The following is a 72,089-nucleotide window of genomic DNA, read 5'->3' on the forward strand; positions in this document are numbered from 1 at the left end:
TATAAGAAAACCTGGCCGTATCGGACCATGTGCAGCCTTAACTATGATGGATATTCAAAAAGTATAGGATGAACACATGCATAGTTGAAGAACCAAGGAACTCAAGCATGTCGGATTTTGGAGCTGTAATGCTTTTAACAAGTACAATCTATATGTAAAATGGTTTTGTCATTAAAATTGACAAAGGGGGAGATTGTTAGAGCATTTCTCGGTTGAACCCACTAGCGTTGGTATGTCAAGTTAGTTGTCAATTTTAATTGCCAAAATGCATTCTTGATTTCGTATACTAAAGATAGTTTCGGACTAGACTAAGTCTAAGAAGTAGAATTGAAGCTATTCTTGATGGATAAAGTTTGAAGACTATAAGAAGACATCAACAAGGACTTCATAAACAAAGGTATGTGGTAATTTATTTCATTTGGATTCTTGTTCAATTCTACCTTTCTAATCTATCGAAACAAATGCTCACTCTATGGAACAATTCCTATGACGGTAAATGTACATTTATATACAATCGAGGTTGTTTGAGCCACGACTTTTGTGACAATAACCTTTATCCCTGGAAAGGTTTTCATGTTATATTGAATGAGCTTACGAATTCAACGAGCCAAGAATCACTCAATTCCGAGTTATAACGATGAAGTTATGAGTGATTTATTAAGGTAACAATTTTAAGTGTTGCTGTAATTATTACAGTTCGTTAGTAGGAAACAATCCATGAACTGTTTGTAACGGTTTACGAACTTGAGCCCAATTACGTGACTAGAAGCCATTTTTGGTTCATGTTTTTGGTATTTCCTTATCTAGGCAAGACAATTGTTACTCCAAACATATTTGATAACCATATTCAAGTGTTTGTGATTCCTTCCTAAATTAAAATGTGATTTATTCATAAAAATACAATATTTGCTAATTAATTGTTTATTTAATTATTTTGGCAAAATTTGTAACTTAGGAAAATCTGCCAAAATTAGGAGATTCTTGAAAAAGGAAAATAGCTTTGCGTAACTTTCAAGTTACCTTTCACTATAATAAACGGTTCGTGAGTGCTACACGTTTTCATCCCCTTTTGAAAATTTGTGTAAGCTTCATAAGGTTGTTTTCCATGTCTTCTGTTCTTCGTGAACAAGAGTGAGATAAAAGTCTTTGTATTGGGGATCACAAAGCCGGGTTGAATTTAATCTTCGTGATTGATTATACAACTTGTAATCTAGGTTTTTCACCTCTTGTATGTTCTAAGGTTTTCTCTTCTGGTATAAAACCATTCAAGAGTTGTTAATCATAAACCCCAGGTTTTGAAAGATTTCAGTTTCCGATCGTATACCAACACTTGTTAGTCGAAATCGGAAGCTAGAAAGAAAACTTCGATTAAGGTATCTTGTAGAAATCCATAAGAAGTTTTAAACAAGCTAGATATCTCTAGATTTATTATGGTTGTTCTTGTTGTATAATTATTAGGGTTTTCTTAACTTGGAAATTGATCTTTGGAATCGCCCAAGTTCATTTACGAAAATCAGGTTCACGGACTCCTTGTGTGTACGTATACTGATTATAAGTTAAAACCCCAATCTACAAGTTTGTTTCGGTATCTCTACTTTTATCTGGTAGTTGTTCGAAAAAAACACAAGATTTCCAAAACCTTGATTTACATCTAAAGGGAAATCAAATCGGTGTTTTGTGAAAACAAAAGATCGAAAAATATCAACCGTGTTGTTGTATATTTTGAAGAGAACTTTGTTCTGCCAAAATATTTTTGGGAATGACTTCTATAGAGAATTTGTGTTCTGCTATAAGTTATATGAGAAGATTTCTTAAAGAGAATCGGTGTTCTGCTAGGAGTTCTACAAGTGCTTGAATACAGCTGAAGCAGGTATTACATCTAATCCGAATAGGTAGTAGGAAATTGGTGTAACAACTTATAATCAGTGTTTGTTTATTTTGGATTAAGTCCGAGAGTTTTTCTGCATTTGTGGTTTCCTCGTTAACAAAATTCTGGTGTCTGTGTTTTTTTCTTTTTCGCATTATATTTTGTTATATAATTGAAATATCACAGGTTGTGCGTTGAATCATTCAATTGGGAAATCCAACCTTTGGTTGTTGATTGAAATTGATTGATCCTTGAACATTTTGGTACAGTTCAAGTTAATTCTCTTATATTCAATCGGGCTCGCAAATTCCTATTTGTTGATTGCAGATTGAATTGAGAAAGAGAGATACAAAACTCTTTGATATACTTTTCTCTAGATTGAGTCTCACTGTCTAGTTGATTCTCTTAAAGGTATATTGGAGTTTGTCTGTTCAGATTGTCAAACGAATTGTTGGATGTGGTTGTTAGACCCCCGCTTTTTCAAAAGATATGAATAATTTCATGTGCTATGATTATGTTATCTACTATTGATTTAGAGGATATAAATGCAGCTTGAAATGAAGAGATTATGTTGTTCAAATAGGGTTTAACTGTATTAGCTAGGATTTAGGTATTATTTTATAACTAGTGTTACACAATCCAATAAACCTGACTTGGCTAGGATTTTTAGGGTGTTTAGTTTTAGAAATTAGAAATAAGAAAGTTCTAATAATATCTGGATGTAAAACTCTATTTTGAGAAGAACTGTTGAATGGTCTGAGTGACTTGATTTCCGACAATATTGCATGGAAACCATCCGGTCCTGCTGATTTATTTGGTTTCATCTTTTTTAATACCCCAAGAATTTCTTCTTTGGAGGAAGTGCGTGGGCGATTTTAATTCTCATCATCAAACACATATGATTGAATATCATTAAAAAGCATATCCTGTTGAGACTTATCTACAACATCAGCAGTGCACAAATTCTGGAAATAATAAGTTAAAGTTGTGTGGATTTATTTTCCTGTCAAAAATACTGCATCCTTACTATTTTTCAGGCTTTCAATGGTCTTCCATTTTCTTCTTCTAAGAGTGATTGTATGTAAATATTTTTATTTTTTCTCCTAATGTTATTGTCTTGTCCCCAGATTATTGTTTAGCTATAGCTTCCTGTGTGCCATAAAGCTTTTCAAGATGCATCATTTTGACCTGTAATTCTTCATTTATATATATGTTTATTTTAGAAGAGAGACGAAAAATATTCTTTTTCCAATCCATAAGCCGAATGCCTAAAGCTTGGAGGTTAAGGACCAGATATTTAGTAGGATTGTCTAATAAATTATTCCACAAATCCTTAATAATTTCAACACATGATAATTATTTTTTCAATGTATCATAAAATTTAAACGTCCATTCTAGTTTTTCATAATCACTATCTAGGGATAAATATATTGGACCATGATTAAAACCCACAGCTACTAGATGAGATAGATTGGCCTTAGGAAACTGCAGATTCAAATCTGCATTAGAAACTGCTCTATCTAGTCTTTCCTGGATGTTGGACGAGCCGTTTCTGATCGTTGTCGTATGCGTTAAAAATAAATTACTTTCTCACTACTCAAAATATATTATATAGCAAGGGAACGAAAGGATCGTCCCTACAGAGAGGTCTTAGGTTGTCAAGATGTTTCGGTTTCCTATACAAAACAATGGGGGGATTTTCTAATTTTTATAAACTAAGTTATTCTAAAAACAAATAAAGCAAAGAAAACACTCAAATCAAGATGTAAAGATATTGGTTAAGGATTTCGTTTTCATTCACTAACATGTTCTTGTCTTAATAACTAGAATTGATGTTTAATCTCTCATTATCAAAAGCCCTAGAATACCTTATCGAAAGTATATCTCGCTAATTTCCTGATTTCATCAACAAACACATTAAAAGATGCGAATATGAATTCTACCAAAAGAATAACCTAACGCCTTGCGCTAATCAAGTTCAATTCCCGTGGAGCATTAAGATTCATGAAATAAGGCTAATCAATGCAATCGAAATACATTGCGCAAACAATTTAACAAAGGTCATGGTTCACATATGATTACAAGGATGCATCACTACAAGCTATAACCATATTTATGCTACTTGTGTTCAAGGATTATCGCTGGATGATTAACCCTAAACTAGCAATAGATGCGATTACAAGTTCTACCAATTTGCAACTTGACAAAACGAACAATCAATCATGTTGTAGTACGTCAATCGTACAATTATATTTTCAGAGAATCATGATCGATAAATATGAGACAAAACTAATATGTTGAATCAAAGAATCATGTTATGTGAAATCCAACTAATCCATAACCAAAAGAAAATTAAGTACTCATGCTCATGGAATTCATAACAACAAGGAAGAGAAAACCTATCATGTTTCTAAACCCTGGAACAAAAGTAGAAGAAAAAATTAGATCCTAAGAGATAGAACAGGAGACCCCTTATATAGCTTTTCACTTCTCGGAATAGAATTCTGATTTCCAAAGTCCATCCGCCAGCAAGTTTCCTTGTAATTCAGTCCAAGCCCACAGTTCAATCTAACCCACAGGCCCATAAATATTGCTAAGCCTGTCAGTCTTGTGAAACTGACAAGCTACTCCACTCCAGCTTAGTACCACCGTTTCACAGCAATCCGTGCTTCTCTTTCCCTGTATTGCACATTACATGTCCTAGCTATCAGCAACAAACTCACAAACCAACTCCTTCATTCCCTTTACTTCATTGCAGCACCAGCTAACTCAGTTGTATCATTTCCTTGCCTTCAATCCATTGCCACTAACACCACCAAACCACCTGCATTTCAGCTCTCGACTGCAACATTCAGTTCAACCACTCATATCGCATTCCTTGTAGCTCCATTTTCACCACTGCCATAATCAGCGGCACGTTCACCCATCAAGCACAAACCCTTCTTATCTCCATATTCTGCAATTTGAGTAGCAGCACTCCCTGCAATACTCACAGCCATCTCCATTATCATCCACCGGGCCTGCAATTCAAGCTCCAGTCCATCACCTCAATAGCAATAAACAGTCCACTATCCCTGCAGCTTCAACTGCGTTCCTTGCTGCAACAACATCCACTTCCATTAACAGCTCAGTAGTTGAGCCATTTCTTCTCAGCTGCACACCAACTCCATGTCTTCACACCAAGAACCCATGCAACTGCTCATACATTCATCTTCACTGTCTTGTCTAGCTATTTCACTAACAACTCACCCATTGCAGCTTCAATCACCACTGCACCACCATTTGTTTCAGCTCTTCTTAACATTCAACTACCTGCACCTAAGCATCAGACAAACCCCATTAATCACAGGTACAGCATCTCCTTTCCTTGCTTAGCCAAATGCAGTCACAACAAAACAGACCCATCCTTCTTTTAAGCCTTGCAATCTTCAACTGAACCTTGAATCTAACTTCCCAGCTCTTCATTTTAGCAGCAGCCCCTTGCAGCAACAATATCATTCTCTGCAGCTCATTCTCACTGCGTATCAATCAGTATTTCTCCCTTGCACCAGAGCCACACCAACTGCAACAACATTTCTTCCATCTGTAGCTGCACCTCAAACACCACCATATACAATTTCATGTTCTTTCCTTGTACCATCTCAGACTCAAGTCCATTACAGACCCATGATAATCACCATTTCCTCAAACCCTCATCTCCATCAGTACCAACACCAGTGGCTCATTCATTCAAAGAAAACCCTAATTCCAGAAACCATCTGCTCAAATCGATCTCAGACAGCATACATCATCTGAAACAGTTTAAGCCATCTCCCTTCTTCTTTTTTATTCTTCATATACAACAGCAGAAACCCATCTCAAATCAAACCCTAGTTTGCCAATTTCATTAATTCATCACTGCCATCATCTACAGCTCCAAGCATCTCCTCAGATTCAATTAACAGCATATCATTCATCAGATTTCTTCTTCCTGTTGCAAACCCTAACTCCAATTTCTTCAGTATGAAGCAATCATCATCACCAGATTGCTCAATTTCCTCACCATCATCTTCTCTTCTTCTTTCTTAAAACAGCCGCCATGGCTTTTCTCATTTCTAACTCTCAGACCGACACAATAATGAGAAGAGAAAGTCTAGATTGGAGGGTTGTAATGAATGAGATTACTATAGGCGCCGAGCAATTAGATACGGGCCACCAACTATCATTTGGCCTGTCAGTTTCAGAGAAATGACTGAATGTTTTCTTGTTTAACTGTCAGTTTTGGGAAACTGACAGTTCTTTCATCACCTCTTTCATGCGCATCCTAGCCAACTCCAAGTATAGCTCGCATGCCAATTGATCTTTTGTGTCCTTTAAGCTCCAAATGGACGTTTTCTCCTTCTTTTGCTCATAATGACTCCATTGCACCTAATAAACTCAAAAACAAACATAAGATACATAATTTACAAGAAAAATAGAAAAGAAAGTATAAACAATAGATAAATATCAAGATGTTTACAACACCTATCAGTTTCTATAATTGTTCCAAGTAAATTCATAACTACAGAACCTAAGTCAAAAAACCATGCTCTTTCAGACTAATCAAAAATCATGTACATATCCCCTATAAGGGCCCAAGACATTCTAGAGTTTTTTACTTGATAAGATATATTTTATAGTTAGTCTCAGGCTATGTTCCTATTATACGGATATGGACTTCCATAAAACCAGGTTAGGATATATTATTGAAAAAGCGGGAGTCTAACAACACCACCCAATATTCTCTTAGCAATCTGTATGGACAAACTCAAATATACTTTTAAGAGAATCAACAGGACTCAATCAATTAAAAGTACATCAACGAGTTTGTATCTCTCTCTTGATTTGATTTCCTCAAAAACTGCGAGTACTAATCAAATACAAGGAATTACTTGGATGGTATCAAAGACCAATATCCAAGGATCAATCAATGACAATCAACAACCAAAGGTTGGATTACTCTAATTGATGATCTAACGCACAACCTGTATTATTTCAATTATAAAGATAAAATAATATAATGCGGAAATTAAAATAACACAGACACCAGAAATTTTGTTAACGAGGAAACTGCAAATGCAGAAAAACCCCGGGACCTAGTCCAGATTGAACACACACTGTATATTAAGCCGCGACAGACACTAGCATACTCCAAGCTAACTTCGGACTGGATTGTATTTGAACTCCAATCAGTCTCCCAATGATCCAAGGTACAATTGTACTCCCTACGCCTCTGATCCCAGCAGGATACTGCGCACCTGATTCCCTTAGCTGATCTCACCCACAACTAAGAGTTTCTACGACCCTTGGATGGATGTCTGACCTCAATATTTCTTGTCTTCCCTTGGCTGTTTTCAAATTTAGAGAAATTTCTCACATCCCTTCTTGAAAGCTCAAGATAAGAAGCTTTCTGATTACTGAGTCTAGGACCTCTAGAGATCGGTTCTAGAGGATTTTCCGAAATGGGTCTCCATATTCTAAACTTAGATTTACCAGAGTCGTTTTTATAAGCACAAGACATGCTTTCATTAGCAGCACAAGAATTTGTACCACTAGAATGCACAAAGGTTCTGTAATGATTTCTAGGGGAAGAGATCATTCTTATAAGTTTTCTGGTTTCCTATGGAAATAAGGTTCACTGCTGTAGTCGACTGACTATTTATTCCATTGACATCGAAGTGAAGCAAATTGTGAAGATTAACAATTTGTTTCCTCCTAGCAAAACAATGGATAACATAGTGGTTCCCTTTTCCACAGAAGGTACAAGTTCGTGGAGGAGAAAAAAAGAACGGCATCCGTTTTAACTTCACAACCCTGTTAGAAGATGGTAAGTTATGTAAGATTTTCTTGACACAATCTTCTCTTGGAGGATATTTCTTCATGTACTATACGTCAGGAACAAAAGAATTTTTCCTTAAGACAGAGTTATCCTTTTCCAAGGACTTGCACTGTTCATGGGATAGTGAAAGGGATGCTTCTAGTTTCTCTTTTTTAACACGAAGTCTGTCAAGATCAGATGAATGCGTCTTGATCAAACATTTTTCTCTAATTGACCCTTCTTTGAAAATATTCTCAAGATCACAGATCTTTTCACGTTGTAGATTATTTTCTTGAAGAAGTTTCTCAATATCCCTAGAGAAGGACTCAATATCCAAGGATCAATCAATGACAATCAACAACCAAAGGTTGGATTACTCTAATTGATGATCTAACGCACAACCTGTATTATTTCAATTATAAAGATAAAACAATATAATGCGGAAACTGAACACAGACACTAGAAATTTTGTTAACGAGGAAACCAAAAATGCAGAAAAGCCTCGAGACCTAGTCCAGATTGAACATACACTGTATTAAGCCGCTACAGACACTAGCCTACTCCAAGCTAACTTCGGACTGGAATGTATTTGAACTCCAATCAGTCTCCCAATGATCCAAGGTACAATTGTAGTCCCTACGCCTCTGATCCCAGCAGGATACTGCGCACCTGATTCCCTTAGCTGATCTCACCCAAAACTAAGAGTTTCTACGACCCTTGGATGGATGTCTGACCTCAATATTTCTTGTCTTCCCTTGGCTGTTTTCAAATTTAGAGAAATTTCTCACAGCCCTTCTTGAAAGCTCAAGATAAGAAGCTTTCTGATTACTGAGTCTAGGACCTCTAGAGATCGGTTCTAGAGGATTTTCGGAAATGGGTCTCCATATTCTAAACTTAGATTTACCAGAGTTGTTTTTATAAGCACAAGACATGCTTTCATTAGCAGCACATGAATTTGTACCACTAGAATGCACAAAGGTTCTGTAATGATTTCTAGGGGAAGAGATCATTCTTATAAGTTGTCTGGTTTCCTATGGAAATAAGGTTCACTGCTGTAGTCGACTGACTATTTGTTCCATTGACAGCGAAGTGAAGCAAATTGTGAAGATTAGCAATTTGTTTCCTCCTATCAAAACAATGGATAGCATAGTGGTTCCCTTTTCCACAGAAGGTACATGTTCGTGGAGGAGAAAAAAAGAACGGCATCCGTTTTAACTTCACAGCCCTGTTAGAAGATGGTAAGTTATGTAAGCTTTTCTTGACAATCTTCTCTTGGAGGATATTTCTTCATGTACTATACGTCAGGAACAAAAGAATTTTTCCTTAAGATAGAGTTATCCTTTTCCAAGGACTTGCACTGTTCATGGGATAGTGAAAGGGATGCTTCTAGTTTCTCTTTTTTAACACGAAGTCTGTCAAGATCAGATGAATGCGTCTTGATCAAACATTTTTCTCTAATTGACCCTTCTTTGAAAATATTCTCAAGATCACAGATCTTTTCACGTTGTAGATTATTTTCTTGAAGAAGTTTCTCAATATCCTTAGAGAAGGACTCAATATCCTTAGAGAAGGACTCAATAATGTTATAGATTACACGTTCTCAATCAATAGACTTTTCAAATTCATCGATGAGTTGATCATGATTATGAAGATCAACAAACTCAGTAAAAAAAATTGCGATTCTGGTGAGCTCCATTTCAGCTTTTTCCATTGTATCCAATGTCTCATTGGAGGAAGAGTGATCAACACAAGATGAGACAATCTTCCTACCACAGGATTCGGAAGAATCAACTAAGGAACAATCCATTGAGGTATTCCCGAGACAGCTGACATAGTTGAAATCTTTAGGAGGCATCTTGGTATGCGTAAGAGAATCTGTCCTCAGACTCAGATTGCTACAAACACAGACTTGTAAGGTCTTGAATGTGTTTGCCTTCTCTGATACCAATTAAAAAGGCGGGGGTCTAACAACACCACCCAATATTTCGTTTAGCAATCTGTATGGACAAACTCGAATATAGTTTTAAGAGAATCAACAAGACTCAATCAATTAAAAGTGCATCAACGAGTTTATATCTCTCTCTTGATTTGATTTCCTCAAACTGAAACAACGAGTACTAATCAAATACAAGGAATAACTTGGATGGTACCAAAGACCAATATCCAAGGATCAATCAATGACAATCAACAACCAAATGTTGGATTACTCTAATTGATGATCTAACCCACAACCTGTATTATTTCAATTATAAAGATAAAACAATATAATGCGGAAATTGAAATAACACAGATACCAGAAATTTTGTTAACGAGGAAACCGCAAATGCAGAAAAACCCTGGGACCTAGTCCATATTGAACACACACTGTATTAAGCCACTACAAACACTAGCCTACTCCAAGCTAACTTCGGACTGGACTATAGTTGAACCCAAATCAGTCTCCCACTGATCCAAGGTACAGTTGTACTCCCTACGCCTCTGATCCCAGAAGGATACTGCGCACTTGATTCCCTTAGATGATCTCACCCACAACTAAGAGTTTCTACGACCCAATACTAAATGTATCCTTTATATAGTCTTTCAAATCAGGGTTTTGCCTTGGTAACAAGGCAATCAATATCCACCGTTAGATGAAAACCTGATTTAGATTCAAGCTAATATTTCTCAACAGTTAGATCGAAAACTTAGCTTGTTATACACACTTGACAATGCACGTTTCTAGGTTTGTTAACCGTACCCAAACGTCTGCACTTGTTGGTTCAACATAGTTAACCAATTGGTTAGCCATATGAGAATTTCATATCATCCATGTTCTTCTTCACTATAACTAGTTCAAGTGACTTCAAATGAACTAGTTAGAGAGTTGTTCAATTGCAAGGAAATCTCATGTACTACACAAGACACAATTGAAGCAAAGATGATTTGATTCACTTGAATCGGTTCATGAAATTTTATAGCCACGGTTTGCAAACTGCTTTCCTTAGTCTTTTTAAGTTTAAGTTCAGAAATCATCTTTAGATATATAACCTTCTTAAGTTCGCACACTAGGTTCGCGGACTTAAGCAACCTGGAAGAGTTTACAAACTCCAGGAGAAAATCTCGGCAAAATACCTTCCGCCGGTTCGCGGACTGGTACTCACGCAACTAGTTTGTCAACTCCAACAAAATTTCTTGGGATGAGAAGTTCGGCAGTTCGCGGACTGAGTTCGCGGACTTGGAAACAAGCCATTCTTCCGGTTTCTTTTGATCAACAAAGTTCGCAAACTTTGGTTCAAGGAATAGGACTTATGCACATATGTGTTTCCACAACAATACTTATGTCCATTATTGCTTATGTAATCTAAACTCTAATTCCAATTATTGAAACATTCTTAGAGGACGTTATATAGTTGTTACACCATTTCTCGTCAAAGCAATTTTCAAGATGATTGAAACATACTAGGTAAAGATAAACTTGATCGAAGCGAAAAGCTTACCAACACATATTTCGAGATATAGATAAGCGAGGTATACTCGGCTAGAAATACCAAATGTATATAATCCAAGTCTATATATATAGCATACGACTTCTTGTCTCAAAGAGTAGGAGATAGAGTAGATAGACTTTTGAGTGACAGATAAGTTCAAGTCTTCACATAAATTTTTGTCGAGAAGTTCCACCGGTTCCTTGAGTAGTTCTTCTTCTTGTATGATGAATCGCCATGAAGTCCTTGATCTCAACTACACTTAGTATCATAGTCCTAGACTTAGCTATAATAGACTATAAATCAAGACTTATAGTTTTGATCACTAACATTGACAAACATGCTTGAGATAGCAACGCATGCGAGTTCGACCGAGCAATGCTCTAATAATTTTTTTGGTTCAACATTGGTTTTCACTATTATGTTTTTCATGTTAATATTCCATTGGACTATTTCAAAGTGAAAATCATTTATCCAAGCAATTATAATTCCACCAGCTAATCCTATTGAATCAACGATGCAAATATTAAGGTACAAGGAAAATAAAAATTTAACTAGGGGTCTTTGGGATTTAGTAAAAACAACAAACGTCCACGTACAATTTTAAGATGTTAGTGCACCGCAAAATTCTGCTAATCGGTTGTTTGGAATCATAGCATATCAGAAGTAGCTTTTCTACTTCTAGAAGTCGAAAAGTCAGAAGTTAGTTTGGTTGTCAGATTTCAAAACTAAAATTAACTTTTTTTCTTTTCCAGCATACAATTATAGCGCGTTTGATACAAATCTGCTTCTGACTTCGACTTCTAGAGAAGCTCAGCTTGTTGCGAAATTGAACTATTGTCCTTCCTTTTGATGGGCCTTCACAAATATCCCTAACAAACTTTACAAATATCCCTAGTGGAATAATTGAAAATTTTCATTAAAAACATAATTTTAATGATTCCGCATTTATCCTCCTCATTGTCCCTCTTCTTCATCACTTCTTACGACAGAAAAAAATAATCAAATCAATGAAATTTCTCCCACCATCATCTACGTCGCTTCCACCACCACCAGAATCAGCACCACCAAAATCTACACCACCACTTCGTCAGTTCATGTGTTTGATTTTATGTTCTATCATGTTTTTCTTGCCCTTATTCTTCAACCAGATCCATCAACGACATCAGTTCATCAAAAAAAAAAACGATGGAGAAAAGTCGATGAAAATCATCAACAACAACTGAAAAACGAAGATTAATCAACAAAAAATGAATCGAAAGATAAGTATGATATCTCCTTTAATCGATGGAGATCTGATTTTATGTTGCGATTATAGATCGAGATCTGGTTTAGGTTACGATTTATGGTGGTGGTGTAGCAACGACGACGGATGAGGTATGTATTTGAATCTAAGTTTCTTTCGGTACTGGTGGTATTATAAGTGATTGTGACGTAGATGAGAATAGTTTAGAACTAAGAAATTGATGATGTATATGGAGGTGGTTTTGGTTGGAATGATGAAATTGGTGTTGGATTTGGTTCTGATTGTTTTTGGTGGTGGTGGCAGTGGTGGAAGCGATGACGGTGGTGTTTATGAAGCTACAGGTAATGATCAATTGTTGTTGTTTATATGTTTTTATTGGATCAATTGTTGTTGTTGATCCATTTTATGGGATCAACTCCTGTTGTTGACCCAATTTTTTATTGGATCAACTATGGTTGTTGATCCATCTATGGGATCAACTCCTGTTGTTGACCCAATTTTTTATGGGATCAACTATTGTTGTTGATCCTTTGAACTCCTATTGTTGACAATATTTCCTTGGATAAGTATAATCATACTTGTAGTTTAAATCATGCTTTGTAGTTTAAATTATGTAAATTTCTTCCAATGTTGAACTTGTGGTGCAATGGTCAGATGATGCGTGTTCAACTCACGCCAAGTTCACTCCATTTACATGGATCAACTTCTACTGTTGATCCTTTTTTTTGATCAACTATCGTTGTTGATCCCCTAAACTGGATCAACTTCTACAGTTGGTTCTATTTTTATTTGGATCAACTACTGTTATTGATACAAAAATATCTGAACCAGTGGTGGCGGCGGTGGCAGTGGTGGCGGTGGCAGCGAACTAGCTAGTGTTAGTGGCGGCAACGAACTAGTGGTGGTGGAGGACTGATGGTGGTGTAATGGTGGTGGTGAAATATTAGTGGTGGCGGTTGGTAGGTGGTGGTTGTTAAACGGTGGTGGTAGAATGGTAGTTGAATGTTGGTGGTGGTGGTGCTAGTGGTGGTGGTGAAGTGGTAGAGGAAGAAATTTGTTCCATTTTAAAATAAAGAAAAATATTATATGGATGAGGGTATTAAGGTAATCTACTATTAAATGGATAAGGTTATTAAAAAGTAAGGACATATAAATAATATACCCTTCTTGTAAACCCGTTTCTATTAACGATGATTAATTTTAGTTTAAAAAAAAAAAGAAAAAAAAAAATTCGTCTGAAAGTGCTAAATGAAAAACGTGGATTGTAGCCCTACCAATAGAGCTGCACATGGGCCGGTACAGTCCGGGTTTCTTGTGAACCCGGTACATGTACCTGGTGTTGACCGGTTCTCATATCTCATTACATGTACACGTACTCGTACCTGTACCGGTGATACCGGTCCGGTTCTAGCCGGTACCGGGTTTTTACATGCAAATCAAGATCAATTTACACTGAACACATCAAGATCGTATACATACAACTGCTAAGATTAAACAGATAGAAACATTCTGATCTATTTCAAGGATTGGAGGCATTCATCACTGCCAAGATCCAAATTACAAAATGTAACATCATTAAAACAAATCATTTCTTCCAAATCTTCTAATCTTCAACTGAATCTTCTCATTCTCAAATTGAACCACTAATTCTTCATCAATTCAAACCCAATCTTCATCCCTCTGTTATCTTCAATGTCATCAATTTTCCATTAGCTGCAACTTCCTTCAAAACCCCAACTTTCAATTTCAGAAACCCATTTGAAACAACCATCGAAGTCGTGGTATACCATTCCAACTCAATCTCAAACATTACATAAATTAAACATTCAATTAAATACAATGTAACATAAATTTAAAATAAAACATGAACCCTAAATTTATTAAAAACAGAACTGCATGTTATTTCCAAAATCGATTGAACATGAGTTGTTGTACCGAAAATCAATTACGTGATGGTGGTCATACTTCACAGATCTATGCTATTCGTCAATCCTTTAAGATTCGTTGATGGAACAACAAAAGAAAGAGGTCAAAAATATTCATGTTAGGTATGATTGTACTCCTCTAGTTTCTGATCCTAGATGATGTGAACCTAAGAAGTCTGTTTTAATCTTCAATTAGGGCGTACGTAATATCTGTTTATGGATTGTAATGGCTCTGTTATGCTCGGTCAGCGAAGAAGAAGAAGAAGAAGGAGGAAATAATGAGTATTTGTTTTCTCTTCGGCCGTGAAAAAGAAGGAGAGAATAAGTGAAAGTGTGTGTTAACCTAACATGGCCAAATGGGTATTAGAGATATGTTATACCTAGGAGGGAGAGGGACGGTCAGGATGTAAGATTCCTAAAAAAATCTAAGGCTATAACTAACCGGGACTTATGGGCCGGACAGACCTGGACTCACCCCAGAACCAGTACCTGTACCGGCCTACACCAGTTCTCAATTTTAGAAACCGGTACCTGTCCCGGATACTCCGGTTCCGGATCGGTACACCGGTTCCGGACCGGGTCTTGTGCAGCTCTACCTACCAAAATGAAATCCTGAATCTTTCCCTAGTCTCACGAACTGACTTCGTATCTTACGTTGTCCCCGTAGCTGACTTCACAACCTACGTCATCCTAAAGAACCTTCGGTAACAATGTCATGCGCATGTTCGTAGCATCTCCAACCTGAATGGTAGGTAAGAAGACTAAAGAAAAGAAAAGATATATAGAAAGCGAAAGTGAAAAGAAGATTAATTATTTCCAATCGCTTTCCTCCACATTCCTTCGATTCCTGTACGTCAGGCTTAACAACCCAAATAAGGAAAGAAGTTCTCTCCCTCATTATAAATTCACTCTAAACTCCATTCCTTAAACCTCCATTACAAAAACAAAAATGGTTCTTCATTCCCTAATCAATTTTCTCAATCTCTTTAATAGCTTTGCAAGAAAATATATACTTTTCAGTTTCATCTCTTCATCATCGATGGCATCAGAAACCGGGAAAAAGAGAGTTGTTGTTGTTGGTGGTGGACTTGCTGGTGCACTGGCTGCAAAATCTCTTCAATCTGCTGCTGATGTTGTTCTCGTAGATCCGTAAGCATCTCCAATATATTATGTACTCCATTTTCTTTAGTTGTTTCGACATACCATTTTTACAGTAATAATCATAATTTTTTGTTTGGGTACTTTTGATTGGAAATAGTAAGGAGTATTTTGAAATTACATGGGCGGGCATGAGAGCAAAAATTGAGCCATCAGTTGCGGACAGAATGGTGATAAAGCACAAGGATTACTTCACAGATGGGCGTCTTGCAATGTCTTCGGCTGTTGGTGTCACAGACACAGAAGTATTAACTGCTGATGGAGAGTCGATACCATATGACTACCTTGTCATTGCTACTGGTCATAATGATTCGTTCCCCAAGACCAAAAGCGAGAGGGTTGAACAATATCAAGCAGGTACTTTGCATTTTCTTAACAACAGAATAAGTTTATGTACATTCTCATGAATTTACATATAGAGTCCGCAAATTGAACTGTTAATCCTTTTTTGTATATGACAGAGTACAACAAGATAGAGTCAGCAGATTCAATTTTAATCATTGGGGGAGGGCCAAGTGGAGTTGAACTTGCCGGGGAGCTTGCTGTTGATTTTCCCGGCAAGAAAGTGACTTTGGTTCATAGTAGGGAGAGGTTGTTAGATTTCGTCGGACCAAAGGCTTCTAAGAAGGCTTTAGATTGGTTAACCTCAAGGAAGGTTGAAGTAATTTTGGGTCAGTCGGTTGATTTGAAGTCTCATTCAGATGGAGATAAAATGTTCAAAACATCAAATGGAGAAACAATTATAGCAGACATCCACTTCTTTTGTGTGGGAAGGCCGTTAGGTTCATCGTGGATGAAAGATTCGGTACTTAAAGAGGCTATAGATGCTCAAGGAAGGGTGATGGTAGATGAACACCTAAGGGTGAAGGGTCGCGAGAATGTCTTTGCTATTGGAGATATTACTGACATTCCGGTAAGTACTTTAAGTAAACTTTTGGAAGTCAATTATTACCATGAAAATCGAAGTTCCATTAACTCAGCCATCATCTTCTTCAAATTGAACAGGAAATGAAACAAGGGTACCTGGCACAGAATCATGCTGTATTGGTAGCTAAGAACGTGAAGTTGTTGATGGAGGGAGGAAAAGAAAGTAAGTTGAGAAGGTACGAAGCTGGTTCAGACATGGCAATTATTTCCTTGGGTAGAAGAGAGGCTTTGGCTCAGTTCCCTTTTGCCACTCTTATTGGATGGTTTCCTGGATTAATCAAATCCAAGGATCTGTTCATTGGGAAGACAAGGAAGACTATGGGGGTTTAATCCACATAAGATATTTTCGGTAGATTAGGAGATTAGTTCATGTTTGTCTGTAGCCTTTGCATTTTATTAGGTATCTTGAGTATAGTTTGATCATTTCTATTTTAAATTTCCAGTCGGGCTTGAAATGGGAGTTTTTTTTTTTTTTTTTTTTAAAGCATTGAAATGGGAGTTGTTTGTGGTATTGTGGTTGCATAAGTGAGGTTATATATATATATTATATATATATATATTTAATCAGTGTTTTTGTTGAATTGATGGCATTCACAAGTGTTTTTGTGATAAACTTAAAAAACACCTAAGCGATTAGTTCACTAAATCTAATAGGTTACCAATTTGTTTGGGAGGTACTCCAAAATTAGACAAAACATCCTTCACCATTTGATTGGTACACCATCAAACAAATTGATTCCCCTATTAACAACATTCCAAACATACATAAATTTAATAATCGTCATGTTCTACTCTAAATTGAGATATACAGCACAATTTTAAATTTTAGTGTACTAGAAAAATTGGCTAACTTAATTCACTTTTTTTTTTCTTACAATCAGCTGGGCTAAAGGCCAAAGAAAAAACAAAACAAAAAAAAAAGGCTAGAAAGCCCAAAGAGCGAAACAAAAATCAAAGAAACAGTTACAGAGTCTAAACAAACATGGGTGTTCTAAATCTTATGAAAAACAATAAGCTTAAGACCAAGCTCAACTCCTTTCATGAGCAGGCACTAATAGGATTGCTACCTCCAATGGCACAATCAATAACATCACCGTGTTTGTGACTAAGAATAGCTCCACTCCGTCCAGACCAATCTTTCTTTCACCCATCAGTGCTAATCATAAAATATGACACCTTCTGGTCTAAGACACCAGCAGGGAATGGCGACTTTTATAGAAAACCAACAATCACCATTCCAATTTTGCATAAACCTTCGATGAGTAGGGCTGTCTAGAGCTAGGATGAGCACTCATCTTCAATTGAATATCCTGCAAAACTGGAGACTAACTTGCAAAGTAGAACACTTTGTAGAAGCAAATTATGTTATTTCTTTCCCTCCACAATTTATATATAATGCCAATAAAAACAAGCTTCTTGATAGAGCCTATAAGGTTTGAACCACTAAAATGCTCAACACACCAGTTGACCTCTTCCTCCCAACTATCACATATAATTTTATCATACCCCATCTTAAGAAGTAAACCATACCAGATGGTAGAAGCAAATTGGCAGTCATGAAAAATATGAGCTTTAGTCTCAATGCCTCCATGATAAAGAACACAATTTGGATTTTCCAACAGTCTCAATTGTTTCAATTTTGCTCTTGTCTTAAGTCTGCCATATGAAAGAATGCCTAGGAACGTGATTCTTGAACCAGATTAAAAAATACCACTTCATAGGATCTTTATGGGAAGATGTAACCTTATAAGTGTCTTTAATATAAAAATCACCATGAGAATTAGCTAAACAAATGTAGTATCAGACTTAGAAGTATTGAAATCCACACCTGCAATTTGAGAGATCACATTTTGAGCCAAAACTGTAGAAGGTGAGGGAAGCTTCCAAGAGTCATTAGCAATACAACGTGCTACCAAAGCATTTTTATCAGGAAAAATATCATTTATAGTATCAGTATCCACCCAATCAGTGACTCCTATTAGGATGCCAAATATCATCCAGAAATTTAAACCTTAGAACCATCCCAAAAATAAAACTAATCTGATTCTCAATAATATCCCTACGCTCAAGAATTCTTCACCAGCACCAAGAAGAGTCTTGAAGGATCTTCAACTGCCAAAAGTCCCTATTCTTTGTCAATTTTTTTTAGACCCAATGAGTCCATACACTCTGTGTTCTATAGATAATATTTGAAATGTGCTTAAGGCTAACCCCTATGGGCTAGATTGAACTGTTAGATTGGCCAAAAAGTGTTGGAAATCATAAAAAAAGTGTGGGAAAAAAGTTAACACTGGCATTTGGTAATTTTTCTCTCCTAGCAGTTGCTCGCAGTTCAACTATCAACGAGATTGAAAAGCTGAATGGTTCAGCGCTCAAAAAGTGTTTTTCACGCTGAACGGTTCAGCACTGGGAGATAAATTTTATGATCTAACGGCTGAGATTTAAAACTCTAAACCAAACAGCGCTCAGCGCCGAAGCAAACGACGTTTTATAGTGATCCCAGATGACGTGGATGACCAATCTAGCTGCTAGATATCTATCCCATATGACTTAGGAGGTTTTCATGCTGACATGGATGGCCAATCTAGCAGCTAGATATCTAGCCCATAGGACTTAGCCTAAGATTCGCAGCTATTTTGTGGTAGATAAGTCTTTGATTCCAAAGACACCTTCAATGTAAGGTACACAGATAATAATACAACTAATTGGATTATATGTTTCTTTCCAAGATCAGAACCTGCCCAAATAAACCTTTTTAAAATCCTATTAAGTTCTTTGATAGCTCTTTTAGCGATGATGAAAAAGGAGTGCCAGATTATGCCATCTCCTAGCAAAAATAAGATTTTTTACTTTCCAAGAATTAACTCAAGTATTGACTTTAGACATTAAGGGAATACAATCAGCATATGAGAGTCTAGTAGATAAGAGAGGCATGCCCAAATATCTAACAGGGAGAGAACCTACTGAACAATCCAGACAATCCACTATCTGACCAAGAGTAGTAGAGTCAACGAAAGAATAACAAATAGAAGATTTCTGCTTGTTGATCTCCAAAACATAACAACTACTAAACTTATCAAGACAAATCTTAAGTACAATAGCATAAGTATGAGTACCTTTTAAAAAATAAGAACATCATCAGCAAAGCACAAGTGATTAAGCTTAGTTAAAGAGCATTTAGGATGGAAACCAAAAGTATCGTCCTTCACTTGTTGTTGAATAATAAGATTCAAAACTTTCATCACAATACCAGAAAAATAAGAGGACAGAGGACGTCTCGGTCCAAGATCCTACCAGTAGCAAAAAACCCATACGGAGATCTATCAATCAAAATAAAGTATTTTATAGTGGAAATACAGAGAAAGATCTAATCGATAAATTTCTCAGGAAACCCCATCTTCCTAAGAGCATTTACCACTGTATTCCAACTATATGTATTAATATGCCTTCCTAAGATCAAACTTGATAGAGCATCCAGGAGAGTCAGAATATCTATGATAGTTTCTGACAAGCTCATGAGAAACAAAAACATTATCTTGAATTGCTCTGCCGGAGACAAATGCATAATGATTTGCACTAACAAAATCTCTCATAAGTCTCTTCATTTTAAGAGAAATGATTTTGGCGATATACATATAAATAACATTGCAGCAAGCAACGGGTCTAAAATCAGTCACCACAGAACGGTTTTCACATTTGGCAACAAGAGTAATGAATGTGTTACTTACCTTCTTCAAAAATTTAGATTAGAAAGAGAAATTCTTGATAGCCGCAAAAAATTCATTACCCGGAATTTCCCAATAAGCTTTGGGGAAATGACTGGAGAACCCATCAGGCCCCGGAGCTTTACCAGATACAATGGTGGAAAGAGCCAAGACAACTTCATCTCTAGAAATATCCTTGATAAGCTCATTTGAAGTATTTTGGTCAACAATATAGTTAAAAGATAGAGTATCAAAACTACTATCATCACACTTCTGGGTCTTACGTTAATGAAAAAGAAGAGAATAAAAATCAATGCACTGCTTAGCTATTGGGATATCTTCCTCCAACCATTCACCAAAAAAACAAGTATGAGTTAAGATGTTATTTCTAGACCTTCTTTCCTTGATAGAGAAATGAAAGAAAGAAATATTTGAGTCACCAAGATCAAATCATTGGACTCTAGACATTTGTTTCAGCATAGGTTCTTCATATTCAATAAGAGTAGAATACTTAGTACTACCCCCGCTCAATCTTAGTCATAGCAGGACAAAGAGGAGATTTTTGAACATTTTCTTGGGAACACTACCTTTCCTTTTTTTCTTTTGGGGTCCGAACAGAGAGGTGTTAAAACTTAGCCTTCTTCCATTTCATTAAAATATCCTTGACTGTCTTTAGTTTATTAACAAGAAAAAACGTTGCTTTACCAGCCACCTTATGACTCGAAGCCTCTCTAACAATTTCCATAAAAATATGGATCTTCAGTAACAAAATTATAAAACCTAAAAGAAGGAGGCTCATGTTTCATGTTCTCAAAAATAGTAGCAACACCTGGAGAATGATCAGAAACTCTTTGAGTCAAGAATTCTGCTTTTGAGTTGTCAAACTGATGTAATCATTCCATATTGACTATAACTCTATCAATTTTTGAGCTAATTTCACCAGTACCCTATTGTTGATTCCACCAAGTAAAAAAGCAACCAGAATAATAAAGATCCGGTAGATGAGCTTCATGTGCACAATCTTGAAAATCATAAAATTGACTAGAACTAACAGCAGCACCACCAAAAAGAATAGAATTAAAGTCTCCTAAAACCATCCAACGCCTATTATGAAAACTAGTAAAAGCTTTAATATCATTCCAAAGAGAAGCCCTTCGTGAAACCTCATTCAAAACCATAAACAAAAGAAGGAACAAACTTGATATTTCTAGAAGTAGAAACATCTAGAAATACTATTTGCCAAGAAGTATGCAAAACAGATATAATAACTTCTTTAGAATCTCAACCAACCCAGATCCTACCAGAAGGATTATGAATATAGTCATCCACATAGCTCCAGGAGCTATTTATTATTTTGCTAACATTATCTTTATTACAACTCAACAAATGATTCTCAAGCATGCCTAATTAATCTACTAACCTCAGCTTTCTTATGAGGATCATTTAAGCCCCTCACATTCCATGTAACAGCTTTAAACATATTTAATGATAGGAATACGAGTTTCTTAGGTCTACCAACTCTTTTTAGTGTTAGTATCCCTAACCCGAAGTCCTTGAGAGATGGAAATTGAAGAACTGGAGTTATTAACAAAATGAGATTTAGCTGAGCTACCTGAAGTGTTGTCAAGATTAGAAACTTTACTAGCATCAGAAGTCCTAAAGCCATCATCAACTGTAATACCATTATCCTTTCGAGTAATATCAACCAAAATTCTTGAAGAAGCTTCATTCTCTAAACCAGCAAACATATTGCTTGTCTGAATTGGATCACTCGCATCCACTAAAGAGTCGGAGCCACTAGAATTTTTACTAATTACATCTTCCTCAAATTCTCTCTGGTTTTTTATGTAACCTTAGGGTTCTTAACCACCCAAACTTCATTTACTTTTTTTTTATGAGATTCTAAAATAGCTGCAGCAGCATTAGCCTTTTTCATTTTAAGCTTTGAGTAACAAGAGTGATTATGACCAAATACATGATAGTGTGTACATCTTGGAGGCTTGCAAGAGTATTCAACTTCCATATTAAACCTTTTCTTTCCATCAATCACAACAGGAATTGTAGTTGGGAAATCAAACATAACATTTATTTCCCCACAAACCATAGCATAACTCATCCTATTTCTGTTCAGAGTTTGATGATCCATCATAATGGGTCCATAACAATTGCAGCACTAGCATATGAACTATTCTTTCAAGCAGCGTCCACATTGATCTTTATGAAAGGATGTTGTGGAGGGTGCCATGTTTCCATTACCTGATTAACAACTATGGAGGGGGCACCAACTTCAGAATTGAGGTTGTCATCCGTAGTGAAGTTGTAGTAGGTGCTGAACCAGTAACTTGTAATAATGAGAGTGTCTTGGATAGTAGTGGACCTGTTCTCAAAAACTTTAGTGCTCCTTATTTTCCATATAGACTAAAGTATAGCCATCCCTAAAGAGATAGAATACTTATATCACCACTTTGTAACCAACTCTGAATTAGCCAGGGAGGGAGAGATACGGATTTTCCAGTAATCTGAGACCCATTTATGATGCAAACCATATAGCTTGAGAAAAGGGACAGTGGACTAAGAGATGATCTACTGTTTCAGCTGTAGAGTTGCACAAGGAATATTCTGGAGGAATTGTATCAAAGAATCTGTTGATTTTTGTGGCTACTGCGATCCCATTATGAATGGTCCTCCAGACGAAAGTTTTTATTTTTGGGGTTGTTTTCTTTATCGACCAGAACTTTTTCCGGGGGAAAATGTTTACATCAGAGCTCGATGAATCTCCTTGGTTGGATTGTAGAAGTTTCTGAAAAGACTAGTCTACACTGTACACTAAAAGAAAATATTCCTAAGCTTAATTAGCACAATAATACCATTCTATGGTTCCTTTATGGAATTAAAATGGCTGGGAAGAAAACTTATCTAATCACGTTCCACCGAAATATTTGAATTGCACGTGATGAGCCTTAGATATTTGAAAAAAAGTAGGAATTACTGTTTAATCCAATCTTAGAGAAACCGTTTACTCGATAGTCCACCCACGAAAACCGTTTAGTTGGTAGTCCAAAAACAAGTACGAGTTTCTTACTCTCTTATCCATCCCACGTGCGAGTTTCTTTACGTGTGTTTTACATATCCCAGGAATACCCTTGTTCAAAACACATATAGCAGCAGAAGATTAAAATCGACAATTCGTTGTTTTCCTTTCTTCAGCTCAAATCCGAAACCATGTCTCTCTGATTTCTGCTGGTGTTCGGCATTTTTAAGGTTTCGCTATTCAAACTCCAGGTAATTCTTATAGTTGGCTTATCTTTTCCTTTTGTTTTGTTGTTATGATTTTTTTTTTTTCGTTTTTTTTTTCAACTGAAATCATGATATTTTATTATAATCAGCTCGATCTCATGATTCGTCGGTGTTTTTTCACAGTTTTCTTTCTCGATCTAGTAATTTTATTGTTCAATCAGATTTTATGATGTACATTTTTCAATCGCATGATCTTTATAATCCCGTGATATGTTCAATTTTTTTTACTGTTTATGTTGATTAATTTTTTGTTCATTAGATCATTGTATTATCTTTTTTGATTATAGGTTTGGTTTGTTTTTAATTTTAATTGATCGGGAAATCATGATATCTACTCTTTTTTTTGGATTTTTTGCATGATCCTTTGGTACATATCAATATGTACCGTGCAGTATAAATTTTTTGAATCAGTACATATTTCTGTTTAATGTAGATGTAATAAAATCAGTACATATTTTGTGGTACATATATTTCTGTTTAGTGTAGATGTAACAAAATCAGTACATATAAGTTTTGTTTAGTGTACATATTTTTGAACCAGTATATATTATGTTGTACTGGTGTTGCTATTATCTGAATCAGTACATATTATGTTTGCACACTGTATGATTTTATGATTTTGTGTTTGTGGTATTATTTTCGGACCGTTTTTGTACAGGTTGAAACATGTCTGATGTTGGTACTGATCCAAATAGCCTCTATTACTCTTATATAAACCATAATCAACACCATATTGCGTATTTGGTCACATTGTCTTCGACTTTGGAGGATTTGAAGTTCACCATTTGTAATGCCTGGTGCTGGTTAACTCCCTCAACTATTGTTAATTATGTTTAAAATGGAGTGACATCCCATGTTGTTGCTGATTATTCACTTCAAGGGCTTGCTGCATTACATTATAATAAGAAATAAGCTTTCTTTAATTTGTATGTGGATGTTATATCTTCCGGTGCATCTACTTCTTCAAGACGTGTTGATGTTGACAACTTTTAGAGTTGGTTGTGAGTGCAAAAAATAGTTATTTGTAAGATGGTAAAGGGAAACCAGGTGCTTTTTTTTCATGATGATTGGGAGTATTTTTTGAAGATAGAGATCAGCTCTTCCATGGTGGTGTTGAAGCTGTTCGTCTAGCATGCGAAAAATATTGTTTGAGGACAGGATATAAGGTGATAAAAAAGAACAATGATTCTTCAAGATTCACGGCCAAATGCAGCAAGGATGGGTGCTCTTGGATGCTTCAAAATGTCGCCATTAACAAGTCTTTGGATATTTTCAAGATAAAGAAATATGTTGGGAGGCACAATTGTGGTGGTAGTTACATCTTGAGGAGTCCTACTGTTTCAAGAAATCTTGTAAATGATTTAGTTTATGAGTGTGTCAAGCATAACCCTCTCATTAAGCCTCAAGAGATTATTGACTATATTAAAGTTAGTGGGGGGATAAACATCAAGTATCACCATGCGTACCATGGATTAGAACTGTCACATCAATTGATTTTTGGAAATGATGTAAAGCCATACACTAATCTTGTGTGGTGGGTGAATGATGTTAAGGAAACTACCCCTAGTTCACATATTGATTTTGACTTCAATTATGCAACAAGCAGATTCAATAGACTTTGCGTTTGCTTTGGAGCTTGTAAAGAGGGTTATAGACTTTGTCATCCGATGATATTTCTCGATGCTACATTTCTTAATGGGCCCTTCAAAGGAACTCTCATGGCCGCGACATGTCTTAATGGCAATCAAGGTAATTGTTTCGTTAATATGTACTCTTTTTAATGTACCAGTACATATTGATATGTACTGTCTATTAAGAGATGTGTACTATATATTCTTAGTATTTTAGAATCAGTATCTTAATTTTTAATTCATTTTGCAGACTTTTACCCACTTGCATATGCCTTAGTGCCCGCAGAAAATAATGAAAGTTGGCTTTGGTTTTTACAAAATCTTAAGGAAGTTGTATACCATCGCCCCATCACCTTTATGACTGACCGAGATGAAGGGTTGGTGAGATATATTCCTGAAGTTTTCACTAATTGTTATCATAGCTTTTGCTTCTTCCATTTGAAGAACAACTTACCTATCAACAAGTCTGATGAAAAGTACAAAGAAGTGATCGATTGTTTCCGTAAAGCTACGTATGCGCTATCTCCAGCAAGATACGAAGACGGTCTTCAAGAAATGGTATATTTGGGAAGGCCTTGGGTTGCTGAACACTGCCGCAACATTCCTAGGGAGAAGTGGTCCAGTGCATTCTTTCTAGGATGTAGGTTTGGTCAGACTTCTTCAAGTGTTTTCGAATCATTTAATAATTGGATTTCCGGCGACAAGAAGTTACCTACCTGTGCTCTCGTTGACACGATCAGGTTAGTAACGGTTTCTTGTAACAGTACAAGCTTCTATGTACTCTTTTGAGGTTTTTAAATGTTGATATGTACTTGTAAAAACATATATGTAGAGTTTAAGCATGCTCTACTCATCCACTATTTACATCTTGAGGAGTCCTACCGTTTCTAGTGCATGTGTTTTTTGTTCGGATGTGCTTTTGTTGTTTTTTTTGTCGTGTAGGCTACGTATAATGAAGATGATGTCAGAAAGCCGTGAAGAAAGTTCTCTGATGAATCCAGAACTCTTAACCCCTGTGTATCAATCCTTGCTTGAACTACACATTCAGATGGGTCGTCCTTGGAGAGTTACTCAGTCAGATTCTCACCTCTTTGAAGTGCATTCTCCAAGGTTAGCGTTGACCCCTCACTCGATCTTTTTCTGGAATTAGTTTTTTTTTGTGTGAATAGATAAATATACTTTTGGTTTGTTGTTTTTGTGCAGATATCATAAGGTAGATTTACAGGGAAAGAGTTGTACTTGCCAAAGATGGAGCGTCTATGGATTCCCATGCTCGTATGTTACCGCAGCAATAGCTGCAACTGGCGGAAGGTTTCTTCATTATATCGACGACGACTTCAAAGTTAGCTGTTTTCGTGAGCTATATTCATTAGCTATTAGACATGTTCCTAATTATGACATGTACGTGTCTACACAGTACATATCTGTTTGTACCCTTAATATTCTACACCAAAAATGGGCTAACTTAGGCCTACAAAGCTCCTCCTATTAGCTAAGTATGATTCATTGGACCTAATATGCTCATCAAGTTAGCCAAGCATGGATAACTAGGCCTCACAAACACCTTACATAGAGGCCCATGTGCATAGGTCCAAGTCAAGCAACTAAGGAGCCCCATTACCAGTGCCACGTCATCGTGCCACGCCATCGATTTTTGACCAACCGACAACTGCCACGTCAACAAGGTGGACGAACCATGATGTGCCACGTCAGCGATGTGGGAGAACCAGGATGTGCCACGTCAACAAGGCGTCATGTCAGCACTGCCACGTCAGCAAGGTTGGCGAACCATGAAGTGCCACGTCAGTAGGTTAGACGAACCGGGGTGTGCCATGTCAGCATCGATTGACCAACCAGATACTGACACGTCATCAACAAAGCATGGTCAGCAGCTGACTAAGCGATGACGTCAGCGGAGGCAGATTCCGTAGCATATTCTGTTATCGTTAGTGACGTCATAAGCATATTTGCGGAATATTCCGTTACCGTTTCAACACCGTTGGCATATTCCTCACGCTGTTAGCATTTTCCGTCATGACGTCAGCATGACGCCATCATAAGCAGAGGACCGACGTCTTCATCTTCTCCGGCAAACGACAACATCAGCAGGTCGTCGGAATCTTCATATTCTCCGGTGAAGTTGACTGAATAGCAGCAGCAGTTACCGGCGACCTTGCCCGGCAATGTCCTGCGGTGGCAGTGTTCGACAGAGGCGGCAGCGGCGGTTCCCAGCGTTGGCAGTACCGGCCAGTTCTTCCTGATTTAGTGTAGCGCGTGCAACTTAATATGGTAGTTTTGTATTCAGTGTAGCACGATACAACTTAATATGACAGTTTCGCATTCGGTGTAGCAAGACGCAGTTTAATTCCGTAGCCCTTGGATAATTCCGCCCAATGTTGATTAGCCTTGCGGATTTCTCAGCCCCACTGTGGGCTTATGTAAACTTCTTCTTGGGCTTGTGTAAACTTTCCTCTTGGGTTCGGGATTTTGTACTCATTTATTTGGGCAACCCCTTGCATCATTTTGGTTAAATCCATAAGGAAGATTCTGGAAGCATGCAGGACCAGTCAATGCAAGTTATGACAGGGAGGCATGTAGGGCCAGTTACCACAGAGAGGCATGCAGGGGCCAGTCAATGCAATTCATGACTGGAGGCATGCAAGGGACAGTTATTTCAGATCCATGCAGTCATCCAAAATATCAATGCAGGGAGGCATGCAAGGGAATTGAGACGAATTATATTCATTTCGAAATTGGGATTGAGGGCCTAATTCGAACCATATAAATACAAGGCTCAATAACCAAAAAAGGTATGCAATCTTACACACAAAATTATCTGTGAAAAATCCTAATCTGACTATAGCATCTGAGGGTTTTTTGCAGGTACCCCCCCTCCCATTACTCAATTCAATTGGAGAATAAACAACGGGCCGATCTTCAGCAAAATCATCATCAACATCGTGTTTGGGGTAGAAGTAATTTTACCATACAAACATTGGCGTCGACCAAAGTTTTCGAGAAAATATATTCGTGTTTTACCAAATCGAGTTATGGAAGTAATCAGACAAACTGCACGAAGGGTGGATTCTGTTAGCGATTCCCAAAAGCGCAGGAGACGCGAAGCTGAAAGGCATGAAATCAAGGTTCAGTCAGCCCCAGCAATACCCATTGGAAACAGGCTGGGTCAAAATCATTCTCATGAAAGATCCCTAGATCGTGATCAAGATCGAGATCATGCTCATAACAGATCCCTGGATCGTGGACGAGATCGAGATCGTTTCCGCGACAGAACTCCAGATCTGCATCGAAGAAGGAAAAAACAACCAGTGATCGACAACTAAGGAATGGACGTTGATGGGGAAAACCCACAAGTTCGAGGAAACAATGAACGCGTATTTGGCAGTCCGTCAAGGAGGAAAAACGATCGGCAGGACCAGCGAAACGGACGAACTGCTACTCCTAGTACAGAGGAAAAATTGTTGCACAATCGGCTGAACGAGTTGGAGAAGGAGAATGCTCTCCTGAGATTGGAACATGAGAACCAGTTTGGTCTTAGGTATGGTAATCTGAAGAACCATAGGGGTCGGTCTGTATGGCAGCGCCTTAAAAGACGAGTTAGCCCGCAAGCTGCAGACCGAAACAGAGAAGTGATCGATCTTGATCGGCCAGAGAAAAATCTGTTGGTCATTGGATATCTACCTAAAATAAGGAATGTACGACCCCGACGAGCAGAGACACATCCAGCTGCGTCTCAGGTTCGATGAAGATGAGATTCAAGATCGGCACGATATGAGAGAATTTTTGCCCGATTACTATGCTCGTTCGGAACAAGTCAGAGCTAGAAGAGAGCCCACTGTACCCCAAATGAAAAGAATGAGAACTAAAGCTCATATTACAGAGGAACGGGTTATGAGAAGGAAGACAGTTCCTCAGATGACGATGTGGATACAATAACAGAAGCTCGCCTTTGAAAAATGATCGAGAAAGTAATGTCTAAAAAGTTTTCCAGAGAGGAAAAGATGGACAGGTTGCATCGAGCCGCTGGGGCTCCATTCAAACTGAATATCGGAGAATTCTAGACGCCAATGAATTTTGAAGTTCCCAAGCTTCCAGAATTCGATGAGAAAACAGATGATCCAGATCAGCATGTTTTACACTATGAAACTGCCATGTCCTTATGGCAGTACAACGATGAGTTGATGTGTAAGATGTTTCCACAGTCACTGACTGGAGGAGCAATAACGTGGTTCAATCAGCTTCCGGCACATTCGATCGGGACTTACCATAAGCTGATCGACAAATTTTACTCTAACTACAAATACAACAAACGTGATCGGAAGGGATGCCATTCATTGTTTCTTTTGGGAATTCGGAAGGAGGAAAGCATCAGACAGTTCACTCGACGCTTCAAGCAAGAGTTAGCCGATGTGGATGGAGCCAACGATCAAGTTGTCATTGCATCCTACAAACAGGCATACCAACATGATCAAAGAGGTTTGTACGGTTCCTTGGTCAAGAGACCACCAAAGAATTTGGAAGAACTATATGATCGAGCAGTAGAATACGCTCGAGTGGAGGATGATTCTCAAGCTCGAGAAGAAGTTAACAGGTCATCCAATCATCCAAATGATGGAAAGAAATACAAGTCAAAGAATCGTTCGAGCGGACAACATAACGACCGAGGTGAAGTTCGAGAGAAAAACCAGGGGAACGAATGGAAACTGGATATCAGAAGTATCATAATATGAAGCTGACACCATTAAACATACTGCTGACAGAGTTTATGAAAATATAAGCAAGTATTTGAGTCCCCCTAGGCCTTTTCCAGCGGAGACGAGTGATAAACGTGATAAGAGAAAATACTGCAACTTTCACAAAGACCATGGTCACAAGACTGAGAATTGACGCTCTTTACAGATCGAGGTCCAGCGAATGATAGATGCTGGAAAGCTACAAGAGTACGTGAAAAAGGATTCCGGGAAAGGTCCTGGAAAGTTTGGCACATCACATGTGATTAACGCACACGTGATTAACATCAGTCACGCTAGGATCCATTCAATGACCAGGCGGGCATCGGAAGATAAAACCAGGAGAAAGCTCAGGAAGTTAAAAGAATGGTACTTGACAAATCATATTGATTTTTTAGTGGAAATGGAGCAGAAATTCGGGAGCTTAATTACACAAAGATCGAGTTCTATGAAGCAGACATGATAGGTGTATATGCTCCCCACAATGATGATATCGTTTTAACTTCTTGGATTGGCATGTTTCGTGTACACCGGATTCTAGTGGATACAGAAAGCTCAGTAAGCGTGCTGTTTTCAGGAGCTTATTCCTCTATGAATCTCCCACACGACTTAATCGAGGAGGATGAAAATCAAATTATCGGTTTCAGTGGCGAAGTTACAAAAGCGATTTGGAAGGTGAAGATACCTATAACAGTGGCTGACAAGTCCGTTTTTGGAAATTTCTTGTTGCTTGATTGTCGAGCTCCCTACACTGCGATTGTAGGACGAGATTGGTTGCATGAGATCGGTGCAGTCACATCCTCATATCATCAATGTTTGAAGTTTATTGCCCCTGAAGGATTCGTGAAAGTTAGGAGCGACCAGATGGCCGCCCACAGATGTCATGAGAGTGCTATGGACGAGTACAAGAAGTCAGAAGTTAGTGGGAACCAAATCACGCGAGTCGAGCAGAAATAACAATTACAGAATCCTCTCCCTCCAGAATCATATATGGGAGAGGATGCAACTGAACCCACAATAGTTGAGAAACTGATCGAGGTCAAGATTGGAGAGAAGCACAAAACAACGTTCGTATGGGCAGATCTTCCTGCACAAGAACGTGATGGTTTGATTACATTGCTGAGGGAAAACGCCGACGTTTTCGCATGGAGTTTTGCTGATATGCCTAGGATAGATCCGAATGTAGCCTTCCATGGGCTAAATATCGATGACAAGTTCCATCCAGTTCATCATAAAATCAGAAATATGGCGCAAATAAAAAAAGATGGTGTTACCGCAGAAGTCAGAAAGCTTTTGGAAGCAGGCTTTATTCGACTAGTGCAGTATCCACGCTGGCTGTCAAATGTCGTACCCGTTCCAAAGAAGAATGGTAAAATTCATGTTTGTATCGATTTTACTAAAGCATGTCAAAGTGATCCGTACCCGCTACCACGGATAAGAGATTTGGTGAATGCAACCTCAGGGTATGGGAGAGTGTCATTCAGGGTATAACCAAATACCTTTATTCGAGGAAGATCAAGATCATACTGCGTTTGTGACTGACAGAGGAGTTTATTGCTATACCGTAATGCCGTTCGGGTTAAAGAACGCAGGGGCGACCTACCAGCATTTGGTAGACCATATTTTCAAGGATCTGATTGGGAAGTCGATGGAAGTGTATATCGATGATATGGTAGTGAAATCTGAGCAAAAAGAGTCGCATTTACTTGATCTGCATAAGACGTTCGATATCTTGAGGCAATATTGTATGAAGCTCAATCCAGCAAAATGTTCATTCGGGCTGTCATCGGGAAAATTCCTTGGATACTTGATGACGCACAAAGGAATCGAGGCGAATCTGGAACAAATCAGAGCCATCAGAGAGATGTCATCCCCAAGAACGAAGAAGGAGGTCCAGAAGCTAGCAGGACGATTAGTAGCTTTAAATCGTTTCATTTCAAGCTCATCGAATCGATTCAAACCATTCTTTCATGTTTTGAAGAAAGCGGTGAATTTTTGTTGGACGGATGAGTGCGAGAAAGCTTTCAATGAGATCAAACAGTATTTGTCAACCCCCCCTCCCCCAGTTTTGGTGAGTCCAAAAACTGGACAACCCATAGGAGTTTATCTGGCTGCAACGGAGAACACTATAAGTGCATTGTTGTTTGTTATGGATCCACATGAAAAGCCTGTTTACTTCGTCAGTAAATCTTTGACAGGGGGCGGAAACACGATACAAGAAAATTGAGAAGATAACACTTGCACTGTTGCATGCATCTCGTCGCCTCAAGCCTTATTTCCAAGGGAGGCAGATCGTAGTCTACTCGGAATACCCGCTGAAGAGAATCCTGGAACGTGCTGATGATTCCAGCCGACTAGCCATATGATCAAATTTTCTGGGGGCGTATGAAATAAGTACGAAACCAGAACTGCAGAGAAGGGACACGCACTGGATGCACTGCTAGCAGATTTTCCTGTGGACGACATAAAAACGGTTGTTGGAGAAGAAGAGGAGTTGTTCAAACCCATAGAGTCAGCCACTGATCAGACTGGGGGTGAGTCCTCAATGGAGGTCGATACACCTGAACCGTTATGGACCGTATTTACTGATGGTTTATCAAATGTTGGTGGAGCTGGAGTTGGATGTGTCATCCTTACTCCCGAAGGTTCGAGGATCGAGAAAGCAACCAGATTGGGTTTTCAAGCATCAAACAATGAAGCTGAATATGAAGCTGCAATTATTGGTTTAAAGGCTGTCAAACAGTTAGATGCGACGAACGTGAATCTGGTAACTGATTCCATGCTAGTAGTTAACCAGTTTCTGGGGACTTACTGAGCCAAGGAAGAGAGGATGGCCCTATATTTGGCTCATATGAGAGAGTTGGGAAATGAATTTGACCAGTTCTCTATTGGGCAGCGACCACGGCTGGAAAACAGGCACGCAGATGCTTTAGCATATCTTTCCTCCGCAGCCGAAACTGATACCACCCGTTTCGTTGTAGTGGATTTTCAAGAGTTACCTAGCATCTCCGACAGCCACCTTGTTCTGGCTCTCGAACACGCTAGTGGGAGCGAGAGAACAATTACATCAGCACAGGGAGATACCGAGAACTTTGACAGTAATATGGATGTTGATAGTCCGGTGATAGATGATTCAAGCAGTCTTGCTGAAAACACTTCAGACTGGCGTCAACCTTATGTTCGGTATTTGACAACCAGTGAACTCCCATAGGATGAGCATCTCGATTCAAAAGTGAAGAAGAATTCTTGGAGATATTCAATGATCGAGGGACAGCTGTACCGCAAACCTGTAGCTTTGTAGCCATTTTTGCGATGCATATCAGTTGAAGAAGGACAACAGATATTGCCAGAGGCTCATGAAGGAATATGTGGCAATCATTATGGGGGGGCGCAGTCTCGCGCACAGGATACTCACCCAGGGGTATTTCTGGCCATACATGCAGAAAGATGCTAAAGAATACGCACAGAAATGCGCGCCATGCCAAGATCACGCTTTTTTTCCTAAAAGGCCCGCCAACGAATTGCATCCAGTTTTTAATCCCTGGCCATTCTCTATGTGGGGACTAGACATCGTCGGACCACTTTCCAAAGGTCCTGGAGGCGTTAAATTCGTACTAGCCGTTACTGATTATTTCACCAAATGGGTCGAAGCAGTGGCACTGATACACGTTACCAGACATGATGTGAAAAGGTTCATATGGGATAATATCGTCTGCATATTTGGAATCCCAGATGCGATAATATCAGACAATGGGAAGCAGTTCGATTCTGGGGTGATCAAATACTTCTGCAAGAACATGAATATTCGACACAATTTCTCATCTCCTTACTATGCTCAGAGCAACGGGTATGCGGAAGTGACCAATCGCGTTATTATGGAAAATCTCAAGAAAAGGCTGGAGAAGGCGAAGGGAAAATGGACAGAAGAATTCCCTGGAGTCTTATGGTCCTATCGAACGACCCCAAAAAGATCCACTGGATTTTCACCATTCACACTGGCTTATGGGACAGAGGCAGTCATACCCACCGAGGTACATCTCAAGACTACCAAAACTCGTGCTGTCAAATCTGGGAAAAACGACAGCATACTGGCTTTGGATAAAGAGTTTCTAGAAGAACAAAAAGAAACAGCCTTACAGCAGTTGGTCTGATACCAGCAGGCCATCAAGCTGAGATATGATCGCAAAGTCAGAGACGGTCATTCAAACCAGGGGAATATGTCTTGAATAAAACTCGAGCATCCACAATGGAACCAAACTGTGGGAAGCTCGGAGAAAACTGGGAAGGTCCATACATAGTGGACAGGCCAGCATCTCGTGGCTCCTACTACCTAAGGAACCTCGATGGTACTCAAGATTCAAAACCATGGAAGCCATGGAATTCGTTCCACCTGAAGAAGTTTTATCATTAAGGTTAAATTCAAATCCTGATGTGCTTCACTCTTTTTCCTTTATGTTGGTTTTATCCCACTGGGTTTTTGGCCGTGTTTAATTATAAGCTACTGCGAATGTTCGAATCCGCAGTCAGTCCTAAATGGAAAAACAGTACAGTTCGAGTCTACTATCATGAGCATCTCTAATACCTCGCAGATAGGGTGAATGCACAGTTCGAGCATTTTTACCCTATTCAAATTGTATCCCCATCATATGGGATATCAACAAATGTGGCGAACATTTTCACCTGTCCAGGCATGTGAAAATGTACACATCTCGACTCTGCACGCATCTTGAATAGTAGGACTGGCCCCTTGCGTGAATTCAAGATAGCAGAAAAACTCAAACTTTTCATTCCATGCGTGAGCAAAGTGCAGCAGGGAAGTACACTCTTGCGCGAGCATTGAGCAGCATGACACATAACATACTGGGGCGAGTTATATGTCACCTCAACCATTTGGGGGCGAGATATATGACACTCCAGCACAATCAATACATTCTTGGGGGAGAGTTGTGCAACACTCTAGAAAAACGCAAATTTTGTAGAATTAGGGAATCCGAACTTCTTAACCCATAACAGGTTATGGATTAAGAGGGGGCGATGTTTGTACCCTTAATATTCTACACCAAAAAAGGGCTAACTTAGGCTTACAAAGCTCCTCCTATTAGCTAAGTATGATTCATTGGGATTAATATGCTCATCAAGTTAGCCAAGCATGGCTAACTAGGCCTCACAAACACCTTATATAGAGGTCCATGTGCATAGGTCCAAGTCAAGCAACTAATGAGCCCCATCACCAGAGCCACGTCAGCGTGCCACGCCATCGATTTTTGACTAACCAGCAACTGCCACGTCAGCAAGGTGGACGAACCATGATGTGCCATATCAGCAAGGTGGGCGAACCAGGATATGCCACGTCAGCAAGGCCCCATGTCAGCACAGCCACGTCAGTAAGGTGGGCGAACCATGAAGTGCCACTTCAGCAGGTTAGACGAACCGGGGTGTGCCACGTCAGCATCGATTGACCAACCAGAGACTGACACGTCATCAGCAAAGCACGGTCAGCAGCGTAGCAAATTCCGTTATCGTTATTGACGTCGTAAGCATATTTGCGGAATATTCCATTACCGTTTCAACACCGTTAGCATATTCCTCACGCTGTTAGCATCTTCCGTCATGACGTCATCACCAGCAGATGATGTGATTTCAAGTTTTTTTTTGTAGTAGATTCGTTGAGACTTGTGAAAGCAATAGATTTTAGACTTAATTTTAAAGCAAAGAAAATAAAGCAAATAAATGTTGATATGTTGTTAAAATTATGGAGAGGCTGGAGCTAGGATTTCACCATTCACCAATACTTATGTGGTTCTAAATTAATTTATATCATGCAATTTAAATAATTGATTCGATTCTAAAGTATTGCCAAAATCAGATTCCCAAAATATCAAATCTTAGTCGCAAGTATAACGCATCAAGAGTCTAAAACTAAACATCCATCATCAAGAGAAAACATATTTGATTAATAAGAATCATTTAATTTATTTTTTATCAATGCAATTAATCATATAAAAATATTGCATAAATTTATAAAATAAATATTACCATATAATTCTTGAGAGAATGGCTTCCTCCGTCGCCCCAAGGATTGGGTTTAGCTCATCAATAGGAAAACACGCTCAAAATTCATTTTTTATTGCTCAAAGGTGGTGTACAAATGATGAAATGGGAGAAACAACGATAACCGGGTTTGCAACAGTTATAGGTGTTACAAACTGAAAAGAAAGATAGAACAGTACTGTCGCTGATTCTCAACCCACGCCTGTGTGTCGTTCCCACTGTTGAAAAACGACTGTCTTGGATGGTCTATTTTTCGCGTTCTTCAGATGAGCAGCAGCAGAAAAGTATTTCTGGTGGTTCTGATTATCGCCTCTGTCTTCTCCAAAACTCTACCAAACTCTCATTAACCCTTTTCTGCTACCCCAGGGTGTTATTTATACTCAACAGGCGAAGAAAAATCTCCGTAATAACTCACAGTAATCTCTCTTTATTCGGCAGTGAAGGGTAATATTCTCAGAATATTTTCTTTCCAAAAATCCTTCTCCTACACGTCTGTTGCCTCTGAATTTTCCTTATTTGACTTCTCCACGCTTCTTCAGAGACCAAGTGATATCCAAACACGAGCAGCACACGTAAAACTTGCTCTAATCACGTGAATATATCTTACGGTGTACGTATTTCTCTGTCTTCTTCTTGCGAGTTATCTTGTCAGTTTCAACTGAAGAAATCAACAATACCCTGCCTGTTAACCTTAATAGAGTCCCCCTATCAATCTGAGCCATTGAGTCTCTCTACAATGCCTTCCAATTTCGAACGAAATTTCTTCAGGTGAAAACCATGTTTTCCCGCCTTTTTCAGAATTGAAAAGATGAAGATGGGTGTCGTGGAAAAAATTGGGTGTTGAGGATGAATTTGGGCTACGCATAAGCTTGGGTGCCCCTTAGCCAAATCTGGGGTCTGTATAGCAAATGTCCTCCGGGGGTCCAAATAGCACTTTTGAGCAACTTTTTCCACACAGGTGTATTATTTGCTAGTCCTCAAGGAAATCTAATATAAAATGACTACACTTAGCACGTGCAGCAAGCCGTTAAACTGCTAGGTGGCCCTAGCGGCGGAGTGTTGTCTCCGGAGGGTTTACCAGAGGTGTACCCACAAAACCTTTACTCCAGACCCTAGCTATCTACGAAGAACCTTGGAAGGCACTAAAGAATCTCCTTGGTTGGCATACAATCATTGACTATAGGAGGAAATACCCTGATGCGAAATTCCAATTGTTGTACACGAGTTTGCACTCAGCATACTAAAATTCATATATAAGTGACAGAGCTCTACTCAGATAGTTTCTAGACATCATAACTGGAGTCAACCAATCACATGGAAAGATTAAGAAGATGGATAAAGAGAAAAATAGATGGTTGAAAGTGAACGGTGTTTCCCATATCTGTCTGAAGGCCTCTGCCAAGATGAACCTATCCTAATGGACTGAGATAACGGTCTGACTAATATCAGCACAACTGGCATATACAAGGGGACCAGTGGTCGATAAACCTAACTCTAGGTAAACACAACTGGCATATACAAGGGCACCAGTGGTCGACTTTATTGAATTTATTCCGGTTGGTCTGATGGTCTGGTCTCAAACTTTTTTTTTTTTGGTATCTCAATCACCTTATTTCACCCTAGCAATGGTAACAACTTGAGTCGTGTGCCCCACCAAATCACTTAAGAAATAAAAACAGAAGGGATTAGGATTCAACGAGTTATGGCGAAACTACCATGTTTTTTTTTTAATTCTAACACCTGAGCTCTGTGCTTTTATGAATAGACCCTTTAGATTTTTCCATCTAATCAGATTGGTTCCTCAACTCCTACAACCAAGATGTTCCCATCCACTTAGATTGGTTAGTGCCAACCTTAATAAGCATAAATTTCTAGGCTCTGGAGTTTATTTATTGCAACTAAAAGCTAACAAAAAGTTTCTTCCCCACCCCCAAACTTAAATCTAACATTGTCCTCAATGTTTCTAATGAAAGAGCAATACCAAAAAGCAAAGTAACATGAGGAATCAGTAAATAGAGAAGTCGGAAAAATAATACCTGGGTGAAGAGAGAAATCAAAAACTAATATACAATCGCCTCGATGGTCAATCAAGGGTAAACAGAGTCCTCCAGAAGAACCTCCTCAACATCACCTGTAACAAAGGGCTCTAAAAAGGGTTTCAATCTCTGACCGTTAACCTTCGAAGAACTACTACCATCTGGTGTCTCGATCTCAATAGCTCCATGAGGAAAGATAGTGCGAACAATAAAAGGACCCGTCCACCGAGAACGTAACTTCCTATGGAAAATATGCAAGCGGGTATCATACAGAAGAACTTTTTTGACCTGGAGAAAATGACTTCCTTAAAATATTTCTATCATGCACAAGTTTCATTTTTTCTTATACTCCTTCGCATTATCATAAGCATCTATATGAATCTCTTCCAACTCATTGAGATGGAGTTTCTTATGGGCTCCTGCCTTGTCTAGTGCAAAATTTAGCTGATTAACAACCCAATATGCTCTATGTCCTAACTCAACAGGTAAGTGACATGCATTTCCATACACAAGTCGATAAGGTGACATTCCAATGGGGGTCTTAAACGCAGTAAGGTAAGCCCATATGGCATCAGTAAGCCTAGACGACCAGTCTTTCCGATTAGGATAAACTGTTTTCTCTAATATACTCTTTATCTCCCTATTGGAAACCTCTACCTGACCACTAGTCTGTGGATGATATGGGGTATCTACCTTATGTGTAATACCATATTTCTTCATCAAAATCCTAAAAGGTCCATTACAAAAGTGCGTCCCTCCATCACTAATTATAGCTCGCGGTGTACCAAAACGTGTAAGTATATTATCTTTCAAGAACTCAATCACAAACCTATGGGCATTAGTATTACACGCAACCGCCTCAATCCATTTAGAGACATAGTCTACAGCGACAAGGATGTATAAGTTACCAAAAGAATTAGGAAACGGACCCATAAAGTCAATACCCCACACATCAAATACCTTAACAACTAAAATAGGGTTCAAGGGCATCATGTTCCTATGGGAAATGGTTCCTAATTTCTGGCAACATTCACAAGTAACACAGTAACTGTGGGAGTCTTTAAACAACGAAGGCCAATAGAATCCACACTGCAACATTTTAGCAGCAGTCTTCTTAGCACTAAAGTGACCCCCACAAGCATGATCATGACAAAAGGAAATAATACTGGACTGGTCATTCTCAGGTATACATCTCCTAATAATCTGTTCTGGACAATACTTAAACAAATAAGGATCATCCCAAAAGAAGTGCTTCACCTTGGATAAAAACCTAGAACGATCTTGTTTACCTCAATGTTGGGGCATTCGACCAGTAAAAAGATAATTCACTATATTCGCATACCAAGGTGCTTGGGTAACAAAGAACAGTTGTTCATCAGGAAAACTATCCCTAACAGGAGGAGAATCGTTAAGGGTATCCACAACAAGCCTAGACAAGTGGTCTGCTACTACATTTTCTGCACCTTTTTTATCTCTAATGTCTAAGGAAAATTCTTGCAACAATAAGATCCATCTAATCAATCTAGGTTTAGTATCCTTCTTGGAAAGAAGATACTTCAAAGCAGCATGATCAGTAAAGACTATGACCTTAGAACCTAAGAGGTAGGATCTAAACTTGTCTAAGACAAACACAGTAACTAATAGTTCCTTCTCCGTAGTGGTATAGTTCAACTGGGAATCATTTAGAGTTTTGCTAGCATAGTAAATCACATGAAGTAACTTATTTTCTCGCTGACCTAGCACAACACCAATAGCATAATCTGAAGCATCACACATGATCTCAAAGGGTAGGTTCCAGTTGGGCGCCTGGACTATGGGGGCGATAGTGAGTAAATTCTTAAGCTTCTCAAAAGCCTCTAAACAAGCATCATCAAAGACAAACTTAACGTCTTTTGCAAGAAAATTGCAAAGAGGTCTAGAAATTAAGCTAAAATCCTTAATGAATCGACGATAAAAACCTGCATGTCCTAAGAATGACCTAATATCTCTTAAGGTTTTTGGGACCTGTAAAGTTTTAATAAGGTCAACTTTGGATCTATCTACCTCTATACCCTTCGAAGATACGATATGCCTTAGAACAATTCCTGAACGAACCATGAATTGACATTTCAGCACTAAATTCTTTTCCTTACACCTAATCAAAACTAATGACAAATGATGCAAGCACTCATCGAAAGACGAACCAAACACTGAAAAATCATCCATAAAGACCTCTAAGAACCGTTCTACCATGTCAGAAAAATGCTCATCATACAACGTTGAAAGGTCGCAGGAGCATTACATAGCCCGGAAGACATGCGTCTATACGCAAAGGTACCAAAGGGACAGGTAAAAGTGGTTTTCTCTTGGTATTCTGGGGCAATAACAACCTGATTATAACCGCAGTATCCATCTAAAAAGCAATAATGGATACGTCCAGCTAATCTCTCTAGCATTTGGTCGATGAAGGGAAGGGGAAAGTGGTCCTTCCTAGTGACCTTGTTCAATTTCATGTAGTCAATACAGACACGCCAACCCGTGGTCACCTGGGTTGGGATTAACTCATTGTTATCATTCTGGACTACAGTAATACCGGATTTCTTGGGAACAACTTGAACGAGGCTGGCCCACTTACTGTCTGAAATGGGGTAGATAATGCCTGCATCTAACAACTTAAGAACCTCAGTTCGAACTACTTTTTTCATATTAGGGTTCAGTCGACGTTGCATTTCCCTAAAAGGTTTGGTGTCACTCTCTAAATAGATCTGATGCATACAATCAGTAGGACTTATACCCTTAATGTATTCTATGGTCCACCCTAAAGCTTCCTTGTTATTCTTAAGGATGGTCACTAGCCTACTTTCCTGATCACTATCCAAGTCGGATGCTATAATCACAGGTAAAGTTTTAGATGGGCCTAAAAACACATACTTCGGGGAATCTGGTAATGGTTTAAGGTCCAACTTATTAGGCTTTTCTAACGAAGGAACTAGGATAGACTCAGAAACGGGTAGAGGTTCGAACTTAGGTTTCCAGCCATTACTAGTGTCTATCAAAGGGGTTGAATCTAACAAAGCATTCACTTCATTAATCACATCGTCATCATCAAAATCAATCCCAAATCGGGCTAGGAATTTCTCTAATGGATCTTCTAACAAAGTGTTTGGTAATGACTCCTCGACTAATGTTCATATCATGTTCACCTCTCCTATGCTCGAGTTATCTAGTTCAGAGGGTAGCTTACTAATATTAAAAATGTTCAGCTCAATAGTCATATTATCAAAAGACAAATTCATAATACCATTTCGACAGTTAATGATCGCATTTGATGTTGCTAAAAACGGGCGACCTAAAATCACTGGTATTTGGTTCTCTGGGTCAGGGACAGGTTGGGTATCTAGGATAACAAAATCCACTGGATAAATAAACTTGTCGACCTCAATAAAAACGTCCTCGATCACACCACGAAGAATTTTAACGGACCTATCAGCTAACTGAAGTGTCATCTGGGTAGGTTTCATCTCACCAAGTCCTAGCTTAAGGTACACATGGTATGGCAGTAAGTTCACACTGGCTCATAAGTCAAGCAAAACTTTCTTCGACACTGTATTTACATATTGTGCAAGAAATAGTAGGGGACCCTGGGTTTTTATACTTAGGAGTAGTGGTATTCTGAATAATAGAACTCACATGACTAGCTGGGAAGGATTTAAACTGGAAACTAAGTTTTCGCTTTGCGTACACATATCCTTAAGAAACTTGGCATAAGCGGGAATCTTCTTAATCGCATCTAACAATGGGAGGTTGATAGTAACCTGCTTAAAAACCTCCAATATATCATTAAAGTTGGACTCCCTCTTAATTGGAACTAGCAGCTGGGGGAACGGGGCCCTAGGAACAAATCCGGGCTCAGCATGACCCTTATTGGTCTCTTTGGAGACTCTATCAGTCTCCTATTTTCTGGCTCAGAAGGGTGAACTACAGCATGTTCACTATCAGGCATGGCAACCTTATTGTCAACTTTCTTTCCACTCCTAAGGGTTGTTATAGAATTCACATGATTGTACGATTTATCTCCTTTAGGGTTAGGATCAGTTTGACTAGGGAATCTTCCATCTTCTCTTTCACTAAGAAACTTAGTTATTTGGCCGACTTGAAGTTCTAAGTTAGCAAGAGACTGGGAATTATTCTTAAAATTCTGCCTGGTTTCTTCTTGAAAACCATAGTGGTTCTTTGATAACATCTCATGGTTCTTTGCTAACATAGTAAGGGTTTCTTCTAAGGTGGGGATCTTTTTATCATTCTGAAACTGGGGTTGACCTGAAGAGTTCTTAGCATAACCAAAACCTGGGAGAGGCTGAGAATTACTAGATTGTCCTTGATTCCGACCCTTAGACCAAGAAAAATTAGGATGGTTTCTCCAACCAGGGTTGTAAGTCTCTGAGTATGGGTCAAACTTCTGACGGTTATCAAACCTAGCATTATTATAGACAACATGGGCTTGCTCTTCACTAACCTGACCTTCCCAAAACGAGTTATTGGGTTCTACTCCACAAATAGACACTTGAGAGGCTCTAAACCTATCATCAGGTTCAACAAGAGACCTATGCTTAGGATGATTCAATTCCAAAGCTTCTAACCTTCTAGACAAAGCAGCAAACTTAGCATCAGACCTGAAGCTTGTATCTACCACATTGGTGCTACTTCTATTGACCAAGAGTCTTTTGGGGGGTTCAACACAAGACTCCCACTGTTGGGATTTTTCAGCGACAGCTCCTAAGAAGGTAAAAGCATCATCAACACTTTTACTAGTGAACTCACCAGCGCATATAGACTCAACCATGGCTTTGGTTAAATAGTCTAAACCATCATAAATAATCTCTACTAGTTTCATCTTATCAAATTTATGGTGAGGACACTGGGATAGGAGATCATTGAATCTTACTAAAAACCTATAAATAGATTCTCCCTCTTGTTGCACACTAGCATTATTTTTCTGCCTAATAGAAGCAGTTTTATGCTTAGGGTAGAATTTCATATAAAAAGAAGCAATAAGTTCATGCCATGTTTCAATGGATTCAGATGGTAGGTTGTTCAGCCAGGTCTTGGCTTTATCTCTCAAGTAAAAGGGAAACATCTTAAGTTTCAAGACTTCATCAGTAAGGTCTTTTATTCTAATTATCCCACAAATTTCCTCAAAGTCCCTAATATGAAAATAAGGGTTCTCATCATCTTTCCCTAAGAATATAGGGATCATCTGAAGAATACTAGGTTTTATCTCGAAATTAGCCGTAGTGGCTGGAAATTTAATGCACGAAGCTCGGGTGGACCTAGTTGGGAACATGTAATCTTTCAAAGTTTCCATCGCTGGCACAACTGAAGTACTAGGGGTATTTTCCTCACGAAGAGACAGATTCTCAAAACTGAAGTTTCCAAAAACAGGGCTCTCAAAAGAAGAGTCTTCGAGATCCCTGCTTCCACAAGAAGAACTACTAGGTTTTTCACTAATCAATCGACCTAGAGTGTTTATTTTCCAAGCCCGCTCTTTAATAACCTTGGGCATACACTAGAAAAACAAAAGAAAAAGAAACAAATCCTAAAAGGAAGGGAAGTTCTATACAAACACAAACAAGGCTGACTCCACCACAGAAAACCTACTGATTTATAGCAAACAAAAAGCATGATGGCTCCACTTAGATTGTTTCTAGACCAGCTTCTAATCCTTCAAAAGGGAATTCTTTACAATTTAAGAAAACCCTTCTGAAATCAATCCGAGTTTAAGTAAGTTGAATCAAGACGAGGGAATCTCAGAGGAGCTTTGATACCCAAGGCCTCACCGGCGTTACAAGGAGGCGTATTAAACTCACAGAAACCATCATGAACTTTGAAGCATTCTTAAAAGAGTAACCAATATTTTTCGAATGACTTTCCTATTAAGCTCGTTACCCTATAGGTCTCGTTCTAGTCAAATTTTAGGCTTAGGTTCGCGTTTGGTTTCGTTTTCCTAAGGCGGGCAAGAAGGGAACGGTGATGAAATCCGAACCCTTATCTTGTATGGCCAGTCCTTGCCCTTTACTAGGAAATTAAAGCAGCCATTTTCAAATCCTCGGCATATATGCAAACGAAGGAATACAGGAACTCGCTGACAGGGGATTCGCGAGTGTTTAGACAAACTTACCTCCCGTACCAGACGGTGGATGAACCGCTGAAATCGACTCGGGCCACAACTCCTATGTCATGTACGAACCCGAGGGTCCGAGGCGATATCGTAATCGCCATCCTTCTCTGCAAACAATTGATATTTAAACTACCCTTCCGTAGGGTTTAAAAAAAAATAAAGTCCCAAAGTCCACAGTCCAAAGTCCAAAAATAAAGTGCAAAAAAAAAAGATAATCTAAAAAAAATCTAAATTTTTTTTTTGTCTCTCTCTCTCTTTTTTAATTAATTTTTATTCTTCTTTTCTTTCGCTCCTTTCCCTTTGCTTTTACTCCAAATCTTTAAGTATTCACCAAAAACTTTGGAAAATTTTTCTTTCGCTCCAAACTCCAAAATCTGTAAGGAAAAGACAAAAACCCAAAAACGTAAAGAAGAACAAATAAAATAAAAATGAAAAACAAATAAAAACCTAAAAAAAGAATCTAAAAACTCTAGCCTAAAGACAAGTCTGCGTCGGTGGCGCCAAAAATTGATGTGATTTCAAGTTGTTTTGTAGTAGTAGGTTCGTTGAGACTTGTGAAAGCAATAGATTTTAGACTTAATTTTAAAGCAAAGAAAATAAAGCAAATAAATGTTGATATGTTGTGAAAATTATGGAGAGGCTGGAGTTAGGATTTCACCATTCATCAATACTTATGTGGTTCTAAATTAATTTATATCATGTAATTTAAACAATTGATTCGATTCTAAAGTATTGCCAAAATCATATCCCAAAATATCAAATGTTAGTCGCAAGGATAACGCATCAAGTGTCTAAAACTAAGCATGCATCATCAAGAGAAAACACATTTGATTAATAAGAATCATTTAATTTATTTTTTATCAATGCAATTAATCATATAAAAATATTGCATAAATTTATAAAATAAATATTACCACATAATTCTTGAGAGAACGACTTCCTCCTTCGCCCCAAGGATTGGGTTTAGCTCATCATTAGGAAAACACGCTCAAAATTCATTTTTATTGCTCAAAGGTGGTGTACAAATGATGAAATGGGAGAAACAATGATAACCGGGTTTGCAACAGTTATAAGTGTTACAAACTGAAAAGAACGATAGAACAGTACTGTCGTTGATTCTCGACCCACGCCTGTGTGTCGTTTCCACTGTTGAAAAACGACTGTCTTGGATGGTCTGTTCTTCGCGTTGTTCAGATGAGAAGCAGCAGAAAAGTATTTCTGGTGGTTATGATTATCGCCTCTGTCTTCTCCAAAAATCTCCCAAACTCTCAGTAACCCTTCTCTGCTACCCCAGGGTGATATTTATACTCAACAGGCGAAGAAAAATCTCGGAAATAACTCACAGTAATCTCTCTTTATTCGGCAGTGAAGGGTAATATTCTCGGAGTATTTTATTTCCAAAAATCCTTCTCCTACACGTCTGCTGCCTATGAAATTTCCTTATTTGACTTCTCCACGCTTCTTCAGAGACCAAGTGATATCCAAACACGAGCAGCACACGTAAAACTTGTTGTAATCACGTGAATATCTCTTACGGTGTACGTATTGCTCTGTCTTCTTCTTGCGAGTTATCTTGTCAATTTCAACTGACGAAATCAACCATACCCTGCCTGTAAACCTTAATAGAGTCCCCCCATCAATCTGAGCCATTGAGTCTCTCTACAATGCCTTCCAATTTCGAACGAAATTTCTTCAGGTGAAACCATGTTTTCCCGCCTTTTTCAGAATTCAAAGGATGAAGATGGGTGTCGTGGACAAAATTGGGTGCTGAGGATGAATTTGGGCTACGCATAACCTTTGGTGCCCCTTAGCCAAATCTGGGGTCCGTATAGCAAATGTCCTCCGGGGGTCCAAATAGCACTTTTTGAGCAACTTTTTCCACACAAGTGTATTTCTCCAAAAACACCTACACAAACATAAAAACACCATAATAAATACAAAATCAAGCACTAGCAATAGAGACACTGAGGACAATTCAGACACAAAAATGTGTCTATCAGCAGAGGACCGACGTCTTCATCTTCTCCGGCAAACGACAACAACAGCAGGTCGCTGGAATCTTCATCTTCTCCGGCGAAGTTGACTGAACAGCAGCAGCAGTTGCCGGCGACCTTGCCCGGCGGTGTCCTGCGGCGGCAGGCGGCGGCGGTTCCCAGCATCGGCAGTACCGTCCGGCCAGTTCTTCCTGATTCAGTGTAGCGCGTGCAACTTAATATGGTAGTTCCGTATTCGGTGTAGCACGATACAACTTAATATGATAGTTCCATATTCGGTGTAGCAAGACAGAACTTGATATCTACCAACTATTAAAGTGGTACATATCAATATGTGTTACTGTCAAAGTAGTACATATCAATATGTACTACCTTTTTTATACAACTTGAAAATCAATCTTAATAAAAATATTCCAAATAAATAAACCTAAATAAGGTCCTGATCCATGGAATACACATATCAATATGTACATGCCAAAAAGAGAAAAGGGATGTTCAATAAAAAGATAGCAAAGGAAGTTATATATATATATATTTATATCTAACTACTGTAGCACATCTTCATCAACAAAGTCACGATTGTTATTTGTTTTCCAACTGATTTCAGGTGGGATGGCTTTCAACAACCTGCATGCTAACTTAATTCTTCTTTTTTGAATCTTTTCTATCAATTGTTCGTCATCTCCTAAACTTCCTCCATCATGGTCAATCTTTGATTGCCTCTTCATAAAATGAACCACACATAACAAGCAGTCTGGATATTCTCCTTGTTGTGGACACCCGTAATCAGTCACCCTTGCATGCTTTATTGTGTCTTTCTTCAGCGCTTCTTTATTACTCAACAGGAAATAGTTGATCGCTTTCTTAATATTAAGTCTTGTTACCTTTTCACCTGCTTTCACATTACCAAAAAACCTTTTGAATAAATCACTTCTACGATATCCACCCCTTGACATCAACAACCCATCTAGGTATTCTCCTCTAGGCATTCTTGGCATACCAAAAAGGACTCCCAATTCTTCGGGGTTGGATGTCAAACATGCGTTTCTCCATGTATTTTGAACTCGAATGTAAGATCATTCGGGAGTCGACCTCTCATATGACACTTTATAAGTTTAGTAACTGCTTCTTCATTCTTTAGCCAATGCTCTTCCTTATAATTGGTGTACCACAACATTAAGAACAAATTTCCGTATGATTCCCGACCTAGGATTCTCAATTGTGTTTCAGTCAAGATGATTTTTGCATCCTTAATTTCTTTACCAAGAGAGTAAATCCCCTTAAAACACGATCTGTATATTTTCCTAGGTGTTTTTGCAGGTGCTTTCCCATTCTTTTTGGTATTCTTGGCATTACCTATTGATAGACACATTTTTGTGCCCAATTTTGTCTCGATTCTATATATTGTTAGGGCTCATTTTTGTACTTATTATGGTGTTTTATTTATTTGTAGGTATTTTTGGCCAATAAACATTTTTGGAAAAAATTGGCTCGAAAAGTTGTCGGAAAGCACCCGGAGGACATTTGTTATTCGGACTCTAACTTTGGATAAGGGGTAAACTAATTACTAAGGGGCATCCCATTTCCAGGAAGTTGCTAATCGCACCCCTACTCTGGATAAGGGGCAACCATCTTCAACATTTCAAAAACCAGGTTTTTGGCGAGAAAATAGGTGCAGTGAAGAACGGTTTTGGCAATCGTGATTTGGAGGAGTTTGAGGTCGATTAAACCTCTGATTTTCATAGGATAGACTACTTATGGGAATAGGAATCTGATATGGGTGTTTAAATCGATTAGACTGGGCTCAATCGACGGATTTTTCTCAGACCAGAAAATATAGAAAGTCACGTGTGTGACCTGTTTTAGGGAATTTTAGAGAGATTAAAGCGATGTAAACCTTCCCAAAAATTTGTATCTATCTAAGGAAGAGTTTAGAATAAAAAGGAAATCTCAGAAACGCGTGGAAATTCTAAAACAAGAAATTGCCGCAACTTGGCCGTGAAGAGAAGGAAAGAGATTTTGGAAGATTTGGGAGAGATTTAATCGGTATTTTTGATATAAATAGATGTCTTGGGTCATATAGAAGAGGGGTCGAGAGTTTGGGAACCTAAGGAGAGCCAGAGAAGAAGAAATCAGAGCTTTACCAAACTCTGTTTTTTCTGCTGCTGCTGCTGCTGAAGAGGAAGAACGCGAAGAACATTGACGCACGGGAAACAGTCGCAGAACAGTGTCGTTGTTTAACAGCTGAAGAACATTAAGCTGTGCAGGGAAGTCGTATTCTAGGGTCTTAAAATCAGCGACAAAGCAACAGTTTTTCTGTAACAGTTCCATTATAACAGCTGTTTTGCAACACCAATACACTGTTGCAAACAGTCTGTGTTATTACTTTTCACTCTTTTAATCATCTTTTGAGCAACAAACACATATTTTGAGATCATGATTAATATGAGGAGCTAAACCCCATTGCTGAGGCGATAGAGGAAGCTATTTTTCCAACAAAAAGTGGTATATTCTATTTTATCTTTTTATTTGCAATAATTATATGATTATTTGCCTTGAACTGTTATTGAATATGATTTTTATTTGAGTGATTGTGATCTATTTTGATGGAGTATGCTTAGTTTTAAGACTTTTGATGCTTCAGACTTGGTATTTATAATTATTACTTTTGAAAATCTACTTGTTGCAATATTTTAGAATCAAATTAAACAAGAAAATTGCATAAATATAAGTATTGGTGTAATCACTTTGAACTTGGAAAATTGTGGAATCTTAGCCTCAGTGTTTCTTTTAGTATTGATATCATCTTTGATTGAGTTTGCTATAATTTTTAGTGAGTTTTCTATTTTATTATTAGAATTTAAGTCTAATTAATATCCTTCACAAGTCTGGGAATCGAACCACTTTTACCACTATCTACAAATCACATCACCTATATGTTGAACATCAGTATAACCATCAGTACATATCGGTATATAGCAACAAGAAAATTGATAAAATGTACTGAACACGGAACAAATGTTTATAATAAATAGTTGTAAATATCATGATAGATTGATGAATTAAAATCCTATTGTTCTAAAGGATTTAAACAACTCATACACTAACCATGTTCATGCTCTTTTCCACAACAAGATAATATATACATGTTGGTATGTACTGTTCCATCAGAAAGAAAAATAACAGGTCATATTGATATGTATTGTTTGCATCATAAAGCAAAATAACATGTCATATTGATATGTATTGTTTGCATCATATAAGGGTTTAAGCAGTACCTAACAACAGTACATACCAACATGTACTAGTTATTATATTCAAGAATAAATGATATTTGTACAGACAAATAGAATCATGCAGCATATCAATAAAAACCCCTAAAAAATTCAATCAAATGAAACCACTATTATGTTACTATAAAAGGGAAGATCTACTAATTCAGCAGCAATAGCTTCAAAAAAATGAAGAACAATTGTTGTTCTTGCTTTCTTCCCCATTGTTATTCGTGGAGGAGTAACAGCAACTGTCGGACCAAAAATTTTCGTCTTCTTCTTTGGTCTTGGAGAAGGTGTACTTTGTTCTTTTATTACTTCTTTGATTGTTCTTTTAATCGTTCTCTTGTTAACCATTGTTGATTAGTGAAACGGTTTACACTGATTTTAAACCCTAGTTTTTTCAGTTACAGGTAGTTTCGATGATTGATTTTCAGTTATACATTTTCGATTAATGAAACTGAAAACCCTAGTTTTCGAATTGAACTTTCATTTTGATTTTGTTCAATTTGAATGTTGAGAGACGGTTGCATATTTAGTTTTCGATTTTAATGTTCAAAGACGGTTGCAGAAAGCAATTTCTATTTTGAAGGTGTACTTTGTTATTCACGTCGATGATTTCACATGGGTACTGATGAGCAGTAATGTAAATTTCACTTTTTAAATCTTTTTTGGACCTCCTGATAATCGGTTTTTCTCGCTGGACTACAGAATAAACCTATTCCGGGTTTTGGACTAACCAACAAAAATATCATTTGAAAACCTTAACCATACGATTCATACTGGTGTATCCATCAATGAATTAATGGAAGGTCAAGGTCCCTAAATGGAAAAGGAGGAGGAAAATTTATTTTTGTAGTTGACTGGTTGTTTCACTATTGTATGTCTAAAATCATGTTATTATAAATTTATTGGAATGAAACTGGAATGATTAGATTTCCTGGTTTGATTGGGGTATACCCAGATTAATTGGGGTATACCCATTTTGTTCCCAACCATAATAGAGGGTTAAGGGGTGTCCAATATGTGTAAAGTTACCTAATTACCTTTCTCCTAGTAATAATTAAAACCACCCGTTTTGGGTTTTAGATCAAAACCTTATTAACTTCTTTCCTTCTCCTTCATCATCAATCTAACGATCAATTCCTTTCTCCTACTCTATATTTCATCATTTCAAATGAAAAAATATCGTCGATTATAATTTTTTTATTGTCGATTAATCCTTTCAAATTCATTCTAATACTTTGTTTTGTTATTTGAATGACAAATTAGATCAGAAAATTTGAAATTGTTGAATTGTAATTACACAGTCGGCATGGTATTTGTTTGTCGAGCATGCCGACTTTTCATATTTATTTTTAGTCGGCAAGCTTATAGGATGAACAACATGCCGACTTTTCATATATTATTTTTAGTCGGCAAGGTTATAAGATGAATAACATGCCGACTTTTCAAAGAGTTTTGTTTCTGAGAGTAATATTTACAGGGTCGGCACGGTATTCATCCTTATACCTTGCCGACTAATTATGCATTTGTAACACCTTTCTCTGTATGTCAAAAATCTTATAGTCGGCAAGGTATTTTTTGTCGACCTTGCCGACTATAAGGTAGCCGGAAAGGTAAAAAATCAATAAGATGTCGACTAGTGAAACATTTACAACAGTCTCATGTGTGTCAAAAATAATAAAGTCGGCATCCTCTTCATTCACCGACCTTATATAGTCGGCATAGTCTTCATTCGTCGACCTTGACGACTTTTCATAGTTTCAGAACTGGAAGTGTTGATTTCTTCTCTAATTTTGAGTATGATTTCACACATCAGCTTTGCAATCCCCTTTTTAGATTTCATCAAAAATCTTCCCACATGAGTTCAATCAAAAACAAAATTTGATAACTTAAATTCATAAGTTTTAATTACTTAATTAGTTTGTATAAACTCAATTAATTAACCTAATCAGAATTTTTAGTGTTAACTAAACATGAGCATATTAGCCATTTAGAAAATACAAGGTTAAGGGGTGGCCTGTTTTACTTCAAAATGACCTGACTTTTGTCTCACTAGATATACCCCAATCAAGCCAAGTTAAATTTGGCCTGGAAAATTTCTTTTTATGCCCATGCTCACAATCATAAGCATGGGCTAACAACATTTTATTCTGAATAAGCCCACTCCAAAGCCAAGGCTACTTGGTCCATTGGAGTTTGGACCTATTCGCTGTCAGCTGAGACCATTTTGACCCCTCCCAGGCTCGCACCTTGAATTACAGATACGCAAAACTCATTGTCGTCATCATTCTTTACAAATGTACATATAATGGATGTCGATCTGTTGCCGGGTGCTTTCTTGGTTCTATTTTATAGTGAAACAATGGAGTTTAAGGCACAATTTTAAGTTTCAATGTTTTAATCACCCGCTACATCTGTGTTCTAAATTGAGGTACAATTTTAAAATGATGGTGCATTTGCAAAATTCTGGTATGTGTAACCATGTGAAATTGTGCTAAATTGTAGCCCTACCAAAATGAAATCCGGAGTTTCGCCCGGGTCTCACTAGCTGACTTCACATCCTACGTTGCCACCAGAACTGACTTCACAACCTACGTCATCCTAAAGAACCTTCGATAACAATGTCGTCTGCGTGTTCGTAACATCTCCAACCTGAATAGTAAGAAGAAGATCAAAGAAAAGATATCCAGATAACGAAAGAGATTAATTATTATTTTTTTTTGCTCAGTCAGAGATTAATTATTTTCAATCCCTTTCCTCCACCTTCCTTCCTGGCAACAACCCAGGAAACTTAAGGAGGCTCTCTCACTCATTATAAATACAGCCTACACCCCATCCCTTAAACTTCCATTACAAAAACAATAATATTAACTTCTTCAATCTCAATCAAGTTTCTTAATATCTTTTACAGCTTTGCAAAACAAAAAAAAAATTCTAATCAAATTCATCTCTTCATTATAATCAATGGCATCAGAAACCGGGAAGAAAAGGGTTGTTGTTGTCGGTGGTGGACTTGCTGGTGCTCTAGCTGCTAAATCTCTCCAATCTCATGCTGATGTTGTTCTTATCGATCCGTAAGCATCTAATATGCAAAATATTCTATAGTTAATTATCCGTAAGCATCTAATATGTTGTTTTGACTGTGTTTTTGGGTATTTTGATTTGGAAACAGTAAGGAGTATTTTGAAATTACATGGGCGGGCATGAGAGCAAAAGTTGAGCCTTCAGTTGCGAACAGAATGGTAGTGAAGCACAGTGATTACTTCACAAATGGGCGTCTTGCAATGTCTTCGGCTGTTGGTGTCACCGACACAGAAGTATTAACTGCTGATGGAGAGTCGATACCATATGACTACCTTGTCATCGCTACTGGTCATAATGATTCGTTCCCCAAGACCAAAAGCGAGAGGGTTGAACAATATCAAGCAGGTACTTTGCATTTTCTTAACAACAGAATAAGTTTATGTACATTCTCATGAATTTACATATAGAGTCCGCAAATTGAACTGTTAATCCTTTTTTGTATATGACAGAGTACAACAAGATAGAGTCAGCAGATTCAATTTTAATCATTGGGGGAGGGCCAAGTGGAGTTGAACTTGCCGGGGAGCTTGCTGTTGATTTTCCCGGCAAGAAAGTGACTTTGGTTCATAGTAGGGAGAGGTTGTTAGATTTCGTCGGACCAAAGGCTTCTAAGAAGGCGTTGGATTGGCTAACCAAGAGAAAGGTTGAAGTGGTTTTAGGCCAATCAGTTGATTTGAAGTCTCATACAGATGGAGATAAAATGTTCAAAACATCAACTGGAGAAACAATCGTAGCAGATATTCACTTCTTTTGTGTAGGAAGGCCGCTAGGTTCATCGTGGATAAGAAACTCCGTATTTGAAGAGGCTCTAGATGCTCAAGGAAGGGTGATGGTTGATGAACACCTAAGGGTGAAGGGTCGCAAAAATGTCTTTGCTATTGGAGATATTACCGACATTCCGGTAAGTCCGACTAAAACTTTAGTACCTGTCAATAATTACCATGAAAATGGAAGCTCCATTAACTCTGTCATCATATTCTTCAAATTGAACAGGAAATGAAACAAGGGTACCTGGCACAGACTCATGCTGTATTGGTAGCTAAGAACGTGAAGTTGTTGATGGAGGGAGGAAATGAAAGTAAATTGAGGAAGTACAAAGCTGGTTCAGATATGGCAATCATTTCCTTAGGTAGAAAAGAGGCTTTGGCTCAGTTCCCTTTTGCCACTCTTATTGGATGCTTTCCTGGATTAATCAAATCCAAGGATCTGTTCATTGGGAAGACAAGGAAGACTATGGGGGTTTGACCTTTTCTTTAAATTATGAAGGTATTCATTTACGTTTATTGCTTCTGCATTTTATTGGGTATCTTGAGAATCGTGTGATCATATTTATATTTTAAATTTTCTGCCAGCATGATATGAGGGTTGTTTGCTGTATTGTGGTTGTAAAGAGCGAGGTTCATATTATATTATATCATTATTAATGAAAACATAATCATTTCATTTTTGAATCGTTGTGGGTTTAACTAATCAATCAATACTAGAGAATTCATAGGTCTTCTTAAAGAAAAACCTTCAAAATAGTTCGAAGACTATATGTGGCTGGTTTGGGGCCTATTCAAATTGTTCACGGCGTATCATCTTTTCTTACCCACCCAGATAAGAAAGTTAAGGAGCGTCTAAAATGGGTGGAAGTACTAAATTATCCTAATTATTAAAATTAAGACTTGAAAACCAAAACGGTTAAATTTCATTTTCTAATATAGTTTTATATCAACTCATTCCTTTAATTAGGTTCTGAATTTATTTATACGTCTAAAATTGTTGTTTTTTGTATTATCAAGAATCAGCTGATAAATGTCTAAATAATCGATTTTGCATAAGAAGGAGGATCCATGGACACTCTTACATGGACAAGGTCAGATAAGATTTGCGTCATTTTTTCCTCAAAACCCTAACGACAATAAATTTAAGTGTAATATTTTGATGATATGTTCCTCTTATCTATATTCCTACAGAAAAATGAACACAATTCGAGATGTATAAAACGACCATCTACCCCTTTGAATATCAGTCGTTCAAATTTAACGGTTGAAATTAATATTAGTAGATGGTGAGGTTTGCTATCTCGAATTGCGTTCATTTTTTTTGTAGGAATGTAGAGTCTTATAAGAGGAACATATCATCAAAATATTACACTTAAATTCATTGTCGTTTGGGTTTTGCGGAAAAAATCGCGCAAATCTTGTCTGACCTTGTCCATCTAAGAGTGATCCTACTTCTTTGCGTAATTGGCTGATATATGCACATACATGTCGGCTGATTGTCTTTTATGTTCTTTGTGGCTGATGAACATCAACCCAGCACAAGTTGATGTGGACATTCACATAGACCGACTCTGATTAAAGAAATACCAATTTTCCTGGATGTATTATAGGCTAAAATCGGCCAATACAAACCTACATACGCCGACTATTGAATCGGTTTATAGAAAGATCTATATATGTCGATTATTACGATCAAACCACATATAAATAAATGTACAAGTTGTTTCAAAAGAACATCCACATCCATTGAGTGTTGCAATCGGCTATATAAATAAATATCTAACTATTCTTACTGTTCTTCGTAAATGAGAAACATCAACCCAGAATCAGCCAATGAGGGATGAACATAAGAACATTTAACAATAGTTAGTTGTTATTTAAAAAAAAACTCAAAAATATTTCATGTTTTGATGATCAATTAACATTAATCGATTTCTAGAATAACAATATCAAATATATACTAATCACACAAATCAACAATTAACCAGAGGTAAATTATCCTAATAAAAATAATTAGTTTAGGGGTGTTAACGTTGGATTTTTTGACGAGGGCTAGAATCGTAAAATTTCCTAAAAGTAACATCAAAGATCTTATATATCTCTGACCCGGATTCAGAAGTATGAAATTCATATTTCATATTCCGCAAGAGAATTGAAATAAATTCCTTATTACATGCATCTCCGACTGATCATGTAATTAACCTCTTCAAAGCATAAATATATACCAGAACACTAGAGCCTCACCCGGCGGAGCTCTCAATATTCTATATCTTTTATTATTTATATTGTACGACTCAGTATTTGTTTTTTTATTTAAAACTCATTCTGTTGAGACTTAAAAACACCATTGGTGCTTCTTGCGACACTTCCCTGATGTATACAGGAATATTAGAGCCTCGTATGACTGATCTCTCAATATTCTATGTTTTCTATTATTTACACTGTACGACTTAGTATTTGCTTCTATATTCAAAACTCACTCTGTTGAGACTTCAAAACATTATTGACGCTTGTTGAAACACTTCCCAGATCATTAATGGAAGAAAAAAAAAAAGGAACCAAATATTCTCATGATCATCAACAACCGTGATTTATCCGATCAGCCTCTCACCATCAGGAGCGTCCATGTGAACATCAACCTGTAACGACATTAAGACATATGTTTAAGTTTGATACAATATTAGGAAAACTTAAACAAGTCCATATTGAACACCATATTGTATTAAGACGCTATAGACACTAGCCTATTATTAGACTTCGGAATGGAATGTAGTTGAGAACGAATCCACCCTCCAAGCGATTCGGTTACAATCGTGCTCCTTACGTCTCTTGAACCTCGCAAGGTTCTACGCACTAGATTCCCTTAGATGACGTACTTTACAGCCAAAGAGTTTCTTCATTCAAAGTAAAGAATTTTGATACCACTCTACCTCTAACAAATAAGCCTGTTTTATTTCCATTTAGATCAAAGTTCAAGTTATGGAAATTTGTTTGAAATAGATAAAGCTAGCAAACTTCACAAATACGAAACTTACGACTCTTAGAGAGCAGCCTAGGTTCTTAACCACCTCTCAAGAAGAATCTTTGAAAGATCAACTAAGATCAGTCTTTAAATATCTATCTTGAGGAATCGCAGAGTCTGGGACGAAAAGAACTTTGTGATTACTATCTATATTGCCTGAAAGAGATTACAAAAACCTCGATCAAAAAAAAGCAAGATAAGGATTCGCGAACTATCAAGGTAGAGATAGTTGGACCCATCTTTACCAATTGTAAGTATCCGAAGTTTGTAAACACTATTTGATCGGCCAAGAGACGATTTAACCATTAATGACTTGATCAATTAAATACGAATGATAATTAATATATATTCATTAAAAAAATTGGTTGTGAAAACTGTACTATTGGGTATATCTCGAAAAGTTATGCGAAATGGACTACTTGAACGTGTCATTCGGATACCAGACAAAGAAGAAATCATCAATGTTGCATACGAAGGATTGAAATAGTCATTTTACAAGGAAGTGATATTAGGGAAACCGAGACTTCTTATCCAGGCACCGTGTGGTTTCTCACAAACAAAATGTTTGGTGCATTAGTAAAATCATTTCTTTTTATCCAAAAGAGAACGAAGAGAATTTTATTCTCTTATTCTTATGCTATTCCTCTCAGTTTCTCTGTCAAATTTAGTTCTGCTGAATTGAACTTAAATTTGGTGTAAATAATTCATACAAATTCTGTAGTTCGTCGAATCGAAGGAGTAGGTGATGGTACTATAGTTGTTTGTGCACGGGAAGAAAAAGATTGAGTTGCTGTTGTACTCGAGAATAGGGTTTGGATTTTGATATTAAGAAGAAATTGAGAGTAGTGAAGATCATGAGACTGGAACTTAAAGCAGGATCAAGTATAGTTGGTGGTGGTACTGGCTCTAGTGTTGAATCAAACGGATAGATTTGTGAAATAGGTAAATTATGGTTTTTTATTTGATTTTCTTTAGTTATGAAATTGAGAATGAATTGATGATTTATATCTTGGGTGTGTTTAAATCGAGGATGAAAGGATTATATGTGGTTTAGTTTGAGGTCTATGTATTATTGAGTTCCATAGATTAGAGTTTATTGAAATAGATACCTAGGGTCCCTAAATTTGATACTTTTGTATTGAAATTAACGAGAAGAAGATGGATATGGGTTTGTTGTGCTGGTGCTGAAATGTTTGTACTGCAGTTGAAATGTTGGTGCATTGGTTTTGGCTGCAGAGTGGTGGATTTCCTGAAAAAAATTGGTTCAAGTATATTGGTGAACTATAGGATTTAGGTCTAGGAGTAGAGTTATAGTTAGAGTTGGGGGTGTTGAAACTATAATTGCAAGTGGTAGTGGTTCAGATTGGTATCAGTGTTGGTAGGATTAAAGTTTAGAGAGATGAGTTATGAGATATGTGAACTGGTGTAACAGGAATGAAATGAAATTGGAGTTGCAGAATGTGCAGCTGTTGAGTGATCTTTGGTAAATAAGTTGATGAGACTTAGAGAATTGTTGGTGGAGGGATTGGAGTGGTAACCTAAGATGGTGGTGTTGTATGTGTAGTTGTAATTGCAGGTGGAGATGTAAATAGTAATGAGGGTGGTTTTAGATGAGGGATTGATAGTAGTAGGGTAGTTGGACTGAAATGGTCTAGATAAAGGTATGGGATATGAAATACAGATGAATGAGGGGTGCTAGGTTTGTATGTGTCTAAACTGTAGATCATGGTTATGAAATTATGGCGACTGAATTATAAGATTGATATGAGTAAATTATAGTTGATGGGTTTACAAGTATGTAAGACTGCTATTACAGGGTAGAGAAGAAATCATGTTAATGTTGGATTAATTAGAATAATCATATGGAAAAGATGATGAAACTGACACAGGTGAAGATACATAAGTTGAGTGTAAAAACCCAGATATAGTTGCAATCCATGAAGTAGTTTCTTATATAAATGTTGCAACAGAAATCTAGTGTTTATAGTGTTTTAGGCTTGTTAGTTATCCCATTCAGATGTTTGACTCTAATTGACTCATATGATTCAGTCAATCTGAATGAGTCAAATCTGGATGTTGTGATTGACTGAGTCGACACAGTCTAACTGAGACTTGACTCACTGTTTCACCAATTTGACTCATTTGACCAGACCTTGACTCATTGACCTGACTGAGTCTAGATATTGACTTGACTTTGACTTTGACCTTGGACTTGACGGTAACTGTTAGTTGAATCTGTTGACTGTTACTTTGATTGTCGGTTGATCAGTGACCTGAAATATTTTTCGGCCTTTTCGGTGATCTTTACGGCTGATTTCCATCCATTCTTAATACATCTTTAAATGACCAATTGGTCATAAACTTATTAATGGAAATTATAGAGAAAAAGATATTGAAATATTAGAAAGAGTATTGAGGCAGAACAAAGGATATCGATTGTGATTCTGAAAGACCATTTATGTATCATTGGCATGTTGATACAGATGGTAATTGCACGTTCAAGATGGTGATGACTTGGGATAGGAAATTGTAGATTGGGAATTTTGAAATTGGAGTGGTTTTCCTACAAAACACGTGGAAACTCTGTAACCTTATTGTAATCATTTATTTTACTTTATCTGTGAGCATGATGAATCCTTGTTTTCTATGAGCATGTTATTTGTAATTGAATGAGTATGTTATGTACCCCGAGAAGAGTATCTGTGGTTCCCCATAGCTCTTTGCTAAATTGAGTAGGGCGGTAACTCATCTGTTAGCAATCTTATTTTAGTAAGGCGGTAACTCATCCATTTTGATATTATTTATTTTTGTTTATTAATACAGTAGGGCGGTAACTCATCTGTTAGCAATCTTATCTTAGTATGGCAGTAAATCATCCGTTTTGATATTATATATGCTATATTATTTGGGGGAAACAACTCGTATACATATTATACTTGATTGTTCAGTCTTGGTAGTATGACTGGGTTGTTATTACTTTGAGTTAGAAAGAAATTATAGGTTCATGATTGGATATGGATTCCGATCTATGAATAATGATTGGCCCTTTGTGAACCTGTTGTGCGGGGTCAGGTCATAGTAATGAAAACCTTCTTATATATCATATACTTAGATGGTGGCATCGGAATTTATGAGGTGTACGCATTCCACGACAATATCTTATGGTATCTGAAATCATGTTATCATTTGAGAGTGGAGTTATTCCTAGCATATTCTTCTCCATTGAGTGAGACGAGGTTAGGATAACATATGTTTAGGTTTTTCTAATTCATTTCTCGTACACAATTTGTTGGTGGATCTTTGACGGATATTACCACTATGGACGCAATATCTTGGGAAGCGAGACTGGAAATCGATATCAATAGACAAAGTCTAGCTAACCTCAAAATCCGGGCTTATGCTTCCCGAAGACCATCCTAGATTATTATCACCTCACAAGTATTAAACTTGTTGTCGCAAAGTCTAAGATGAAGACAACTTTGCGATTTGTATCTATCTTGTTCGAGTGAGCATCTCAACAATCAAAGAAGATCGAGATACACGAACTATCAAGATACAAAAATAGTTGGACCTGGCTTCAAGAATCTCTAGGTGAAGTCTTTTTAGTCGCTAAACCATAGAAAGGGTTTATAGGGAGAGGACGGATCTAATTTACAACTAAGACACACAAAGAATAATATCAAAGATTCAAAAATCAAAGTTGCTTGAGGTTCTCCACTATATAGACTTTCAAAGTATAGGTTGCTTTAGGTTTAAGATAAGATAGCTTTGAAACCAAGCAAACAATATCCAAATGTGATTAACATAAACACTCTTGTTAGTATGGACCGTAACCGAACCATGTACAAAGGCATTTTCATGGACGGTAAGCCGAAACTAGCCGATTGAACCATAAGCTTAATCATTTTCATTAACACTTAAGACTTTAAGCTTGAGCCACAACCATAGGTTATAATGTGATAAATTATGTCTGTATAGTATCTTTAGAGATTTATTCAAATGCTAAGTATCTCACAAAATATAATTTTATGTGCATCTGAAAATATTCGACAGGGAAAGTACGTGTATTAGGTACTTGTACTACCTAGTTCGTGACTTTTTTTTCACGGTACAAGTACCGGGTATGTGTACCTTTAAGAAAAAAATAAGTTCCCGATCTTACAGAACTTTTCCAGTTTACGTACCGGGTCTGGATACCACACCAGTTTCAAAACCAATAATTCTTTTTCGGTATGCATACTAGGTATGCGTATCATTCCAGGTTCACGAGTTCACAGACTTTTTGTGGTATGGATACTGGGTACGCGTACCACTAAGTCGTTGTCGACATATAACTACGTCGGTACGTGTACTGCGGCTGCAGACCTATAATATTTTTCCCAGTATGTGACCTGTTATGCATACTATCATGAATCTAGGTTTACAGTAGTTATATATTTTTCTCCAAACCAATTCAAAACATTCGCAAATAACATCAATGACCCATATCACTGTTCCAGGCTATTTTCGAATGATAATCTTGAATCACGATTTAGATTATGACCAATAAATTCTTCTTAATCGAAATTCATCAAGTATGAACAAATGTTCATTAAGCTTAGTCATATATATTTCGAGAACTAATTACCAACATAAATTGACTCGAAATTCTTGATATAATTGCAATAGTCTAAATAGTCACGCAACATCTTCTCAGAGATAGAAGGATGTATATAACTTGAGAAATATGTGGTCAATCTTCACTTACCTTTTTTTGAAGAAGTTCTCCAAAATCTTCGGTTGATCTTCGCCTTCAAACGGTAGAACGCAATAATGTCTGATTCTCAACTACATAATTTTATCCTAATCCGAGACTTAATTAATTATAGACTAGAAATCACGATATAGTTTTGACCAACTTAATTTTCCAACAAGCTTGATATAGCAACACTTGTGAGTTCGACCGAGCACTTCTCTAATAATCTCCTCCTTTGTCAATTTTAGTGACAAATATATATGGCTTAAAAATAATGCTTCCAAAACTCCTTGAATCCATCATGCTTGATTTCCTTGGTTTCTTCAACTCCTTGAATTCTTCATTACTTCAAGTTGTAATAATTTTGAACATGTTCAACTCAGCATCATTATTGTTGAAGATCTGTAGCGATAAAAACTTTGAAAACAATATTCTCAATCATCGTTATACAGAAACATAATATTATTATCTTCTCCAAAGTTCAATTGTATCATAACTTCGAAGTAATACTACGTTTGAAAAAATGGGAGTATAACAACCACACCTAATAATCTGTTCGACAAAATGTATGGACTAAACTCCAATTTAATTCCGAGAGCACCAACTTAAAAGCGAGACTCAATCAACAAATCAAACAGATAGAAATCCGCGAGCCTGATTGGTATGAGAAATAACTTGGACGATATCAAAAAACCTGTGATATTTCAATTATATGTAAATATAATGCGAAAAAGAAAAAACACAGACACCAGAAATTTTATTAACGAGGAAAGCGCAAATGCAGTAAAACCTCGGGACCAAGCAGATTGAACACCACACTGTATTAATCTGCTACAGACTCTAACCTACTACAAGTTAACTTCGGACTGGAATGTAGTTGAGACCTAACCAAGTCTTACACCGATTAAGGTACAGAGGCATTCCTTACGCCTCTAGAATCACGCTGGATTCTGCGCACTTGATTCCCTTAGCTGATCTCACCTATAACTGAGAGTTTCTACGACCCAAAGTCGAAGACTTATATAAAAATATGTCTCTCATATATATGTCTATTATTTATTCGATTTTTTTGTTCCCTCTATTGATACAAAGATCAAGGTGAATAGGAACCAACTAATAGTCTGGTCTTATACTCCCGAAGAGAAACCTAGAAAATATTAGTCACCTCACAATAAGCCAACTGATGAACAAGATAAGTTATTGCGGAATCAAAAGAATCTGAGACGAAGAACTGTTGTGATTAATTTTTATATCTTACCTATCAGAGATAAATCTCAAGTAAATCTTAAATAAGATAAAACTCAATATGATAGAACAAGTTAGATCAGAATACGCAACTACAGAGATAATAGTTGGATCTGGCTTCACGAATACCAGTGAAGTCTTCAAGTCGTTAACCTAATAATGGTTTTGGAAAAACCTAGATTAAAGGAGAATCGACTCTAGTTTGCAACTAGGAACACACAGAAGTGTGGTGATTAGGTTTTCCAGTTGCTAGAGTTCTCCCTTATATAGTCTTTCAAATTAGGGTTGCTTACAATCAAAGCTAAGATATCTTAATAACAAAGCAATTGATATTCACTGTTAGATGAACTCCTGATTTAAGATTCAAGCTAATTCTGCTTAGAAATAAAGCAATCAATCTCCACCATTAGATGGTCTTAGGTTGTTACACGCAAATGAAATATACTTATATTTAGATATGGCTTACCGTACCTAAACATCTATATTGAGTTGGATCAATAACAGTTAACCGAAATTAGCCATGTGAACACTTTTTTCTTTGTCGTATTCATCTAACACTTCTACATCAAATATGATGATCAATCAATCATGAAAGTTATTCAAATGATATAATTGTGTTTCAAATAGAGTTGTTCAATTATTCACTATCTCATAGAAATATATATGAACAAACTGAATCGAAATCCGTTTGATACGCAATCGTACAAAATACTTATACAAGAATCAATTCGTGAAAATTAAGCCACGGTTTGCAAAGATTGCATTCCTTAAATCATAAATGTTTTAGTTCATGAGTATGCGAATCATACATAACCGATTTTAGAACTTCACCATTGTGTTCTCAAACTTGGTATGGGGACAGCAGCTCCGGACCTTGGCCTAGTCAAGCCGTTTGCAAATCCGGTTCGCGAACAACTGTTCCAGACCCAACTCGGGTAAACCCGTTCGGATACTAGGTACGCAAACAAGAGTTACGGACCTACTCAGGTAAATCCGTTCGCATACTAGGTACGCAAACAAGAGTTCTAGACCTGAATCAACACAATACAGTTCGCATACTATGTATGCATACCATGTTGTATCCAGACATGGGAAATTGTTCTAAACTCTCATTTCAATCATTGAAACACCCTTGAAAGAAGAAAATGGTAGTCTCACATGTACCATTACCTTCAAGTACTTTTCAAGTGATCGAATGATCAATACGAAACTTCCCGAGATAACATCAAATGACTGTCTCACACAAATCATATAAGATGTTCAAGGTAATTTTCACATAATCATCTTTTGACTTAACACTTAGTTTCCAACAAATAGATTCTTTCCAACTAAACTCGTCAAGAATATGATGAACATAGCTAAAGCAAAAAGATTCCAACACAGATTTCGAGAAATAGATAAGCGAGATAAACTCGGCTCGAAATATCAAATGTGTATAATGTAAAAGTTTATAGCTATACGACTTAGTCTCATTAGAAGATATAATAGAATAAACTTCTGAGTGATGGATAAATTTTAGTCTCCATATACCTTTTGTTGATGAAGTTATCCAAGCTCCTCAGTAGATCTTCTTCTTCTTAAATTGGTGAATGTCGTGAAGTCTAAAGCTCAACTACACATTCTATCCTAATCTGAGACATGGGTATAAGTAGACTAGAAATAAAGTATATAGTTTTGATCAACTAAACTTGACAAACAAACTTGAGATAAAACGCTTATGAGTTCGACCGAGCAGTGCTCTTACAACAGTGATATGTTTCTCTCCCTTAATTAATACTTACATATTTTGCATAATAGGTGAAACCTATAGATATTGATTCACTCCCCCTTACATAATCATCCGCAAACCATATGTATGTAGTGCAAAACTACTAATTAATTCACCCTTTTTTTCAATAAAAATTGGAAAAGGTACGAAAATCATGGGATCGTAATGAATACAACCAAAAGGTACTTCAAGATTTTAAAGGAATTAAATATAAACTTTTATTTAGATAATATCACATAGTATGAAATGCTTAGCGCTGATCTACGAGATTTAAGATACACGCATCCTTTTTAAATTCCACATCCACACACCCCAAAACGATATATCAATTAAGCACAAGTTCATTTAAATACTCTCCCCCATTTGATATCATTCCCAAGAGAACAACATGAGTGACCTTACTTTAGTAAAAAGAAGGATTTTGTCGGACATTAACAAATCACATGGATTTGTATCTTGAACATCGATATAAAATAATCTTAACGCCTGTTATGGACAAGGAGATAATTTTAATCAGTATGACTCAACATAAGGATTTTATCAGACATTAACAAATCCGTAAAATCAGTATTAATGCTCTGAAATATTGTGCTTAGATGTATCCTCGTTCCGTAAGGAATTTAAGAGATATATCAGAAACCTAGGGAGAGCCTATGCTTATCTTCTTATATGCATGTAACTATGTTTATGAGCTTCGCCTGGTTGAACTCAAGATATATATGTATACGTATAACAGTATTTACTGCATAATGCAGTACCCACATATGTAAAATTATTAGAATAATATTGGTGCATGTTGAAAAAATCATAGGTATTCTATAAATTTTATTATATTAAATTTTGAGCTCCTAGTGGCATTATTCACTAATGTAGAGCCTGATGAATATCTATTTTATGCTGTGTTCTCAGCTGAACTCTTAGTGTTGACATGACATGACGATTAATGATTCGCTCTTACATGATTAGCATGAATCTCCTGAAGTGTATGAATTAAGATATGCATGAAGGTACCTGATCAGAAGCGCGCAAGCTGTGCCAATAAGATTAGAGTTGTGCTACTCGCAAGATAAAAAATTAGTAATTTTGTGTTGACGTACAAAATTCACCTAAATTGATTAATTTTGTGTCAATTCGCAAAATTCAAATTTTTAACCTAATTTTGTGTCAACTCAGAAAAAGTTAGATTTTTTTCCATAAATGGAGCATGCACAATATCCTGATCCCTATTGGTCAGAGAGTAAACCTAGGCAAGCTAGAAATTGGCCCATCGTAAAGCCGATAGGCGTCAAATCCTAACACGAGTTGGAAAAAATAAACAAAGAGGAACCGCACCACTTGGCCGATCGGTTTTCCCTAGGTCGCGCCTCCCACTGACGACCGGCGTTGCTCCATGTTGGCCTCTTTGTGCCCCTCTTTCCTATCGGTAAATAACATCGCTTATAGCTTACAAGATCCGCTTTAAATTTCTAACCAAAGTAGGCTGGACGAACTGTTTAATTTCTCAAGGAATAAATCTTGGCCGCCCAAGTAAGTCGAGAACTGATCACGACCACACAACTTGGCCGGCTCAATTAACTAACCTAAACTATTACATGCTCGGTAAATAAGGTGTTGTTGTGATGAACGGTCACCCACCTATTACCTCGACTGATAAGATTTCTCCTAGCCTGAAACGCGGGGATGCTAAAATACACCACCATTTTTGTTTAGGAAATCTGTATGGACAAACTCAATATAACTCCGAGAGTAAAAATTGTTATAGTTTTGAAAGTGGTAGTAAAAGTTCGTTGCTCGGACTTGTAAAGATTTAAAAATAAAAATATATACAAAAAATATTAACACTGGTGCGAGAAACTGGGGCTTAGGATTCGGCCAAATTCATTTCTTAAATGGTTCAGAAATTAATTCTAGGCAATTATAATTCAAAACAAAATGAATATTAACTCTATTATTTGCCAAAGTAGATTTTATAAAATATTACTTGTATTTCTTAAGCATGGCATATCAAAAATCCCTAGGACTAAGCATAAACCATCAAATGAAATCGCAAATAATTAATTAAAATCTTAATTCAATTAATATTGGTGCAAACGTAAATATAGAATTAAATAAAATTACCACATAGATGAATTAAGGCTTCCTCCATCGCCCCAGTGTTGGGGTTTAGCTCCTCATATTAATCATAATCTCAAAATACATGTATAAAGCTCAAAAGTTTATTAAAGGGAGTAAAACAATTGAGCAGAAAAATTGCAACAGAAATAACTGTTGCAAAGGCGCTGTTCAACTGTTACAAGAAGAACGATACAAATGTTATGTTGTTGCAAGACCCAAACTACGACCCACTACTTGCGTCGTAAACACTGTTGGAGAACGACTGTCTATGCAAGTCCGTTCTTCGTGTTCTTGGCCTTCATCAATGGCAGCAGCAGCAGAAACTCAACTCGTGATTTCTGCTTCCTGCGCTCTCCTCTCTTCTCCCAACTCTCAACCACCGTTCTATGACATCCCAGAAGCATTTATATAGTCACAGCACCTCCAAATCTCCGCCATCAATTCGAATAATCTTCCACTAATGAGTTTTATTCTCGGAAAATATTTTCTACCAGAGTTACGTAATTATTTTCTTCTTTACCTTGTTCACGCGTCTGCATGGTGTTGACATTCTACCATCATGTTTATTACGCGTCTCTGATGAAGTAACGCACGCTGTATACACACGAAATCATTCCAAAGATAGCTAAAAATCCCGAGAATATCTTCCATGTGACGTGCTTTCCCTGTTTTTCTTCTCTTGGATTAACTAGTCAATTTGGATCGAAACCAACACCCATATGACGCCTGTTAAGCCCAAATAGACCTTTCCGAAGAATTACAGCGATTTAATCTCGCTAAAACACTTCCAAATCACGAACCAAAAATCTGCCAGAGAACAACTTTCTTTTCCCGCCAAGAATTGATTTTGAATTTTGAGAAGATGACCTCCCCCTATCCTGTATATGTGTCCGAACATCAGATGCCTTGGGTGACCTGGGGGTGCCCCTTAGTAATTAGGTTACCCCTTATCCAAACTTGGGAGTCTGAATAACACTTGTCCTCCGGGTGACAAAATCAACTTTTCGAGCCGAATTTTCCAAAAATGTTTATTTCCTAAAAATACATAAAAACACAATATTAGTACAAAAATAGAGTTCCAACAATACAGGCATTGAGGACAAATTAGACACAAAAATGTGTCTATCAAATACCCCCAAACTTATTATTTGCTAGTCCTCGAGCAAAACTAAAAAATAAAACCGAGATAATCTCGGGTGGGTTTAACAGAGGTGTACCCACAAAAACCATGACTTCTAATTGGTCACAAGTATCCAAAGAGCTATGAGGACATACATATTCTCAACCTATCTCCAAGTAGCTAGAATGCCAGAGAAATTAAAGGTGTCAGCTCTAAAGCTGACTGAAGAAAAGGGGAGACACATCCGCACGACTGCTAGATAAAGAGATATCCGCTACACAGCTAGATAAACATTGTAAGATGCGTCCGCTGCTTTACAGCTGGATAAAATTAGGAGAGAGATAAAGATGAGAGGGACATCTGCTACACGCTGGACTAATTACGTGTGATGAGTTAAACCAGTGCTAGAAAGATCTTGTGCCAGATTGAAAGCAGACTAACAAAGCAACCAAAATGCATCTTTCTTCGACTCTCTCACAGTGCTCAGTAGAAATAACGTCTTCTTCAGTCTTCAACTGTTGATGATAAACTCTCGAACCTCATAGAACCTTGAGAATTAGCTTTTCTCTTCGATTTCTTGCTTGACTTATAAATTTCTTCTTCCCTATGGCCTTATTGAACAAAAAGAACGTAATGATGTTTTTTTTTTCATTTTTTTTTCATTTTTTTTTACAAGACAAAAATTTACATGGTCATGAGAGAAGGACTTTAGAACTTGGATCTTCACAACTTTTGATGTCTTGGTATCATGAACTTCAACAACTTATATCATTTGCTCTTGTAACTTCTTGTAACTAAGTCTTCAACTTTGATTTTTGAATTATTCTTTTCTATTGTTGCTTCTAAACCTTAAACGTCTTCAACTTTTTCATAAATTTTGATGTCACTCCGCTTGTTGATGATGATAAGTTTCTACTGAGAGAGTCGTAATCCAGTAACTAAGACTACATTGTGAGGTTGCTCTGTCTTTCTGGCATTTCCTTCTGACCTACTTGCCTTTCCATCATGGATGGTTAGGTCCATCACAGTTACCCTCTAAAAGGAACAAGTTCTCTCCTGAATTTCAAGGATCTCAATGTCTTTTTCTCTAATGTCTCAATAGGTTGTTATCTCTAGCATTCCAATTTCTATCTTTTCGGTGAGAAACAATATGTAAACTTAGCTAACCGGGTACTATGTGACGCTAGAAGTTTCAAAAATGCGACTAAAAAGTTTCTCCCATACCCCCAAACTTAAATCTAACATTGTCCTCAATGTTCTAAAGATGAAATTAAAAGCACGAATAAGGAGAAAATGTTACCATTTGAAGCGAAAGAGATAAGGAAGGATATTACCGTGTCGCAAGAATATTGGGTTACCTCCCAAGAAGTGCTAAGTTTAAAGTATTCGTCCAGACTTAGGAAAGGATTAGTCAACTCGAACCATAAAGTAACAGTCGAAATAACTGTGGGTCTTCAAAACGAAATAGAGCTGACCAAAGGAAACTACAATAACCCAAGAAAGTGAACAAGGATAGCATGCCCTTATCTAGTTTCCTGATTAAGATACTTATATCTAATTGTGGTTCAGGTTCTGATTCTATGAAAGGGTCTAAATAAAATATTTTCCTCGGATGCATTTCCTCATAGGTTGGATCCAAATTATTAGGTCCTAGAGTCTGGAAAAACTCAAATAAGAACTTAGAATCACAAAATAATAATAACCTAAATAATTGAGGATCCTCTAAGTCAATCAGGTTTGACTTACATAATTGACCATAGTGAGAGTAGTGGTCATTCTTAAGCAAATTTGTCGATTCTAATTTCCTAAGGCATTTAGGTTTAGTCTCACAACTTAATATTCGACACATTTGAAATCTATATGTTCCCACATTTGGAAGAAAACTATTTGGTGGGAAAACAAAATCAATCTTGGTATTATTTCCTGGGTTAACCACATCAACCAGAGGATGGGTTTCTAACAGTTGAGACTCTTGTTGGATATCATTAGGTTCTGGAAAACGAGTATCAAGATAATCTTGTAAGATGGTTGAGGCATTGATGTCAAGTCCCAAGTGAGGGACCTTACTAAGAGTTAAGGCACATGGAGGATGATACTCACCCCCAAATTTAGAGTTTTCAGTGTCTCTAGATAGACTAGTCACAACTTCCCTAATTTGTAGGTCATCAGATTCTTGAAAATGGGAAATTGATTCTTCTAAGTTGTAATCTTGCGGTGCATCCTCACTCATATCTACAAGTTCATCTAAGACTATAGTTTCTAAATCGTATGACTCTAAAATAGTATTCTCAGGATAAACCGGTTCCTCTAAACCTTTCTTGGTTTCGTAAACAGGACATACTACATCGTCTGAAACGGGGGTATCTCTAGTCAAATCCTCGTCCTTTTGAATAGGTGAATAATTTTTAAAATTATTAGGATCTGAACCAGAAATAATATAATCATTATAAGGCTCAACTGGGGTAACAAATTCCTGATCACTATTCCCACACATTTCCGATTCTTCATCAGCACTATCTTCATCATCATAATATAATTTTTGACATCTAATAATTCTCAATCTTTGTTCCAAACTAAGCGGTCTATTTTTATAATACTTCTCATAGATCGTTAGAGGTGATTCCTCAATAAAAGTTGGAGTATCCATATATCGCTGCCCACGCATATTTTCACCAAGAGTCATTTCCGAAGACGTCTCTTGATAACGAGAATTTCTAGACATATATTCTCGCAACGTCATCTCAGGTGGCGTCTCCTCAAAAGGATTCATCACCGAAGAAATATAAAATACAGAGGGATTCTATACAATCACAAACAAGGATGACTCGACTCCACCAAAACAAACCTAAAGATTTCTAGCAAACAAAAAGCATGATGGCTCCACTTAGATTGTTTCTAGACCAGCTTCTATCTTTCGAAAGGCAATTCGTTGCAATTTGAGCAAACCCCTCTGGAATCAATCCGAGTCAAAGTAAGTTGAATTGAGGCGAGGGAAGCTCAGTGGAGCTTTGATAGCCAAGGCCTCACCGCTATCACAAGGCGGCGCAGTCACGCATTCAACTCACAGAAACCATCATGAACTTTGGAGTGTGCTTAAAGAGCTACCAATATTTTTCGAACGAGTTTCCTATTAGGCTCGTTACCCTATCGGTCTCGTTCTATTCCAAATTTTAAGCTTGGGTTCGCGTTAGGTTTCGTTTTCCTAAGGCGGGCAAGAAGGGAGCGGTGATGAAATCCAAACCCTTATCTTGTATTGGCCAGGCCTTGCCCTTTACTAGGAATTTAAAAACAGTCCAAATTCGTCCTCAATCAATGAATCACCTTAAGGAATACAGTAACTCGCTTACAGGAGATTCGCGAGTGTTTCGATGGACTTACCTCCCGTACCAGACGGGGGATGAACCGTTGAAGTCGACTCGGGCCACGACTCCTATGTCATGTACGAACCCGAGGGGCCGAGACGATATAGTAATCGTCGTCCTTCCCTGCACACAGTTTATATAATTTTTTATTATTTTTTGTTTAATAATACCCTTCCGTAAGGTTAAAAAAAATAAAGTCCAATTGTTTAAAGTCCAAAGTCCAAAATAAATAAAAAAAAAATTAAAATTACAGTTTTCCTCACACACTCTAAAAAAATTAAAAATTAAATCCTAAAATTGTCCTTTTTTCTTCTCTTTTCGCTTTTCGCTTTAAGCTTTTTCCTCTCCAAGTCCTTAGTGCTCCACTTCGAACCTGTAAATCAAAGAAAAAAAAGACAAAGTAAAAAGGAACAAATAATAAAAAATAAAAATAAACCTAAAAAAAAAAAAAATCTATATACAAGTCCGCGTCGGCGGCACCATTTTGTTATAGTTTTGAAAGTGGTAGTAAAAGTTCGTTGCTCGGACTTGTAAAGATTTAAAAATAAAAATATATACAAAAAATATTAACACTGGTGCGAGAAACTGGGGCTTAGGATTCGGCCAAATTCATTTCTTAAATGGTTCAGAAATTAATTCTAGGCAATTATAATTCAAAACAAAATGAATATTAACTCTATTCTTTGCCAAAGTAGATTTTATAAAATATTACTTGTATTTCTTAAGCATGGCATATCAAAAATCCCTAGGACTAAGCATAAACCATCAAATGAAATCACAAATAATTAATTAAAATCTTAATTCAATTAATATTGGTGCAAAAAGTAAATATAGAATTAAATAAAATTACCACATAGATGAATTAAGGCTTCCTCCATCGCCCCAGTGTTGGGGTTTAGCTCCTCATATTAATCATAATCTCAAAATACATTTATAAAGCTCAAAAGTTGATTAAAGGGAGTAAAACAATTGAGCAGAAAAATTGCAACAGAAATAACTGTTGCAAAGGCGTTGTTCAACTGTTACAAGAAGAACGATACAAATGTTATGTTGTTGCAAGACCCAAACTACGACCCACTACTCTGCGTCGTAAACACTGTTGGAGAACGACTGTCTATGCAAGTCCTTTCTTCGTGTTCTTGGCCTTCATCAATGGCAGCAGCAGCAGAAACTCAACTCGTGATTTCTGCTTCCTGCGCTCTCCTCTCTTCTCCCAACTCTCAACCACCGTTCTATGACATCCCAGAAGCATTTATATAGTCACAGCACCTCCAAATCTCCGCCATCAATTCGAATAATCTTCCACTAATGAGTTTTATTCTCGGAAAATATTTTCTACCAGAGTTACGTAATTATTTTCTTCTTTACCTTGTTCACGCGTCTGCATGGTGTTGACATTCTACCATCATGTTTATTACGCGTCTCTGATGAAGTAGCGCACGCTGTATACACACGAAATCATTCCAAAGATAGCTAAAAATCCCGAGAATATCTTCCATGTGACGTGCTTTCCCTGTTTTTCTTCTCTTGGATTAACTAGTCAATTTGGATC

General features: G+C 37.3%; 4 protein-coding genes across 4 annotated transcripts; all 4 read left to right on the forward strand.

Moving 5' to 3' along the window:
* The first annotated feature begins 15,230 nt into the window (after positions 1–15,230).
* Positions 15,231–17,151, forward strand: LOC113304461 (apoptosis-inducing factor 2-like). Its single transcript, XM_026553590.1, has 4 exons — positions 15,231–15,487; positions 15,597–15,853; positions 15,958–16,409; positions 16,502–17,151. Exons 1-4 carry the CDS (start codon positions 15,288–15,290, stop codon positions 16,751–16,753), a joined length of 1,161 nt encoding a protein of 386 aa, XP_026409375.1. The 5' UTR covers positions 15,231–15,287; the 3' UTR covers positions 16,754–17,151.
* Positions 17,152–24,090: 6,939 nt separating this feature from the next.
* Positions 24,091–26,547, forward strand: LOC113305323. Its single transcript, XM_026554383.1, has 5 exons — positions 24,091–24,211; positions 24,511–25,173; positions 25,306–25,795; positions 25,998–26,165; positions 26,259–26,547. The coding sequence occupies exons 1-5, from the start codon at positions 24,091–24,093 to the stop codon at positions 26,545–26,547; spliced, it is 1,731 nt and encodes a 576-aa protein (XP_026410168.1).
* Positions 26,548–30,793: 4,246 nt separating this feature from the next.
* On the forward strand, positions 30,794–32,618 carry LOC113305324. Its single transcript, XM_026554384.1, has 3 exons — positions 30,794–31,172; positions 31,288–31,986; positions 32,218–32,618. The coding sequence occupies exons 1-3, from the start codon at positions 30,794–30,796 to the stop codon at positions 32,616–32,618; spliced, it is 1,479 nt and encodes a 492-aa protein (XP_026410169.1).
* A 19,538-nt stretch (positions 32,619–52,156) lies between these two features.
* Positions 52,157–53,848, forward strand: LOC113302573 (apoptosis-inducing factor 2-like). Its single transcript, XM_026551504.1, has 4 exons — positions 52,157–52,393; positions 52,492–52,748; positions 52,853–53,304; positions 53,397–53,848. The coding sequence occupies exons 1-4, from the start codon at positions 52,284–52,286 to the stop codon at positions 53,646–53,648; spliced, it is 1,071 nt and encodes a 356-aa protein (XP_026407289.1). The 5' UTR covers positions 52,157–52,283; the 3' UTR covers positions 53,649–53,848.
* The last annotated feature ends 18,241 nt before the right edge of the window (positions 53,849–72,089 follow it).

The sequence above is a fragment of the Papaver somniferum genome, chromosome 8 (genome assembly GCF_003573695.1).
Source record: "Papaver somniferum cultivar HN1 chromosome 8, ASM357369v1, whole genome shotgun sequence".
In the NCBI taxonomy this organism is placed as follows: domain Eukaryota; kingdom Viridiplantae; phylum Streptophyta; class Magnoliopsida; order Ranunculales; family Papaveraceae; genus Papaver; species Papaver somniferum.

Coding starts and splice junctions, on each gene's coding strand:
- LOC113302573 (XM_026551504.1), top strand. CDS start 52,284: ATGGCATCAGAAACCGGGAAGAAAAGGGTTGTTGTTGTCGGTGGTGGA. Junction 52,394..52,491: donor GATGTTGTTCTTATCGATCC/GTAAGCATCTAA, acceptor ATTTGGAAACAG/TAAGGAGTATTTTGAAATTA. Junction 52,749..52,852: donor GGTTGAACAATATCAAGCAG/GTACTTTGCATT, acceptor TGTATATGACAG/AGTACAACAAGATAGAGTCA.
- LOC113304461 (XM_026553590.1), top strand. CDS start 15,288: ATGGTTCTTCATTCCCTAATCAATTTTCTCAATCTCTTTAATAGCTTT. Junction 15,488..15,596: donor GATGTTGTTCTCGTAGATCC/GTAAGCATCTCC, acceptor GATTGGAAATAG/TAAGGAGTATTTTGAAATTA. Junction 15,854..15,957: donor GGTTGAACAATATCAAGCAG/GTACTTTGCATT, acceptor TGTATATGACAG/AGTACAACAAGATAGAGTCA.
- LOC113305324 (XM_026554384.1), top strand. CDS start 30,794: ATGGGAGAGGATGCAACTGAACCCACAATAGTTGAGAAACTGATCGAG. Junction 31,173..31,287: donor ACCCGTTCCAAAGAAGAATG/GTAAAATTCATG, acceptor AGTGTCATTCAG/GGTATAACCAAATACCTTTA. Junction 31,987..32,217: donor AAAGCCTGTTTACTTCGTCA/GTAAATCTTTGA, acceptor CCAGAACTGCAG/AGAAGGGACACGCACTGGAT.
- LOC113305323 (XM_026554383.1), top strand. CDS start 24,091: ATGTCTGATGTTGGTACTGATCCAAATAGCCTCTATTACTCTTATATA. Junction 24,212..24,510: donor GGATTTGAAGTTCACCATTT/GTAATGCCTGGT, acceptor TATTTTTTGAAG/ATAGAGATCAGCTCTTCCAT. Junction 26,166..26,258: donor TTTGAAGTGCATTCTCCAAG/GTTAGCGTTGAC, acceptor GTTTTTGTGCAG/ATATCATAAGGTAGATTTAC.